This window comes from Humulus lupulus, chromosome 1 (assembly GCF_963169125.1).
Source record: "Humulus lupulus chromosome 1, drHumLupu1.1, whole genome shotgun sequence".
Taxonomy (NCBI): domain Eukaryota; kingdom Viridiplantae; phylum Streptophyta; class Magnoliopsida; order Rosales; family Cannabaceae; genus Humulus; species Humulus lupulus.
In genome coordinates, this window is record NC_084793.1 from 53,660,035 (window position 1) to 53,728,898 (window position 68,864).

Below are 68,864 nucleotides of genomic sequence, written 5' to 3' on the forward strand. Positions count from 1 at the left end.
AACATTATGCTTTTAAAGTAAAAAACTTTATAACTCAAATTGACTTTTGTTATAAGAGAATATGGAATTTAATGTTAGATTTTCCAAGAAAATGTTGGGATGTGGACTATTTACTTGTGTATTTTTGTAAATCAAGTAACCAAGTAACTAAGCAAGCATATGGATGATTCTTGAAACCTTTCCATTTCTCAAACTCTTGATTACATCTTATATTTATTTCACTTATCTCATTTTATCATTTCATCAAAAAGACAACATCAAAATGTCAAATCTCTTTTCATTTTCATCTTTTTATTTATTTCTTGTTACAAATTTTTGTGTTATTTTCTACTAATCTTTTGAGTTTAGGTTACCTCCTTGTGGATCGACTGTCCGATTATACTACAACTACTGCTTAGTGGTTGTCACGATTTGGGCATTAAACAAATTTTGGCGTCGTTGCCGGGGAGGTAGTTTTTAAAGGTTTAGTGAAATTTTTACAAAAATGTTAGTAACTTTATTTGTGTTTTTGTTGGAATAAATATTGTGTTAGTGTATTTTTTTTTTTACTAATTTTTAGTTAATTTGATTATTATTTTTAAAACAAAAAGAAAAAAAAAAGACTGACTAAATGGGACGTTACAAGAAGGGTAAAACGGTAATCCTGGCATACTAATCAAGGCACTAAGCCTTATTAGCAAATGGGACGTTACAAGAAGGGTAAAACGGTAATCCTAACCAACTCTAATTAACGAAACAATAAATGGAGGACATAACAACATTTATTGATTATATCAATGGACTACAAGAGAAAACTCTGTAAATATAATTCTATAAATACCTAGAGTGCAATTTCATATTTATAGTGGAGTAATCATTGAATTAATAAATAATATTACTATATTAAAAAGTTTAATTAATAATCTGGTTTATTGAAGCTTCATATTATAGGTCCATGGTCCCCATATCATCTCTATCCTACATTGTCAAGGGTAAGGATGTCAAAAGAAAGATTTGTAGAGAGAATGACTTAATTGCAAAGGAATTAATTTTTTGATGCAAGGAAATAATTATGTGATAATTATTGGCAATTGATTAATTATGAATTAATTAATTATTTAACTGTATGGTTTTTATTTTGAAAAACTATAGGTTAAAATAAATGTTCATCAAGTTTGGATTAATATGGAGAGAGATTAATAAATATCTTATTTAGAATAAGATATTTATTTATTTATTTAAAACTGATATTTTAAGATAAAGTTAATTTTGAATTAACTAATATTTATATTTTGATAAATATATTGTCTTAAATATTGATTAAACAAACAAATGAGAAAATTAGGGATAACCCTAATGGTGTGGTTGACACACTCACTGTGCAGTGAGCGTGGCACCACACACATGGATTTCATATCCCTGGGATTTGAATTTTGAATTTCAAATTATTTGTTTAATTAGTTATTTAATTATTCTTTTTAAATATGATTTAAATTAAATAATTAAATAGGTTATAACTGATCATAATTATTTTAGTTTGATTTTAATAAAATAAAGATTAATTAATTAAGTTAAGTATCTTTATAAAAATGAAAGAGTGATACTTACAGGGATAGGTTTTTATGCGATTATAAAATTGACTGTCAGACTCTCTCTCTGAAAAGAAAGCGATAGTTTTTCCTAAACCTGAAAAACTATTCAATACATCTTCTCTCAATCAAACATCTCTAGATCTCATGTATTGAATACATTTAAAGAGTCATAAATCAACATTTTGAATCCTACGTGCCCACACACGTCTTTGTGTGTTTGATGATTGGTCTGGAAGATTAAGGTGTGAGCTTTCAGAATCTAAATAGGAAGATCATTGATTTAATACAAAAATAATCTATGACACTTGATAGGCTACAAGAGGTAATCTCTAATCCATCAGTATGTGATTTAATATATCTATATATGTATGATCCTTGCTGGTATTAATATATTTTTTAAAAAGACCCAATCCACTGCATTACTCTGATTTACACTTTTAATACCAACATTTGTATGCCACATTTCACACATAATTCATTAAATTCTTCATATATAAACTCAAGCCCATTATCAGTTCTTAGAGTTCTAATCTTTGCATTTGTTTGAGTTTCAAAAAAAACTTTCCAGTTCTTAAACTTCTCTAAGCATTCATCTTTATGTTTCAGCAAGAAGACCCATACTTTTCTACATATTGATTACCACTTGGTGTTTTGATCCTACTAGCACCCCACAAGTCAGCATGTATGTATTCCAATACATATTTTGCTCTATAATTGTTGTTAGAAAACTTTATTTTGTGTTTTTTTCCCTATACATAAATCTCACAAAAAGGTAAGTTTGCATGATTATAATTTTTAAGTAAAGCTTGTTTAGACAATTCTACTAAACCTTGTTCACTAATGTGACCCATTCTAGCATGCCAAAGCTTTGTTTCAGAGTTACATTTACTATTTACATTTAAGTAGTACAAACCATATTTCTTGGTACCCTTCATCACAAGCAAAGACCCTTTAGAAAATTCTCATGACTCCATTACTGGTTTTATAATTGCAGCCTTCATCATCCAATGTTCCCAAAGAGATTAAGTTCCTTTTTAAATCTGGAATGTGTCTAACCTTGGTTAAAGTTTTGACTATACCATCAAAACTTCTTATGGCAATTGATCCAATGCCAACAACTTGACATTTGTGATCATTTCCTATTACATCACTTCCACCATTTATTTTCGAATAATCTGTAAACCAATCTCTGTTTGGACTCATATGGTAAGTACAACCACTATCAAGAATCAATTCATCTTGATCCTTCGAATATGAGTTGATGCAGACCTCTCCAATGATCTTGCTTGCATCTTTCTCACGGGCTTTGATGACAGTAAAGACATCACCATCTAAGCTATAAGCAACATCAACTAATGCATTTGGGTCATGATTCTTCTCTTCTTCATCTATGTCTTTCTTCTTTTTCCTTTTTAATTCCTGTGGATGCCAAAAATCCACCAAGAAAAAAATCCCTAGTACATGGTGAAAATACAAGGCTAGAGGTCACTTAGTCACATTATCGGGCTCACACCTATAAGTCTTGTGAAACTGAGAGATTGTCCCAAGGGAAGCATCACTTAGTGAGCCATGAAGTGTGGCCTTTGTGAATGCTCAATATTCCATGCCCATAAAAGACTCAAAGTGTATGCTTAGGCCCCTATTGATGCTCATAATCTCATCAAGAGAAAATATAAGGCCGAAGCAGAGCCCCAAGGCCACCCTTCCGCGAGGCCATCAAATGGGCGAGGCCGTCCCTTCTCGCTAGGCCACCCTTCCGCGAGGCCATCAAATGGGCGAGGCCGTCCCTTCTCGCGAGGCCACCATTCCGCGAGGCCATCAAACAGGCGAGGCCATCATATGGGCGAGGGCAGTCCCATTCCGCGAGGCCCTCCCGTCTCGCGAGGCCACCGATCCGCGAGGCCATCCCGTCCCGCGAGGCCAACGATCCGCGAGGCCTTCCCGTCTCGCGAGGCCGCCGATCTGCGAGGCCCTCCCGCCTCGCGAGGCCACCGATCCGCGAGGCCATCCCGTCTCGCGAGGCCACCGTTCCGCGAAGCCTTCCCGTCTCGCGAGGCCACCGATCTGCGAGGCCCTCCCGCCTCGCGAGGCCACTGATCCGCGAGGCCCTTAGGCCACTCCCACCATGCCCATGCGCGGATCCAAGGAAGGCTATGAGGTCGTCTATGGCGCCCCATGCGCGAGGCCATGGGAGGCTGCGAGGCCGTCAATGGCGCCCCATGCGCGAGGCCGCGCGAGGTCCCACGCGCGCACGCCCTGGGAGGTCCATCAGCCCACCATCTTCTCAGGAGGCCGACACCCCGTGACTTGACGCGTATGGGCCCAAAACCCCTACTCAACGCCACGGCCAGTACGGGCACCAAGGATCCCTTTTTTCACACCTCGAAGTCCCTATGCTTAGGAGATTCGGTACGAGTTGAATGAGACATATTTGTACGACCAAGTACTAAGTACGGATACCAGTGCCAGTGAGATTGCTGGGGTAAGGATCATGGTCCGTACGTCTACGGCCATGGGTCAGAACCGACACCACTACCTCCTACGCCAATACACCTGCCACCACGCCTCAGGCAGGGGTACAGACAAGTAGTGGAGACATCCCCCTGACACCTGCTCCTGTACGGGATGTACAACCACTACCTCTGAAACCATTCCTCTAATACAGTACGTATGTACCACTTGGTCCCCTGAATCATCATGTACCTAAGGCCATTAGAGCCTATTATAAAAGGAACTCTAAGACCACCTGAAAGGGGGTTGGAAAATTCATTGTATGCAAAGGCTATTGAGAAATATACAAAAGCTTGCTCTATTTTTGATCTGTGTTTACTTTTCCTTAAAGTTTATTCTAAGTTCTTATATAAATATCATCTAACTTACCTTTGAGTTTTCCGATCTAATTTCGTTGACGAAATTTCACCGTCAACAGTTTGGCGCCGTCTGTGGGAAGAACAAGCATCAAGCCAGCGTTCTTCCATTATTTCCAGCAAAGAAAGATGCTAAGACGTTCAAAACACCTATGGCAACTACAAGATGATGAGGTTCTCCGGGATGAAGTGGGGCGGAGGGCTGCCCAGAAAGACCCCCCTCCGCCCAAACATGGAGGCAGACCGGAGGAGTCTCTTCCCCCAAGGGAGGAGAAGGAAGCATCATCCCCGACCATCCGGACCGACGGAGGTCATTTGGAGCCGCCAGTGCATTCACCTCACCAGCCCCCGGTAGCACCACGCTCAGGCCACCAAGACCCAGGTCCATCAGCGCACGAGCCAAACAAGAGTCCCGGGGTACGCTCGGTAAGTTCAAGCTCAAGGACTCGCCTCTACAGGGATGAGATTCAAGAGTTACATAAAAAGACTCGAAGGCTGGAAACCCAGATAGAGAACATTCAAGAGGTTTTAAACGACCTACTGCGAGGAAAGTCAAGCACACCCCCTCCTGTGCGTAAAGGGAAGGAGCATGAAAAAGGGGAAAGCACTGTCCCCGTAGATGATGGGGGAACCCAACTTTCCGCCGGTAAAACCCCCCAGACAAAGTATCAGGGGGGACCTAGGCCAACAAAAGGTCCCCAGGAGCAAAGGCGGAGGGAAGGGGATGGTCGTAAGAACGAGGTCGAAGTCCCCTCAAAAGAGGCACCCCCTGGCCTAAGAAAAGAGCTCCATGGGGAGAGGTCAGAAGTAAGAGACGTACCCCCCGCGGCTCCACCGAGGGACACAACCAAGGCAAGGGATCAACCCGAGACCCCGCAAGACTCCTTATGCAAAAAGTGGAGGGGGCTAGGCACCAAAATGCGAAGCCCTCGGGGCAAGATCACCACAACACTTGGGGGGCGCATGGATGACGGAGAATTCGACCGTGATTCACCCTTCACAAGGGAGATTCAGGCTGAACAAATGCCCATTGGCTTCAGAGAGCCTCGCATGACTCCGTACGAGGGTACTACAGACCCAAAGTATCACTTAGACTCCTTCAATAACTTGATGAGATTAAGAGGGGTCAACAGCAGAGCAAAGTGTCATTGCTTCGTTGTTACGCTTAAAGGAGTGGCGTACAAGTGGTTCAGGAGGTTAAGACCAGGAACAATCAAGTCATGGCAACAATTCTCTAATGAATTTCTTCAGCAACACCATACAGCATGTGACTACATCATGCCGATTACCAGCCTCGCTAACATCAAACAAGGCGAGAATGAAAGTTTGAAGGACTACATCCATAGGTTCAGTATAGAAGCAACAAAGGTGGGAGATTTAACCAAAGCGGAGCTCAAGATGGCTATTACAGCCGGAGTTCGTCCAGGAAGCAAGTTATGGAGTAACATGCTCAAAAGAGAAGTTTCGAATTTGGACGACTTCTTTGAGAGAGCACAGAAGTACATACGTGTGGAAGAGGGCCATAAGAACTTCCACGTCGAAGAAAGCGAACCTTCCTCCAGTGGCCATACTACCACTATGTCTGAGGATTCCATATAAAAGGGGGGCATCGCGCTAGAGGGGTCGCTAACCATGTTCGAGATCGAACGAAGACCCTCTAGCCATGAAAGTCCCCATCCGAGGGGAAATCACCTCCGAAGTAGACGCCACCAAAAGGGGTCTCCAAAGTAGACGCCTCCAAAAAGGATCTCCAAAGTAGACGCCTCCAAAAAGGGTCTCCAAAGTAGACGCCACCAAAAAGGGTCTCCAAAGTAGACGCTTGCAAAAGGGGTCTCAAAAGTAGACGCTATTCAAAAGGGTCTCAAAGTAGACGCTTCCGAAAAGGGTCTCAAAGAAGACGCTTGCAAAAAGGGTCTCAAGGAAGACGCTTGCAAAAATAGTACTATGCCTAATGACGAGAAGGACGCTTCTCGCAAAATATAATAAGCGCGCGCGAAGATATATAAAGGGATAACTAGAACCCAAGGGGTCAATATATCCTTATAGGTGCAACCAAGGCGCACCATAGAAGGACCTATCGAACCCCCTTTCGCATGGGTTCCAAAGGACCTCGAACATGATAAATATAAAAAAAAAAAAAAGGGAGAAGAAGAATAAGAGAATAATAAAAAGGAACGGAAGAGTCTACAAGAACGCCTAAAGGCCTCCCTCTAGACTGGGGGGCAAGTGTGGATGCCAAAAATCCACCAAGAAAAAAATCCCTAGTACATGGTGAAAATACAAGGCTAGAGGTCACTTAGTCACATTATCGGGCTCACACCTATAAGTCTTGTGAAACTGAGAGATTGTCCCAAGGGAAGCATCACTTAGTGAGCCATGAAGTGTGGCCTTTGTGAATGCTCAATATTCCATGCCCATAAAAGACTCAAAGTGTATGCTTAGGCCCCTATTGATGCTCATAATCTCATCAAGAGAAAATATAAGGCCGAAGCAGAGCCCCAAGGCCACCCTTCCGCGAGGCCATCAAATGGGCGAGGCCGTCCCTTCTCGCGAGGCCACCCTTCCGCGAGGCCATCAAATGGGCGAGGCCGTCCCTTCTCGCAAGGCCACCAAACAGGCGAGGCCATCATATGGGCGAGGGCAGTCCCATTCCGCGAGGCCCTCCCGTCTCGCGAGGCCACCGATCCGCGAGGCCATCCCGTCCCGCGAGGCCACCGATCCACGAGGCCATCCCGTCTCGCGAGGCCACCATTCCGCGAAGCCTTCCCGTCTCGCGAGGCCGCCGATCTGCGAGGCCCTCCCGCCTCGCGAGGCCACCGATCCGCGAGGCCATCCCGTCTCGCGAGGCCACCGTTCCGCGAAGCCTTCCCGTCTCGCGAGGCCACCGATCTGCGAGGCCCTCCCGCCTCGCGAGGCCACTGATCCGCGAGGCCCTTAGGCCACTCCCACCATGCCCATGCGCGGATCCAAGGAAGGCTACGAGGCCGTCTATGGCGCCCCATGCGCGAGGCCATGGGAGGCTGCGAGGCCGTCAATGGCGCCCCATGCGCGAGGCCGCGCGAGGTCCCACGCGCGCACGCCCTGGGAGGTCCATCAGCCCACCATCTTCTCAGGAGGCCGACACCCCGTGACATGACGCGTATGGGCCCAAAACCCCTACTAAACGCCACGGCCAGTACGGGCACCAAGGATCCCTTTTTTCACACCTCGAAGTCCCTATGCTTAGGAGATTCGGTACGAGTCGAATGAGACATATTTGTACGACCAAGTACTAAGTACGGATACCAGTGCCAGTGAGATTGCTGGGGTAAGGATCATGGTCCGTACGTCTACGGCCATGGGTCAGAACCGACACCACTACCTCCTGCGCCAATACACCTGCCACCACGCCTCAGGCAGGGGTACAGACAAGTAGTGGAGACATCCCCCTGACACCTGCTCCTGTACGGGATGTACAACCACTACCTCTGAAACCATTCCTCTAATACAGTACGTATGTACCACTTGGTCCCCTGAATCATCATGTACCTAAGGCCATTAGAGCCTATTATAAAAGGAACTCTAAGACCACCTGAAAGGGGGTTGGAAAATTCATTGTATGCAAAGGCTATTGAGAAATATACAAAAGCTTGCTCTATTTTTGATCTGTGTTTACTTTTCCTTAAAGTTTATTCTAAGTTCTTATATAAATATCATCTAACTTACCTTTGAGTTTTCCGATCTAATTTCGTTGACGAAATTTCACCGTCAACAATTCCCAACAACTTTTTGATCAAATGACCAACTTTGCCACAATGATGGCATTTCCTAGTTTCTTTGGTTCTTGACTTTGATCTTGAATTCTCTCCGTGTCTTGAATTTCCTCTCCTTGGAAATTTTCCTCGAGTCAGCAAACTTTCATTTGGTTTTGACTCTTGTTTCGCTGCCTTTTGCCAATTCAATTCAGCATCTTTTGATCTAAGAGTGCTGATAACATCTTCCAAAGTAAGAGTATCTCTACTATACATTATCACGAACCTCATTTCTTTGAACTGATCTGGTAAGCCATTGAGAAGAATCACATCTTAGTCCTCCTCCTTGATAGTTTCACCCATGTTTGTAAGAGGTAAAACAATTTTATTCAAGTCATCAAGATTTTGTTCTAAAGAAACATTAGCATTCATCTTAAAGCCATAGAACTTCCCTTTTAAGAAGATTTTGATTGCCGTTGATTTAACCATGTAAAGTTGATCAAGCTTGTTCCATATGCCTAAAGCAATTTTCTCTCGTATCACTTATCTCAACTTATTATCAGCCAAATTCATGATGATAGCATATTTGGCTTGCTTCATCATTGTCTCTGCACCTTTCTTCTTTACACCATCTATTTCTTTCTCGGATTTTTCAACAATCTCCTCCAATGCTGAGTCAAGCTTCTGGTAAATCAGTATGGCCATCATTTTCTCCTTCCAAAGACTAAAGTCTCCAGAACCATCAAATCCCTCAAGATCGAATCTTGTTGATGATGAAGCCATTGCAACTGGTTTCTTGATTCTTCAATGTTCTTTAAAGTTAAGTTCTTTCCTTCGCAAATCTGCCTCTGATACCACTGTTGTAAATTTACAACACAAACTTAACTAGAACACTACACAAATTCAATGCCAGATCAAAGCAAATAAAACCAAAGTTATTATTCAAAACTGAAAGTAAACAAAGCAGAAAAATCTATTCTCGTTCGTCCAAAACAAAGGGCCTACATCAAGCTACTCCCCATAGGATTTCTTTTCATTCAATTAGTAGAAATACAAACTCCAATTTAGTCTAGTGCACCAGACAAATTACACCTAGCATTAACTCTCTCTCAAAACTCAGTATGAGTTTTTCCAAAAACAATGATCTTGGTCTTCAATCTCGAGTATCACCTTCACACTTACTCTTTCTCTATTCTGCTTTCTATTACAATTCTAAGGATTTTCATTGACCTTCTCAAGTGTCACATGGTTTTAAATAGCTAACAAACAAACTCGGTGTACTACAACTAACAAAACTAATTTTTAACTAACATAACAACTTTTTGACACATAATGTTGTTTTAATATTTTGTTTTCTATGGATTACTATCCACAATTACTCATATTAAATTTTATTACATTCCATTCCTATTTTCAATTACCATTCTCATTTCATTACTTCCATATTCAACAATAGAATGAAAACAAATATATATATATATATATATAAATATTTATATTTATATACATAAAACACAATGCAAAAGTTATTGGATGTTCTTTAATGTAGCTTGTAAACTCTTTTTTTTTTAAATAAATAAAGTATATATGTACTATTAATAGATGGGTTTCTTCACGAGGCATGATCTCAAAATAACGTGTTGCTTTTGATAATATATACACTATATTTAAATATAAAATAATTATATATACATGTTAGTGTTGATCCTTTGGAAGTGCATTAGAACACACGACACATTTGACCCTAGAACAAACATATATTATGTGGTTGATTAATCAATTTTCACATCTAATAATAAATTAGTGTGCGACGTACTAAAACCTTGTTTTTAATCTGTTTAATTAAGTAGATCAACTTGCTTTAATATATATATATATATATATATATTTGTAACATAAAAGAGAAAGAGAAAACACACACAACTTAAATAGAAGATTCCATTTTAAAAAAATAAAACTTAAATAGATCATTTGTCTATTTCCATATGAAATATGATGTAAACAGGTATATATATATATAATAAATAAATACTCAAGCCACTTAAAAAGAACAAAAAAGCTTGTTTGAACATTATGTAGGTATTATTAATATGGAATATTTGCAATACCTAAATTATTGTGTTTATAAGTTATTATTTGGTGCTTATTATAGTGCATCTGATTATTTCTGTTGTTATGTCTGCTTACATGTCATAAAATTTACTTATAACTTGAGTATTTTGCTGCAAATATTTTTTAAATTGAGTACTTTCATCGTAAATATCTTTTTAATTAAGTACTTTCGCCGCAAATATCTATTTAATTAGGTACTTTCACCAACAAAAAATATAATTTGACACTCCAAACTTAATAACTTAAGTATTTTCAACATAAATATCCTAAAAATAAATAATTGAAATAGCCAAAAACCAGCTTCATCAGTATAGAAAATATAATCATCTTTAATTAAATGTATGATGGAAAAGGAGCTAAGCTACCCACCACCAGCTGATCAGCTTATATCTGAATCAACCCACATATACATATAAATATATATATATATATATTATTCTAAATATAATTATCGATAAGCTTCCTAAACAAGCGATTGTAAATTCTACCAGCAAAGAATGATCCGGATATATATGTACAAATTTTTTTCTTTTTCTTATTTTTTTTAAAATAAGAAAAATGGTATAAAAATGAGAAAAAGTACTTGATTTGTGGAGGAAGAATGTAAACGTAATCATTTCCAATTCCAAAATCCAAAATCCCTTTGCGTGACGGTACATTTTGATATATTTGGGACTACTGTAATTGTTACTTATTATTACTTTGTGATGATTACGAAGCAAAGTATTATACAATATAAATACATACATACATAAATATATATTTGATATGAAAAGGTTGGTATGTATATGCTTAAGGCATCAGCAATTACCTTCCAATACTGTCTCTCTACTTATAACATAAAATAATTGCCAATTACTTCTAATTTGTTATTTATGCCTCTGAAAAGGTGAATAAGCTTATGTGCTTCGTGTCTTAGCTTAGGAGTGCGTTTTTGCTTTTGTTTATAATTATCATTATCATTATATCAACATTAAGTATTTCTAACGGCTGAGGATATTATAAAATAAAAGTATGTTTTTTTATATATTTAGTAGAAAGACTAGTGAAAACTCTTCATCTTTTTCCAATAAAATGGTAATAATAATAGCTGACTCAAACAGTCTTACTTTATTTAGCTTAACAATAATGATATGAAATAAATAAATAAAAAATGCCACTTTCTATCACAAAAGTAATGACCAACACTATCGGATAATTCAGATGAAATTTATATGCCGCCTATACACAAATTTTGACCTATTAATCCATGTGTCGCATTCCATGTACCAGTTAATCCTACGTGGCAAAACCAGTAGCATGAAAAAAAAATCACATAAATAAAAGAAGACCACAAAATGAGCCGTCTCTGACTAGTGGAGTTCCGGTCAAAATAATTACAATTTACAAACAAAAAAAAATAATTAAATCTTTAACGGCTAAAAGCCCGCAAAGTTATGTCTCTTTATATTATTATAATATATAAAAATAAAATAATAATAATAATTTAGAAGACATCAAACAAATGGTGTAACCCGTACGCCGGGAAACATTGAAAAGGGCGTCATTAGCTGAAGCGGTTTAGTGTAGAGTAGCTCTGAGACCACCTCCTAACTCCAACGGATGAGGTAAACTTTCATTCATTACAGCCCAGTTCTCTCTTGTTCACCGTCCTACGCTTTGGCGCCAACCACAGAAGAAGGTTCATTGTTCCTTGGCTACCATCTCTGATCATCAGCTTCAAGCTCTGCTCTCATTGAGGTAAGCATTAGAATCTCTCTCTATGTCTCTCACTCTCCCCAAAATGCACAAAGGTTCCTCTCTTCTCTTTCATATTTTTATTTTCTGCACTCTTCTTTTGGTGTATGGTTCATTTTATCTCTGTTCACGGGGGAGTTATAGAGAGAAAGTGGTATAGAAAGCAGTGAGTGACCATGTCTTTGGGCAATGTAGAGAAGTTTAAGTTTATAGAAGATATGGGTCATGTGGGAATGACCGAACACTGCTACTCATCAAACATTTTGCAAGAAAAAGTGGGTGTCTTATGAATTTTCCTCTAACGGCATTTTCTTAGTTTTGTTGGGTTTTTAGTTTTCTTGTTTTTGTTTATAACTTGATAAGTTATTGATGTTAATGACTTTGATCATCGTTTTTGAACTTTGATTGTACCCATGAATGATGTTGATGTTTTAAAATTTGGTGTGGTATGGGGCTGCGTTTTTTTAGTTTGGCTACACTTCATTAGATGTAACTGTGTTGCTATTGAGATCTGGTATATGGGTTTTGGGGTTAAGCTTTGTGTTAGTGTTATTGAATTTCAGATGTTTAGTCCATTGATGAGATGGACATTGCAAACCCATTACTAGGTTTTGATGTTTTCCATGGCATTGTTTTGTTTAGAGTTCTATGTATTGTTTTGGTAAAAGGTCGTTTTTTGTTGTTGCAAATATTGGGGAAAACGATGGTTTATTATTGGGGAAGTACATGTCTTGATATGGTCACCAATGCATTGCTCTCTGCTTGATAACAATTAATTTATGCAATTGACTCTGTTTTTTGGATAGGTAACTTGCTAAATATGACAGAGAAGGAGGACACTTGCTCTCCCACTGGTGTTTTAGAGGACTATTTCAGAAGCTCAGACTCTGAAACATACTCTTGCAAAGAACCCAATAATGAGTCTGAATCTCACAAAAATTCGAAGCTAAGTTCTCGATGGCATGGTTTGATACAATTAATGAGAACAAGATCCAAGAAGCCTTTAAACACAATGCACCCTCTTAACATTTTGAACCTCTCGAGGAGAATGAGTGGCAGTATGAGGGAAATTATAGCGTCGAAATTTGGGTCAGAATCTGATTACGGTTTGAAGTCTCCATGGAAAAACTTTTCTTTGTATGAGCTTCAGGTTGCAACCAACTACTTCAGACAAGGTTTTTACTTTGTATTGGGACTTTTAGACCTAAATTGCTTATAAGTTGTTTGTAGAAATGTCTAGCTGAATTTTGCTTTTGGGGTCCTGTTCTTTGTTGTTGGTGCAGAAAACTTGATTGGAAAGGGTGGTTATGCTGAAGTGTACAAGGGGTGTTTGAGAAATGGACAATTAGTCGCAATTAAGAAGCTAACAAGGGGGAAACCAGAGGACGCTACTGCAGACTTTTTATCAGAGATAGGGATTATGGCCCATGTAAATCATCCTAATACTGCTAAGCTAATTGGCTATGGAGTTGAAGGGGGCATGCACTTGGTTCTTGAATTGTCGCCACATGGGAGCTTGGCTTCTATGCTTTATGGTTAGCTAAAATACCAATCTCGTAATCTTTATTTGCTTTAATAAATTGTTATATATCCATCGGTGGTCCATTTTGCTCAATATTCAACATCTTTAAAAAAATAGTTTATTTTTGTTCATAGGCTCAAAGGAGAAGCTAAAATGGGGCATTAGGTATAAAATTGCGTTGGGAACGGCTAGGGGTTTGGTATATCTTCACCAGAGCTGTCAAAGGAGAATTATTCACAGGGATATCAAGGCTACAAACATTTTGCTCAGCGAGGACTTTGAGGCTCAGGTACCTAACTTTTTGTTACTATTATGAGTAAAATATTAATAATATCTCTGTTCTTTCCATTGTAGTCATTGATTTCTACTATTTGAACTTAAATATTACCACTCTTCGCACAGATTTGTGATTTTGGTCTTGCAAAGTGGCTGCCTGAGCAATGGACTCATCACACCGTGTCAAAATTTGAAGGCACCTTCGGGTTAGTAAACTTTATATTTGCTTCAATAACTCATTTCACATCTTCCATCAAAGTTTTGTCTAGTCCTAACACTGCATTTTGCAAATGCAGCTATCTTGCTCCGGAGTACTTACTCCATGGCATAGTAGATGAGAAAACCGATGTATTTGCCTATGGGGTGCTACTATTGGAATTAGTCACTGGACGGCGAGCGCTAGATTATTCCAACCAAAGCCTTGTTCTTTGGGTATGTTGTGTTTTCTTCTTTCTTAGATGCCGGTATACTACTGGCTGCATATCTTTACATGCAATGACAAGCTAAAGGGATGCCTTTTTTGACCTTTCCAATTTACCCATGTCAATTCTCTTTTTAGGCAAAACCTTTGCTGAAGAAAAGTGAGTCAAGAGAGCTGATTGATCCTTCTTTGGCTGATGACTACAACTCCAGACAGGTGAATCTCGTGCTCTTGGCTGCTACTTTATGCATACAGCCGTCGTCAATTCGGCGGCCCACTACGAGTGAGGTATAATATTTTCCTACAAAGTCAACCTCAACATATAATATGATACATTTAAATTTAATGAAAAACCAATTTGAGAGGATAGAATACGTGTTTAACTTCTTCATGTTGGTTACCAATTTCTTGTACAAGGTGATAACCTGTGAGTGGTATCATAACCACTTGATTGAATTAATAATTAAAAATCAGAACTGTAAATTTAACCCATGATGCAACCTGTATCTACTTTTAATAAACATCAACTCTCTCTGTATAAGCAGGCTCCACATTTAGGGACTTAACATATTTTTTTTATGAAACTTATTTGCATTGAAACATGGCGTGCAGGTTCTAGAGCTTTTGCACGGTGACTTTAGTTGCTTGACGAACATGAAGAAAACTCGAATTTCATTTTTCCAAAAGGCATCTCGCGAAGAACTCACCAATACAGAAGGCCAAAAAACACAACCAGTAATAGGTTGACCTTTGATTGACCAATTCTTGAGACCAGTATGATCAGTCCTCCCCATAAAATATTTTATATATATATATATTGATGGTGGTGTACATAATGTTAAAAGCAAGAACAAGAGAATGAAAAAGCAACTTCAGTTTGTATACATAGAAAGCTAAAAGAAAGTTATAGAAAGTTTTAGAACCAAGTACAGGGATATAATTACAGTCTCAACCCAGGCTTTAGGCTCCTCTGCCAGAAATTCATGCGGGAACCAAATTTTGTTTGGAAAATTTCATATTTTGAAAATTTTAATATGCTTAGCATTTTTTTGTTATTATAACTTTTATCAAGCATATAAATTGAAATTTCCCTTTTGTTTTAACCAAACTACAGTGGTAATATATCTTGTGTAATTTTGCATTTCTTTCCTTTTTTTTCTTTGTTATGTTGAAAATATAAAATGTTATCAGGCATTCATTTCGAATAATTTAATATAGGATATTTCTGTTTTTTTTTTCTCTACCCATTCTTTTTAAATAAATTCCTCATAAATTTTTAAAAATTTGTTTTACACATATGAAAATAGTTTAGTATAAAATTACCCGAATTAGTAAATTAAAAATAAATTACACTTCTATAAATATTTATTGTTTGAAAAAAAAAAATTTAATTGACACTCAATTAAGAAAAAATAAGAATTAAAAAAACCATTATTAACTTTTAATTTTATCTTTTTATCTCAAAATAAGAAATATAAATAATTTAAAATTAAAATTATTTTCTTAGAATCAAAATCATAAGTAGTGTTTTGTTTCAAGATTTCTATATCTACTATAATTTTACAGGAAATACCAATTTGGCTCGTGTATTTTTCTCGAATGCGCGATCTGTCCCTGTAATTACCCAAATTTCCTAATCAGGCTTAGGACCTTGATTAGGAAGTCGGGAGGGTCATAATTGATTTATTATGCCATTAAATTATTATATGCATGATTATGTGAGTTATATTATTATATGATGATAAATGCATGCATATGGGTCCACCTTTCATTATAAGGGCATTTTGGTAATTTGGCTCGTTGATAGCATATTTGTATATTTTCATGCATGTTGGTAAATTATGAATGAGGCCACATTATAATGTGGATTTGTTCGAGCTATTCGGCATGAGACGATCTTTGAATATAAGTTAGCGGTTTGGTCATAACAGAGTTAATTTTGGGGCTCGGGGTGAGTCTCGGGGTAATTTGATGATTAGTTCATAACTGGGAATTAAAGGGTAATGGGATATGATTTATTAGTATTTGAGAATATTGGGAATAACGGGAATTGGATGACGTTAATTATAATTGTTATCCCCAAAAATTGGAGATCGATGACGTGGCAATAGAGGTGACAAGTGGCAATAGAGGTGACAAGTGGCAGTGCATGGTCCGTAAGTGACACGTTAATAGTCAATAAATATATTGGCTTCTCAGAGTTGTGATAAAATTTTGACTAGCTTGAGAAGTGTCATGACCGACCAGGCATGACCTTGTCCGACCAGTCACGACCTTGTCTGCCCAGGAATGACCTTGTCTGCCCAGGAATGACATTGTCTGCCCAGGAATGACCTTGTCTGCCCAGGCATGACCTTGCCTGCCTAGGCATGACTTTGTCCAACCAGGCATGAACTTGGCCGATCGGTCATGACCATGTCTGCCCAGCTAAGTGCATGTCTGCCCAGCTAAGTGCATGTCTGCCCAGTCAAGTGCATGACTGCCCAGCTAAGTGCATGTCTGCCCAGCTAAGTGCATGTCTGCCCAGTCAAGAGCGTGTCTGCCCAGTGAAGGTGTGGTCGACCAGCTTGGCTGAGATATGAATCGACTAGATAGAGGAGAACTACGTCAAGATTCCCATAAATGGCTTCAACAAGAATCGGTCTTGGCATACGCGGAAATCTCTCAATTTATCCCACAACTTTAGTGTATTGTTATATTTTGAATATTATTGTAATTTAAATATAATGAGAATAATAAAATATCCTGATTATGGGGATATCATCTGTACGATCCTAAGCCTATAAATACAAGGCTTATGGCATCATAAAGGGGACTTTTGGGCTTTTGAACTTCTGATCTAAATTTTCTTGAGAGAGAGAGTACTTGTATTGGAGAGAATTCTTGTATTCTAGTAATCTACACTGAAGAAACTCAGTTGACTCAAGTTCATCTGATCTTGAGTGTAAATATATAATCACAACTCTAAGTGGATTAGGCTATTACCAACACATTGGGGCTGAACCACTATAAAATCGTCTGTGTCGTTTATTTTCTCTTGAAGGTTTATCGTTTTTGACGTTCTCAGGTCGTTGGCCAAAAACGCAGTCAACAATAATTAACGAGGTAGACGAGAAAGGACGATTTTGCCCTTGGGGGCTGTTAAGGAAGTTAGATTAACCTAGGGGCATTTTGGTCATTTGACCAAGGGATATATTCAACTAGATGGTTGTGGATTAAACTTAACAAAAAACAGAGCTCATCTTCCTCTTCCTCCCGGTCATCATTTTCTTCCTTTTTCCTTTGAAATTTTGAAGTTCCTTTTAAGGATTCAAGCTAGGGAAGCAAGCCTTGAGGGTCTACGATTGTGTTCTACCATTGAAGAGGGTTTAATCTTGAGCTTGAGGTAATAATTCAGCCATGGAAACTCTGGTATATACTCTTTTTTTCTATTAGTTTTCAGCTGGAACTTTGGATTAGATAGTTGAGAATTCATGGAAGTTTTTGGCAAAGTTTGGTTGGGTTTTGATGCCTAGGACTTGTAGAATGGGTTTTTGGGTTCATTTGTGAGTTTGGTTGAGGTTTGGAATCAGGTTTTGAAGGTTGGAATTTGGAGAACTCGAAGGGGAAAAACCAGGGCTGAAATACCCTGGTTCTGGCGCTACAGCGCCCAAGGATGGGCGCTACAGCGCTGTCCAGGGCATGGCAGCTCTAGTTGTAGCGCCAGGGGGGCAGCGCTGTAGCGCTCCCTATTTTTCCAGGGTACTCTTTTAGGTACTTTTGAGGACTTTTGGCTCGGGGTTTCAATTCCTAAGGTTCGGGATCGAATCTACTAACCGTTTGAGTACAATTCGAGGTCCCGAGAGTGAGGTTTAGACCATGAACCTTCTATTATTGATTTTATTAATGGAGTTACATATTTGGTTATGACTAGGTGACCGCTAAGGGATCAAATTCAAAGGATTGGTCGTTCTCAATGGTCGTTCTTTTATTGTTCTCGAACCAAAGGTAAGAAAACCGCACCCAGTATGTGACATGCATGGTTATTAATGAGGCATGTTGAGTGCTCTATATATGTGGACATTGATTGCATATTAAATGCTTAGCAATCTTGCTCACTTGTGAATGGTACTGACTTATTAGTCAGAATCGACAATGGTCTCAATATTGACTGTGAAGCTGTGACTCATTAGTCAAGTTAGACAGTAGTACTGAGCATTGGTCGTATGGTATTGGCTTATGAGTCAAGAACGGTATTAGCGTGTTTAACGCATGCCGAAAAGATTAGATCTAATCGACATAAGCATTATCATCATAAGCATGAAATGCTTGACCGACCTTAAGTTCGATGAAAACAAAAGCGCTTGTCTAGTCTAAAGGCTAGTTACTTAGAGTCAGGGCCAAAATGCTCAGGTGACTATAACGTCACATGGCTGTGGGTGCAGAGCCCAAGTTCGTGACCCATTCATTAGTCACTTATCTGATCAGGGTGCATAGCCCAGAGTGTGACTCATTAGTCACATATTTAGAGTGTGACTCATTAGTCACCTATCTAGAGTGTGACTTATTAGTCACCTATTCAGAGTGTGACTCATTAGTCACCTATCTCAGAGAGTGACTTATTAGTCAACTATTTAGAGATAGACTTATCAGTCATCTACATAAGGGTAGACTTATTAGTCATTTATACATAGAGAATTATTAGTCATCTACCTCAGAGATAGACTTATCAGTCATCTAACAGAGATAGACTCATTAGTCATCTATACATAGTGTGACTCATTAGTCACCTATACAAGGTGTGACCCATTAGTCATCCACATAGAGATTGACTCATTAGTCATCTATTCAATAAGCAGGTCCCCAGAGATTGACTCATTAGTGATCTATTCAGACGCAGGACCCCATAATCATTTATTTGGACTTGCTTGCGTGCATGAGTAGGATTATTACTTCTAGGCATGCCTATTATGATTTAGTAACATGTTATTACCTATTCATGAGCATATTAAGTTTTCTTGCTGAGCTTCAGCCACAGGTGTTATGTGGTGCAAGTAAAGGCAAAAGAAAGCTGAACCATCCTTGAGTTGGAGAACTTAGGTGACGATGTGTACATATGCGACTGCTCGACCACCACAGTCGAGGGTTTAAAGAGGAACTAGGGTTAAACCCTATTTTGCCGCTTAGGTCGGCTAGTTGTAAATATTTTATTGTAATTAAAATTTAAATTATATTTTTTGGGATCCCAATGTATATGGTACATGTTTTAGTGAAACGTTGTATCTTAACCAAAAAATTTAACCCTAAACGTTGTATGTTAACCGAGATTTTCGGCAACTCTATTAATGAATAATATTTGCTGGTAATAATAATGAAAGTAGAAGATCGACACGGGGTTTTTACGTGGTTGGGGCATTAACTAGCCTTAGTCCACGAGTTTATATATTAGAGCTAGAAGAAGCTTTTACAATGGAAGTTTCTATCAATATCTGAACAGAGTTTCTGCCTTCTTTTTTTCGCCGAAGACCCCTTTACATTGTTCTACAGCTTATATTTATAAGCTGAGGGGAATACCGGGTCTGGACCGGATCCGATCCAGGCCCATCAAAGAAATGGGTACAAGGGGCTTTTCTAGTGGAGGCCCAATAGGTTGACCTGAGAAACAAGCCTCGCCCGACAAAACGACGCTTTGGCTCTGACCACTTCGAGTCACGAGGCTGATTCAGGAGACAAGACCGGTCAGGGTACTTGGCTGCGCAGTCCTGACACATCAGTGTGCAATCCCGAGGCGACCCTTTTCTGCAGGCGAAAAGTGGGGGACAATGCCCACGCGAAATGAGGCGGCTTCAGGATCCTGGACGCTCGGCCCTTCGACTGGGGAGGAGGTGATCCAGGTCCGTTTACCGTTGGCCCGCTCCATTTAGCATAGGCCCGGACCATACCAGGGTCCGGGACAGAAACGCGTAGGCCGCGACGGTCCGAGCGCTCTGGACATCGCCCAGACCGTTCTTGCTGAGGAAGAACCTGGAGGGACGTCCCGGACCCTTCCAATGGGCCCAGTCTAGAGTCCTTGGTCCGTACCAGTCCCCTTGGGCAATCTTCAAACCAAGGGACCTTGGGCCGGGCCCATGTGCTGAGCTGGCCCTCTGACCGCGGGCCAGGGCGAAGGCCCAAAGCCCCTGCAGGAAATGGGGATAACATTTACCCCCCAAGCCTCCACCCAGGCTTGCCGGGAGAAGGGTTGCACCATCCTCGCGGCGCTCGCCAGGTTGCCTCCCCAGTTCCTGCCCGAGCTAGGAGGCTCAGCCAGAAGGCCGTGGCATTGGCAGGTTGCTTAGCCCGGATCGTTTACCGTGATCCGGGGACGTTTACCTTTGGCCTGCTTTATGAAAATGACACACGTGTCGCCATGTGATTGCTGCAAGGGCCTTGAAGAGTCGCCTAGGCCTCCCAAGGGCCACTAGGCCTAGACTAGGGTGTCGGTGCACGTCACGAGGCGTCACATCCGCACCGGGGGGGTCATCATTAATGTCCCTGGAGCGAGGTGGACCGTAGGATGGGGCATCTTTTGGCATCCGCCACTCCTGGGTCGTCGGATTTGAGATGTCGAGGATCCAGACCAAAAGGACTCATAAATGCCCCCTGCGCGATTCTTGATCGTCAGATGAAAAGGCACCTGACCGTTGGATCGTGGGCCAGAATTTGGGGGCTGGTATAAATACCCCCAGAGAACAACATTCGGCACTTTTCCATCTTCGAACCAGCTTAAGAAAACCCGAACGCTGTTTGAGCTTTGCATGTCCGACCTCGCCGACGAAATACTCCGCCGCCTGCTGGTTCTGCGCCGCCGCCTGTTTCCCAGAGCCCCAATCTTCGCTCTTCAACCTGACGGCGCTTCTCGGGTTTGTCCCGTCGACGAACTACTGCACCGGCTGTGCCACTTCAAGAACGAGGTTCTGCCATCCTTACGGTCGGACAATCACCATCCTCAACGGTCGACACCACACAATAAGTCTTTTTTAACTCTGTTACAAACTTTGTGAACTTATGTTCTCTAGATGCATGCGTCTAGGCTCTATGCTTTAGAATTTGCTAGGAAGGCTGCCTGGTTTGGGTTGCACCGTACTCGGATGCTTCCCGGATAAGGGGTGGACCTTAGTAGCCTTCTCCCCCGATCAGGGTCTCGGGGCTTTTCGGGGTCCCGGGCCTGATCCGACGGGACTCCAAGCAGTCCTTAGGAGACTCCCTGTACCTTGACCGACTTTTTTGGGTTTAGGTACTGACTGCTTGGTCTTTCTTTCTTTGTTCCCAGATCGTCAGTCATGGCCACGGGCGTTACACTCCACCCTGAAGAAAAGGTCAATAGGGCTCCTGTAGTCGTTCCCGGATCCAAGACGCCCACAGGCAACAGGTGGGAAATGGACGTAACGGCCAACTCGTTCCGGAACTACCGGATGATGCTGCTCCTGGAGACGCGACTGGGCATCGAATCAACTCCGGGCCTCTTCCACAATCGCATGGCAAGGCTTGAGGAACGGGCGCATACGTCCGTGGATGGATTCGGGGCCTGGAGCGCCGGTCATATCAGCGCGGGAGCTATGCTCCCGCTTCATGACTATTTCATGCGGTTCCTGACGTATGTCGGGATCGCACCGTTCCAACTGTTGCCGCAAGCGTACCGCCTGCTTGCTGGGTGGAAGGTGTTCTGTGTCGCGAAGGAGATCGCGGAGCCTACCCCTGCGGAAATCTTGTACTTCTACAAGTTGGTGCCGCAGGTCAACGTGAAAAACAAGAGCCTGGACGGCTTTTACAGGCTGCAGCCGCGGAGCGGCTACCCTGCTCCTACCAGCACCTGGAGGCACCTCCCGGATGTCAGGCATTACTGGTTCATGACATCCGGGTTCCTTATTGACAAGAACCCCACATTGCTGCTGGACTTCCAGCGAGTGGGTAAGTATTCCTCCGGACCCCTCTTTTATTCATTTTTTGCTCCCATCTCTTATTGTGTCTTCCGGGTCGCAGGGTCCTTCATTTAAACCCCCCTTACCGAGTTCCTCCTGGAAAGGAGGAGATTTTACGCCAAGCTGACTGCGGAGGAGCTGGACGTTGGGGGCTACGTCAGGGATGACAACCTCCGGCTAGTTGGGTTGCTCGCGGCCACCCAGACCATTGTTATCCCGAGCCTTCGGGGCATCCCCTGCGAGAAGGATGCTGACGTCCGGGAACAGTTGGCCCTCGACCACATCGCCGAGGTGGTGAGAGCGGCGCGGGCCGACGCAACCTAACTTAAGAAGAAACAGCTTCCGGCGGAAGCGGCCACCTCAGAAGAGTTGGAGGTGCTTTTCGAAGACGTCCTACCAAACACCGGGACACCCGGGGCTATTGTATCGGGGCGAGGTAACTCCCCATTAATCTTAACTTATGCTCCCCAGGTCGGGGACTCAGCTAGGGATAGGCTAGAGCCACCGGGCCCTGCGTTTGGGGCTGACGGGGAGATGAGGCACTCATCTCCCGTCCTTGTAGGATCAGAGATCCTAATGTTCCTATCCGGGTTCCTCCAGTACGGGGGGTTTCTGACCCCGGACGACGTAGGAGATCAGATACATTCATTCGCTTTAAGGGAATTGAGTTTCGCCCAGGGCTTAGATGAGGGTTCGTCCTGGGCTGTTTTTTTTTTCTGTTGTGTATTTTCCGCCGTTTGGCTTACCGTCCTCACTCCATTTTCTTGTACTTTTGCAAAGGGTTCCGACATGTCTAACCCGGCCAGCGAGATAAGAAGACTCATCAAGGAACGGGCGGCCAAGAAGGCGGCCAGGAGGGCAAACGATGTGACGGGCACGGAGCCCCTCCCCACCGGTGAAGCACCCAGGGCAGTGCCCTGTCCAGGCGAAGCTCTGGCCATGGTTCCCTTCTAGGCCGTGGAGCCTGCCACAGACGTCTCTTTTGACCAGCCCCCCGTGATTGATTTGGAAGCGGGCGAAGCCGTCAGCCGGAGCTCAGGGAAGAGGGGCCCGGAAGTCGACGTCGGGGAAGGCAACCTCGGGAAGAGGCCCCAGACGACGCGGGCGGAAACAACTGAGGAGTCGCACGGGGAGAGTCGGCTAACCGCGAAGGAAATCCCTGCTCCGCCTGTTCTTCCCCTCCGCCCAACTCTTCTCGAGGAGGGGGAGTCCGCCCTGCGGGACGAGCAGTCCCGGCTGATCAACCGGACCTGGGAAAACGGTCGGTGCTAGAGGGAAGACGCTTATAAGGCCCTGACAATCCGTCGTCAGGTCGAGTTCTCGGACCGTCCTGCCGAGTTCAGCGCTCCCCAGCCGATAGTGGACCAGCTAGCTGCCGAGGCGGGCTTCCGCCCCAAGCTGGGCCAGGACATCGCCCCCATGGCTGCTGATCTGCTGGATCAGGTTGGGAGCACTATGTCCAACCTTCAGCTGAAGAGGTACGCCACGATAGCCAACCCAGACGTGCTGTTCATCTCTCAGGCTCTCCGCCACCAGGCCACTGCGGTAATTTTCACCTCACTCATATTCCTTCCGTCATTTGTTGGTGGTTGTTTTATTTTCTAACTTTTCTTTGCTCCAGGTTGATTTACTGTCCCAGAGGAGTGCCGATCTGGTGACCGAGCTTGCCATAAAGATGGAGACGGCCAAGCTGGAGCTGGAGGCGGCCGTGAACCAGAGGGAGGCAGTCAAGGAGACCCTTAGCCGGGAAACGGCCCACCTCCAGGAAGAAGTGGCCCGTCTGAAGGCGGAGCGTGAGGAGATTGGCCGCGCCAAGGTTGGGTTGGAAGAGGAGTTGTCCCGGAAGACAAAAGTTGCCGACGAAAGGGCGACGCTCTTGGAGACGGCCGCGGCACAGTCCGCCCTGGACAAGGAGGAGATCCTGGCCCTGAAAGCCCGAGTCTGCGAACTGGGCGACTCCCTGCTTCAGGAGAAGGCGGCGCATGAGACGACCCGTCAGGAGAAGGAGGAGGCCGATAACTTACTGGATGTCACCTTTGATGAGGCCATCTATATGGCCTGGTGGAAGGATAAGAACATAAACCTCCTTGTCTTCCCTGATCCTGAGTCAAAGCGTGCCGAGTATGAGGCAAAGGAGAGGGAGGACGCGGACCTCTGGGCGGATGCGTTGTAGGCCCGAGTCCCGGCCTTGTACTTTTGTTAATGTTTTTGGCTTGTAATTAAATTTAAAACCTTGCTACTTTCTTTGGTTTTTAAGAAAGCTTCCTTCCATTGTTCAGTAGGAATTTCGATTTGTTGCCGCGACTAACTGATTGCAGGGGTTTAGTTCTGGTTCCAACGGCCGGGACTAGACCCAACTAAATTTTCCAAGTCTCTAGCCTTGGTGCTCGGTCCAGGGCTCTCGGGGCTTGGCTCAACTGGGCGTTTCGTCCTCCTTTTCAGTTTTAGGCCCCGGCCTTACCCTGGGGCAAACCGGATATCCTTATATCCCCGGGCAACGTCCGGGCGAGACCAAGCTTAGGCCTGGCCCCTTCATTTTGTACCCCCGGACATCGTTCGTCCGGGGGGGACCAGCCTTAGGCGTGGCCCCTTTATAATAACCCCGGACGTCATTTGTCCGGGGCGAGACCGGCCTTGGCCTTGGTCCCTTTTATTATACCCCCGGACACCGTTCGTCCGGGCGGGACCATCCTTGGGCACGGTCCTCTTTATAATATCCCCGGACGTCGTTTCGTCCGAGGCGGGACCGACCTGGGCTTGGTCCCTTTTATTATATACCCCCGGACATCGTTCGTCCGGGCGGGACCAGCCTTGGGCGCGGTCCTCTTTATAATATCCCCGGACGTCGTTTCGTCCGAGGTGGGACCGGCCTTGGGCTTGGTCCCTTTTATTATATACCCCCGGACATCGTTCGTCCGGGCGGGACCGGCCTTGGGCTCGATCCTCTTTTTTAATATCCCCGGACGTCGTTTCGTCCGGGGCGGGACCGGCCTTGGCTTGGTCCCTTTTATTATACCCCCGGACATCGTTCGTCCGGGCAGACCGGCCTTGGGCGCGGTCCTCTTTATAATATCCCCGGACGTCGTTTCGTCCGGGGCAGGACTGGCCTTGGGCTTAGTCCCTTTTATTATATACCCCCGGACATCGTTCGTCCGGGCGGGACCGACCTTGGGCGCGGTCCTCTTTATAATATCCCCGGACGTCGTTTCGTCCAGGGCGGGACCGGCCTTGGGCTTGGTTCCTTTTATTATATACCCCCGGACATCGTTCATCCGGGCGGGACCGGCCTTGGGCTTGGTCCCTTTTATTATATACCCCCGGACATCGTTCGTCCGGGCGAGACCGGCCTTGGGCTCGGTCCTATTGTTTAATATCCCCGGACGTCGTTTCGTCCGGGGCGGGACCGACCTTGGCTTTGGTCCCTTTTATTATACCCCCGGACATCGTTCGTCCGGGCGGGACCGGCCTTGGGCGCGGTCCTCTTTATAATATCCCTGGACGTCGTTTCGTCCAGGGCGGGACTGGCCTTGGGCTTGGTTCCTTTTATTATATACCCCCAGACATCGTTCGTCCGGGCGGGACCGGCCTTGGGCGCAGTCCTCTTTATAATATCCCCGGACGTCGTTTCGTCCGGGGCGGGACCGGCCTTGGGCTTGGTCCCTTTTATTATATACCCCCGGACACCGTTCGTCCGGGCGGGACCGACCTTGGGCTCGGTCCTCTTTTTTAATATCCCCGGACGTCGTTTCGTCCGGGGAGGGACCGACCTTGGCTTGGTCCCTTTTATTATACCCCCGGACATCGTTCGTCCGGGCGGACCGGCCTTGGGCGCGGTCCTCTTTATAATATCCCCGGACGTCGTTTCGTCCGAGGTGGGACCGGCCTTGGGCTTGGTCCCTTTTATTATATACCCCCGGACATCGTTCGTCCGGGCGGGACCGGCCTTGGGCTCGATCCTCTTTTTTAATATCCCCGGACGTCGTTTCGTCAGGGGCGGGACCGGCCTTGGCTTGGTCCCTTTTATTATACCCCCAGACATCGTTCGTTCGGGCGGGACCGGCCTTGGGCGCGGTCCTCTTTATAATATCCCCGGACGTCGTTTCGTCCGGGGCAGGACTGGCCTTGGGCTTAGTCCCTTTTATTATATACCCCCGGACACCGTTCGTCCGGGCGGGACCGGCCTTGGGCGCAGTCCTCTTTATAATATCCCCGGACGTCGTTTCGTCCGGGGCGGGACCGGCCTTGGGCTTGGTCCCTTTTATTATATACCCCCGGACACCGTTCGTCCGGGCGGGACCGGCCTTGGGCTCGGTCCTCTTTTTTAATATCCCCGGACGTCGTTTCGTCCGGGGAGGGACCGACCTTGGCTTGGTCCCTTTTATTATACCCCCGGACATCGTTCGTCCGGGCGGACCGGCCTTGGGCGCGGTCCTCTTTATAATATCCCCGGACGTCGTTTCGTCCGAGGTGGGACCGGCCTTGGGCTTGGTCCCTTTTATTATATACCCCCGGACATCGTTCGTCCGGGCGGGACCGGCCTTGGGCTCGATCCTCTTTTTTAATATCCCCGGACGTCGTTTCGTCCGGGGCGGGACCGGCCTTGGCTTGGTCCCTTTTATTATACCCCCGGACATCGTTCGTCCGGGCAGACCGGCCTTGGGCGCGGTCCTCTTTATAATATCCCCGGACGTCGTTTCGTCCGGGGCAGGACTGGCCTTAGGCTTAGTCCCTTTTATTATATACCCCCGGACATCGTTCGTCCGGGCGGGACCGACCTTGGGCGCGGTCCTCTTTATAATATCCCCGGACGTCGTTTCGTCCAGGGCGGGACCGGCCTTGGGCTTGGTTCCTTTTATTATATACCCCCGGACATCGTTCGTCCGGGCGGGACCGGCCTTGGGCTCGGTCCCTTTTATTATATACCCCCGGACATCGTTCGTCCGGGCGGGACCGGCCTTGGGCTCGGTCCCTTTTATTATATACCCTCGGACATCGTTCGTCCGGGCGAGACCGACCTTGGGCTCGGTCCTATTGTTTAATATCCCCGGACGTCGTTTCGTCCGGGGCGGGACTGACCTAGGACTTCAAATTGACTATTATTTTATTGATTTTTTAATTAAATTAAATGGCTTAATTGAGTATATAAAATGAGTGCTTAGAGAGAAGTCAAAACACAAGTTTGACAAGTCACAAGTTAGATTTTCTGATAGTTTTTAGATTCTCTCTAAACACAAGTCATTTTCTAAGCCTCTTTGTTATTTTCTATTATTCTCTTTGTATCTATCTCATGTGTTAAGAATTGCCCACTCTAGTCTAGGTGATTCTAAGGATACTTTGGAAGACTGTGAAGAAAATTGATTATCGGTTCAGTTTCTTGATAATACTCTGCGACAAAAAAGATACAATGGTTAGAGAAACTGAAGGAATAACTCATTCATTCCGCTGCGTATACTGTAAGTATTCTTATAATTTTTTATCTTTGAATTCAATTTTAGAAACATGTTCCAAGTTATCTCATATTAATTTGTTTAATATTAGACCTACATGAAAATAAATAAAGATCATGTATGAGTTTCCAACACTTTCTCTCTCTCCTCAAAATTTTCTTTTCCTTAATCTCTCATTCTCTTCTTCTTTCTTCCTCTCTCTTTCCTCTCTGGTGCGCTACTATTACCGACAACGAACGACTATTTTTCAGCTACCACATATAGACACACACCTATCTAGAATGTGCATAATCCTCCAAACTATCGACCATGCAAGAATCTATAAATATCTCATAAGGATCTCATATATACATTAACAATTTAACTTTTAAAAAATTAACTTTAAAAATCAATATCTAATATAGTTTTTTCAAAATGCCATTAAAAGTTAATAAAACTTAAATATATATATAAAAAACTATACTTAATTCTAAACTTAACTATTTATATGGAAAAAAAATCATATATTTGAAAATTAAAAAAAAAAAAGCAATAAAAACTTTCACAATTCTCATAGAAATTTTAAAAAAAAAATCCATAATTTCCACTAATATATCATATATCCAATACCTACCAAATATATACTCTACATGTACCAAAACCGTAAAAATGTTTTTTTAAAAAAAACATATGGAATGTAAATTTCCTAATGATTTTTGTGAACTGTTGGATTAAAAGGCACCAGTGTTTATTGACGCCCCATTAACCCCACCACATATCCATAATTCCCCTTTTTTTTTTATTCTTCCGTTGACAAAGCTAATGATGTCAATTTTTTTAGATTAAATATCCATGGATTTAATTAGTTTTTAATATACAAATGTGGAAGAGGAGACAAATCTTAAAAATAGCATCTGACTGACACTGTAACCGTTACTATTGCTTTATACCTAGAATCTAGCTAGTTTTCCTTCCTAGACTATTTTAACAACATAAACATGCAATAAACAAATTAAGAAAATTATTTATTTGAAAGAAAAAAAACAGCTGGTTCATAGTCTCAGTTACTTTTTTTTTTTTGGAAAATAAAATCACCAAATTTCTAATAAAGCAACTTCAAGTCTCTCTCACTAATGAATTAATTTCCGTTATAAAAACTTCTTGGAGGAATACAGTTGGAATATTTCCTTTTTCTTTTTAATTTTGAAATACTACTAAAACTGTTCCATACAACAGACTAATTTTGTGTCTACTTCTCAGAATATAAATAAGTGCGTTTTTATTTATTTAAATTATTTTTTTACTTGGACATAAACAACACAAACTCCTGTAGAGATAGATTGTAATGGTACTCGTTGCGCACACAGATCATAATACACTAAAACTTGTTTATTTGACAATGGCATATAATACCATATATTATTCTGTATTTTTTTTATTCTTAAAAAACGTTTGACCGTTGTATTGTCTCAGTGGATATCAAGAAAGGATAAGTAGTGCTACAATAGAAAAATCGCAAAAGTCTGAGATATATTCTATCAGGAGATCACAAAAACCACTTAAATATTTTTTATAAAAGTAATCATTTATAGTATATATAAAAGAAAAAAGAGAAAAAAGTAGAATTATTGGGTAATTATTAAAATTTGGAACCAAATTGAGTAAAGGCTTGAATTACCAGTCCGGCATACCAACACGTTCTTGGCAACTCACTTACTGAGTTTTCCATCCATACCAAACCATTAAATTTCTTCCTTCAAATAGCCAAAAAACCCTTTTCAGGTTTCTCCGTGTTTCTTCCATTTCCCTCTCTTACCATCGTTTTTAAGATCGGCCCACTTTCACAAATCGTCTCATCTCATCTGGGTTCTTATCATTTTTTTTTTATATAGAGCTTGAAGTAACAGAGGAAGGGGACCATGGATGCTATTTCTCAGTGGCAAAAACAATGGTTCGATTACATCCACTACCTCCGTCAAGAGGTATGTTAAATGTTACATCTTTTCTCTGATTTTACAATAAAGTTGTATTTTGTTTATAAAGATGATTGTTTTAGATAGTCTTTTTTTATATAAATACATGGAGTTTAAATATTATGAAAATATGTCGATTTTTGTACCGAAGATACTGGTAGTATAATTATTGTGAGTATTGTTATAAGGCGCCACAATATTGTTAAATGTTTAAAATGACTTACGAAGTTGTCGGCTGTTTTGAGAAGGGATTCTTGGACGATCAGTTTGTGCAGCTAAAGAAACTGCAGGATGAGAACTCCCCTGATTTTGTTGTTGAGGTTGTTTCTCTCTTCTTTGAGGACTCTCAGAAACTCCTCACCAACATGGCTAAGGCTTTGTGAGTTTCTTCTTTTTCTTTTCTCTCTCTCTCTCTCTCTCTCTCTCTCTTTGTGTTTAGTTATTATTTAATTATGTTCAATGGGCCATTCTCACTTTTGTAGTGAACAAAAAGTGGTGGACTTCAAACAGGTAGATGCCTACGTTCATCAGTTCAAGGGCAGTAGTGCAAGGTATATACACTTTTTTTATATTTGCATTTGATTTTTTTATTTGATTTTGTTTCTTTTCTCTATGATTTGGTTCTAGATAACTTTCAGAAACATTCCTATATGTTATATATTCCTTTGGAAGCTGTAGTACATAATTGACTAAAATTTATGCTGCTAGGAAAATCTGTCTAATGATTGCGTTCCATAGCATTTGGAATGGTAAATTGGTTTTATTATTATTATTATTATTGTTTTTTTAGTGCTTGAAACCTGATTAAATATGTGGTCTTATGATCAACAGTATTGGAGCAATGAGACTAAAGAATGTATGCGTTAACTTCAGAAATTACTGTGAGGCTCAGAACGTAGAAGGGTGAGTTCTGCTTTTAACTTTTCTTGCTGGGTTTTTAGTTTTTCTGTAGACAAATTTATATTTGGCCAATTAAGATTTGAAAACTTATTCATTTTTTTTATTGGACATACTTGTATTGGAAATGATTTTGGTTAGTTATGATGATTCACTTCACTTATCATCGACCAATAAGAAAATCCAAAATCCACTAGGTTGAGTACTTGTGTTATGGCTTTCAAAATGATGCAATGATTTATTCTTTCCCTTGTAATATTTTCTGGAAAAAGTCCTAGCGTTAGTGCCCTCTTTGGTGTTATTGTTGATGAAACCAAAATCTTCAAATGTGAGTGTTAGACTGTGGACTTGTTATAGGGTTACTGAATGTTGTAAAATACCTAGACTGTGAGATGTGTAATGTGCATGCTTCTCTAGTTATTAGTCAATTGTTCGAAAGCTCGTGCTTTTTGACCTGTTTGGACTCAAGTTTGCTCGGACTGTTCTGTTGCGTCTTTTTTTTACTTTTTATCTAAATTTTCGGGGCAACTCTATCTCATTTCAGTCACTTGTTTTGTAGTGACTCGTATATTAACTTTGTTTGCTACTTGGCTAGACAATAAGCTTTTTGGATGGATATAAATTTAATTTATTTTATTCCTAAAGTGATTCAATCACTTTTTCAAATAAAAAAAACCCCTAGATTTCAATATTGAAAGGGAAGTAGCTTAAGGTTTTATTTAACTCCATGTTGATGTCTTTATACATGAAAAATGTTGTATAAATCTGCTTCTTCCTCTATTTAGACATATTAGACTTGAAAATGGAGTTTCATAATTGAGTATTAAACCATTCAATTAAGCTAATAATTTTGGTTTTCTTATATCTCATTATTTTTCACTGACGAATTCTTAACTTTTGTGCAGTTGTTTGAGATGTTTGCAGCATGTACAACAAGAATGCTCTGTGTTGAAGAACAAGCTTGAGAAATTGTTCATGGTAAGTACATGAAAATGATTTGTTGAATCATAACACAGTAACATATTCACATCTTGACTGATCTTTGTACTAGTTTCGAGATTTGCTCTCTTTTTTCATATACATGTGTGTATATTTCTGGTTACTGTAGCTGGAGCAACAGATAGTGGCAGCTGGTGGAACAATTCCTGTTCTAGAATAGATAAACTCTACTGGGTGTGACTTGTCTGCTTGAGAAAACGCCAAGAAACTCTGATTTAAGTGTGTAGTTTTTAAGATGCATCCTTCTTGCTCATACAGAAGCTCCACAGGATTTTGTCCAAGACCTTGTTTGAGAGACCAGCTTTTTTAGCGTAAATTATCAGTTTATACCGTATAGAGTCAGTCTGAGTCAGTCAATAGTAGTTTGGTAGTAGTCTATAATTGTGTGATCATACTATATATTTATATATGTGACCTTGGTATGCAATGGTGTTTGGTATTCCTCTATTTTGTAAGACACATCAAGTTGTGTAACTTCTTTATGAGATGAAATCTTCTTTGGTTAATTACTTTTGAGCACTTACATCTTCTTATGTGCATTCTTCTACAAAGTTTTTGCTCAAATGTTTCCCATTTGCACCCTCCATGTTACACTTACATACACACACAGATACATATACATATACATATACATCTCAATGATAATGGTTGGGGGACCACTTGGAATATAGACCCTGGTATTATTAACTTAAATTCATTGAGTGATCCAAACTTAAACTTTACAAGTTTTCCATGATACCAAGTTGATATTATTCTTAAACTCCCCCATTATTTAGTGTTAGTTAAAATGGTAGCCAAATGGCCCAACCTTTCGCTTAAAGAAAACTTCAGCTTGGGGCAACACTGTATCATCATTAAAACTATACGTAGAATCTTTTCCCATTAAACACAAGATAAATAGCTTATGAGACAATTAATTCCTTTCATTCATGCCCTTGCTCATGATTTGTTGACTGTTGACTGTTGATTTTACCTTGCATAGGACAATGTTTCTTGAGTTGTTTTGCTCTTCCAAATCTATATTATTGAGTGAACAATGATGTGAAACTCAAATAAATATGCACGGTATCATTTTGAGGACATAGATAGAGTAGTGATTAGATACAAAGTTTATAACCCTAGCTAGCATATAACTACAAGAAAGTACTTCACAAAGGTTAGTAAGTTACAAAAGGAGTGTGTAGCTGGATGAAAATGACATCTCGAGTTACATAAATGTATGCATATGCATGCCGCTGGTTATGGAAGGGGAAGATTTGCCGTCCAAAGAATATGTAACTCCATAATAGAAAAAGGTCATTGGTACCACATCTACAACCATGAAGTGGGTATTTTTTTTTGGTAGTTGGAGTTGGTGAATTATGCACCCATCCCAATGGAAATACTATCACTATGCCATGGCCCATTTTTAGCTGAGGTTGCTACGCTATTTCTATACCTCACTTCTATCTATTACCTAAACCATAAATTGGGTGAAGAAAACAAAATCCCAATAATAGTAATGCCACCAAAGTTACCACGAAGATAACAATTATGCAGCCTTATAATTTGAGCATAAAAGATTTCTATATTCATGTATAAAAAAATAAAAAAAATCTTTGTTATGTTCGAACTTAGCTCAATGAGATGGTGAAATTGTTGTCTTCACTTGCGAGGAATAAGTAGGCTGCAAGCCAACCAAATGAAGCTACAATTCACTCTCTCAATGAGCTAGGTTCAATCAAAACATTGATTGTTCTTGGCTTTTACCGAAACTAATCCACAAATTCATGAGGTATGAATCGTTTTGTATCATCCTCTTACCTATGTTTTTTGTCAATACATGTAACAAGCCGAAATTCCAAACCTTCTTTCAACCTTCCTCCTCGGAATAAATAATAATTATTATTCTCTCATTTTGGATCTTTTGTTCATTTATTCGTCATCATGGGTTTCTTATCCTGTTACTCTTTTTTGGTAGCACTGACTTTGTAACTTAATTCAAGCATAAATGACTTTGTAAAACACAGTCAGTCAGCTACTAAACAAAAGTTAGTCTAAAACAGCATCTAATGTGAACTAAAAAGAAGTTTCTTTGACTAAATTAGATGACCAATTTTATAGACAGCTTTATTATTTATTTATCTATCTGGGGTAACTTTTTTTCACTCCAAATTAAAGAGCCTTATAGAAGATAATAGTATAAAATAGTGTAGAGGATCAATAGAAGATTGGGAAACAAGTTAACTTTTTTACCAAGCTCTTTGACTCCATGGCGTGGGTTTGTTATGGAGTAATGTGTACCTTCTTTCTTTGGGTCCAAGGAAAAAGAAGAAACTGGAAAATTTCAAGAAAATATGCCAAAATGACAACAAATATGTGTGTCGTTACCTTTTGTTTCAATCTCAGTAACAAAATGAATAAACAAAAATTCCAAAGTTTTTTTTTTCTTCTTTTCTAGCAACACTTATTTTAATAAGGGCTAGCAAAGCCTTAGAAATATATACTTTATCCTTTGTTTTATAAAGTTTGTGTTACTTGAATAGTTTCAACCACATACAGCAATATTATTTTATTTATTTTTTGAAGAAAAGGGGGCGAGGCCAATTTGTTAAAATCTTTTTATAGCAAAATTCAGTGGAAAAGAAAAACTCATGAGAAAAATAAGAGTACTACGTGAAATTATTATTGTTGTTGTCGTCGTCGTACCCTGATTTTAACATGAGTTCACTCACTAAGCTATGGTACAGCTAGCAGGTAAATACGTAGAAAGATAACCAAGTAGAATATCTGATTATTAACCATATGAGTAGCTCGAGATTCATAATGGCTAGATCTAATATTAGGCGTCCAAAATGCATTACAAGCTAAGAGTGAGATGGCTGTCAAATACGAGCTCGGAGTTAGATAGTTGTCAAGTTTGAGCTTGTATGAGATATTCAGCTCGTGAGGATCTAGATATAACGCATGCTCAAGGATCCCAAGAGACTCGGAAATTCTTTATACGCTCATTAATTATTAGACTGTATCATATTTATGTCATTCATTACTCGAGATAGCAGGAACGTGACTATTATGTTATCAAATCATATCTCAATGTAAATATGAATAATCTGTATTAATTATATATCATATGTATAATTACGCGGTGTGTTGACACAGTTACCCAAACTTGGAATTCCTCTATAAATACTGGAATATTGGATAGGGAAGGAGACCATAATTCTGTATTACCGAAACTCTGCCAAAATAGAGAGAGAAACAGTAATAATATTGACTCGTGGACTAAGTGGATTTTAACTACTAAATCACTTTCTGTATTTTTGAGTGAGTTCTGATTATTTTCTTACGGTTTAATATTAAGCCCTAATCTACCCTTTTTATTTCTTAATATCTCGTTGGCGAAAAACTGCGTCAACAATTTATTATTATTATTATTATAATAGCCTGCCCTTTTTATCTGTGTAAATCTATGAACATGTAATAAAATGACAAAGATGTTATATGGATATTTTATTGGCACCAATTTTTCTTTTTATCCTTACTTTTTTTTTTCATGAACCCCGTCAAAATTTAAATTTTCATTAAATGTAAAATAATCCATTTATAAAAAAAATAAAAAATATTTCTTGGCACTTATATTTTATTATTCAAACATTTTTTGAGGTACATTCAATAAATTTCTTATATATACAAATAAATATATTGCTCAACTAAGTGATGAATCAATTTTTTTATATATATTTTGTATAATTTTAATCTCTTAAAACATAATTTAATTTTATAAATGCTATACTAAATACAATAGGGCATGGTTAGTTAAGAAATATTATTTATTATTTAAAATTATTTAAAGAATATACTATGATTTTATTGTCCGTGTTTTCACCATCAGATACGTGGTAATCAGGAGTAATTGGTGACAAGAGAAGTCATGAGGTTCTCGGAGTGTGAACTCTTCCAAGCAACCCGGTCGGGCCAAGACGTGGGCGTCTCCAAGCGAGGCCAAGCCCAGAGGTCTGTCCTTGAGGCGAGGATGTCTCCGAGTGAGGTCATGTCCCAAGAATGCCCTGAGCCAATCTCCAGGTCATGGATGTCTCCAAACGAGGTCATGTCCCAAGGTCTGTTCTCGAGGCGGGGATGTCTCCGTATGAGATCACATCCCGAGAGGCTCTCCTTACTTGCCCATCCCTCGGTCTAAGATTCTAGTCCTCAGACCAGAAGTGGTTGCCAGGTGTCAATCACTACGGGCATGGGCCACCAGAAGATCATCTGACATCTTTTGGTGAGCCTTGATTAGTGGTGTCGAGTTCGTATACTCGACAATCAACATTTCCCACAATGCCGCCTGATATGGGCAAACGTGCACCGTACCCTGACAGTCATAGATATGTTCACCATAAAGTTGGTGTTTAGTTTTTTACAATGAGCCCCGTGTAATACGTCTGGGTCGTAGTCTTTATTAGTGCACTCCTTTTTCGTAGTGCTCAAGAATAATACCCCAAGATAGGAGAAATTGTATTAATGACAAATGATTAACATTAATGATCTCAGTCTCTATAAATAGAGCTGAGATATTTTTTTGTAAGGAGTTCAGATTTTTAGAGAGAGAAACTCTATAATTCAGTGCAATATATACGCTGCATGAGAATCATCATTAAAACTTGCTAAAATAAGTTTCAAACTCATTAAATACCATAGACTTGTAGACTATGACTCATTTATAGACTGAACCACGTAAAATCCTTGTGTTTTTTCGTATAAATTTTTTTATACTCTCTAATTGAATTGATAGCGAAAAAAGCAGACAACATTAATTTCAAAGAATGAGAAATGGAAGCAGAAAAAGTGTCAATTAAATCGCCTTAAGTATTAATACCGTTTAAGGATTATAAAAGCTTATATAGAATATGACCTTCATCTAAGCTTAAACAGAAGGTTATGATCCAGGGACTGCTTTCACAATTGCAATTATTTACTATTATTATTAGCTGAGTTAGAGAGGACTAAATAGCAAAATAATCGAGGTGGACAAAGGACAAGAGGGACCCGCACCTAGCTGTCACCCACCCGCATATCACAGTACAACTCCGCCTCTTTCCTTCTGATGATTTTTAACACCACTTCACTCCTTACGTGGCAACTCCATTGGTTAAATGACATTTACTACTTCTGTTCTTCTACCACCTGCCTGTCACTCTAAAGTAAACCAACACACCACTTTTGCTTCGTTGGCTTCGCTTATTTTCCTTTACTTTTTTACTCTTCCACGATGGTCACGTGATCCCAACTCCGAACCACCGACCCATACCTGCTGAGCTGTTCTCCGAACCTGACACTCTTTATACCACGTAGGCTCGGACAACCGTTTGCTCCATTTCCCAAACCCCAATAAACAAACATTAAAATACATTAATAAATAAATAAAAATAAGAAAAATATATCAGTGTCTTCTTCCAGACTCTGTAAAAAAACAAGCGCCTTGTTTGAGAAGCCAAAATAATGAAAAAGCAGAGACATTGAGCATCAGAAGTAAGCGAGCAGCAACAAAGATTCAGACGAAGTTTCTTCCTTTCCAAGCCAAAATCCATTACTCTAATACTTTTATAGCTCTTCTCTTTCTCTTTTTCTCTTTTTGTCTATATATGTATGTATGTAAATATATAGTCACTCTCTATAAACTTGTTAGCAGAGATTTTGATACTGTTACCACTTACCAGTCTAGCCATTAAAGCATTCACGTTGTACCCCACGAGAAATCGGGAGGTTTTTCTCACGGGAAAGCATTTTTTTTTCTCCACCTCTCCTTGACCCTTTTCTCCAAAAAGCTCAATCTCTGTCTCCCTCTATATAAAAAACCAGAGATCTCTTCCTTCTTTCAACGAACTTTGAATCTCAAGCTTTTTTTTTCTCTTTTCTTTTGCTTTTCTGTATCTCTCAGTCTCTAATGGCGAAACAGAGGAGTTTGGGAGTTGGGTTTCTTCGAGGATGGTGCTTGGTATTCTCCCTCTGTTTGTTTCAATGTAACATGATCACCTTCGCCATTCTCGACCCACTTGATTTTTTGGCTTTGCAATCGATTCGAAAAGCTCTCCATGACTTGCCTGGCTCGAGTTTCTTCGCTTCCTGGGATTTCACTTCCGACCCATGTAACTTCGCCGGCGTTTACTGTGATGCCGAAAAGGTAATTTCTCTCAATCTCGGCGATCCAAGAGCTGGTTCTCCGGGTCTCACAGGTCGGGTTGACGCGGCAATAGGTAAGCTCTCTGCATTAGCCGAGTTCTCGATCGTTCCGGGTCGAGTCTATGGTCCACTACCGCAGTCAATCTCTCAATTGAAAAATCTAAGGTTCCTCGCCATCAGCCGGAACTTCATCTCCGGCGGGGTACCGGCGACACTGGGTCACCTCCGCAATCTCAGAACTCTTGACCTGAGCTACAACCAGCTCGCCGGAGAAATCCCACGCAGCATAGGAACCTTACCGGAGCTCACAAACCTCATTCTCTGCCACAACCGCATCTCCGGTTCGATTCCTCCATTTCTTTCTCAATCGCTGACCCGACTCGACCTGAAGCACAACAGTCTTACTGGTTCGCTGGCTCCGAGCTCCCTCCCACCTTCCCTACAGTACCTCTCTCTGGCGTGGAACAAGCTCTCCGGTTCAGTGGACCGCGCACTGAGCCGGCTCGACCAGCTGAACTACCTAGACTTGAGCTTGAACCACTTCACGGGTGCAATCCCGGGTCGGATATTCACATTCCCAATCACTAACCTTCAATTGCAAAGGAACCAGTTCACAGGCTCAGTCGAACCGATCGACCAAGTTACGATCCCGACCGTTGATCTGAGCTTCAACAGTTTTTCGGGTCAAATCTCACCGTTGTTCTCGACCGTACAGAATCTCTACCTCAACAATAACCGGTTCACGGGTCAAGTACCGGCTAGTTTCGTTGACCGGTTACTAGCTGCTAGCATACAAATACTGTACTTGCAGCATAATTTTTTAACTGGGATTCAGATTAATCCGACGGCTGATATTCCTTTGAGCAGTTCGTTGTGTCTTCAATATAATTGTATGGTACCGCCCGTACACACACCTTGCCCCTTCAGGTCCGGGAAACAGATTACAAGGCCTACATCTCAGTGCAACGAGTGGAAAGGGTAAATCTGGAAATTCATGTTGATCTCCAGGGGTATAATGGGAATTCAAAGTTAAAACGGTTTTTTTTTTATGGGCATTATTATCATTAAACTAATATGAGTCCTTTTGTTGTGGGATTCTTTTTAGTATTCATTTTATTTATTTATTGAAATTTTTGTCTAAATTTGTGGGTACAAATGTTGATGAAGAATAAAATTTTGTGGATACTTGAGAAAAATAGTTAATTAATAGCTATGAATCCAGGGGGTTATTTTTATATTTTGGGGCAGGAAAGGAAACGATGGTGTATATTAATATATGGTTGGTTTTTAATATATGATAATTAATACATCTATTATATATTGAAGTGTTTACCATTTAGCTTTTGATTCTAGCTCAAAAGTTGTCTCTTCATTTACTTCTTCAGCAGAACTCTAAAAACACTTTTTGTGTTTCTTTAGTGGCTATGTCAGTTTTACAGTGCACGAGAGAGTAATGCTGATAGTATCTCTTGACTTGAGTTGATCATTGAGCTTTTAAATGAGATAGGTCAAATCTTATCAAGCTCTAAAATTTTAATAAGTCATGGCAATTTCTACTCTTTTTTTATCAAGTAAAACCCTAAAATTCCACTCAATAATATTACGGACAAAATTTTGTACAGTGTTCTCTGATAAGCCACAGACAACAAATCACTACCAAAAAAAAATAGAAATAAAAGTCAATGAAATCAGTGACATACAAGTTAACAACTAACACACAAGGGAAATTCCTAAAAAAAAAAATTAAAATCCAAACAAGCAGCAATAAACATAAAACAACATGAACAAAAAAATAACACTATAAATAATATTAAACATCCAAAAAAGACCACCATAGATATACCACCAAACAAACAAAATGAACCTCAACTATACTCGATGAGGAGAGTAGCCCAATCCCATCAGCCACCACCAATCTATAAACCCATCCAAATGTGGAGCCCCACTAGAGTCACAAACCTAAAGATCCGCAACCTGCCAAAATCCCGACCAGCCTGCAATCCTTTGGAAAAAATGACACTAGATTTTGCACTGCTATGGCTAAGATACATATCTAGCTGGTGGGAAGGGGAAGCCCACTCACCGCCAAAGTTGCGGTGAGATCCACGCCCATAGAAATGCAACCCCAAAATGCCACCGTGAGAAAACCTACCTAAAAGAGTAGCAAATGCACCGCCTCCTCTTATGCCCGTTGCTAGAGATGTCAATTGGGTGAGGTCGGGGGTGGCTCCCCCACTCTCACTCCATGTCGGGGTTGGGAGCTCCAATAGCCCCAACGAGTACCCATTTAATTAAAAAAAATTGATAAAATAAATTAAATTAAATTATTAAGAAATATAAACGGGGCGGGTACCCACATATTTGAGGGCGAGGCGAGTTAAATTGACATCCCTACTCATTGCACCTACACACAAAGAGGTCCCCATAGGCCAAAGCACTACCAACATGCACACTAATACAAGCAGTGCTTTCGGGAAGAAGAAGAAAATATAGAGTTATTTTAAGGAAAAGTGGAAGAGTCTTGAGATTTATTAGAGAATAATGTTATCAAGCTTCTTAAGGATACAAAGCTTGATGGCAATTCCTACTTTAAATTTGGGAATGATTGAGGAATAAAATATATTTGTTCATTCTCAAACCAATATGATATAATCAAATGACTTTCTAAGTAGGACTTAAATTCGTCAAATTAGTTTTAAAATTTTAATTTAATAAACAACTCTTATTATTTCATTAAATGTGTATATCAAATAAATTGAAAAACCATATTATCACTATTGGAACATAATTTATCAACTGTAGGTTATTTACTATATTAAACCCAAAAGTTGTTCACAGATAAATATTCCTTCAAATTCATATTATTGTTCATAGTGAATGTTGAAATGCGTACCGATATTGACTGTTTTTTTAAGGTTAAAGGGGAAAGAAAAGAGTACTAAAATAAAATGAATCATGGCAAGTAAAAATGAAGTTAGGCAAAACAATTGTATTGGCTGCCGAGACTTATCTCTCCGTCTCCCAAATGCAACTAATGTTCATCAAAATCTTGAGTGTTCCAACCATAAAAAGGCTGAAATGCTTATTTTCCATGGTGGAGTTCTTTTCATTTTTTCCATTTTGGGGACTCCAATGATGGTCCTATGTGCTTTTCAGCTTTTTTATTTTATTTTTTATGCACGAGTATTTTGATTTTTGTGGATGTAAATAATCATCTTTGGAGCCAGCTACTTCATCTATCATGAACTTGTTTGTAGGTTTCACCCACCTCAAAAGGTAGGCCAAAATAATATCTGCATCTTGTTATTGTACAATAAAAATAATTGCATTTTCAAATAATATAGTTTGATTTTGGTTTGAATGGTAAATTTGGATGAACACTAAACTCTCTAGTCATCTTTGCCTTTCTTTATGTGCCTTCTAATCCAAGACATGCATGCACATGACAACGAGGGTGAGATTAGGTGGGGGTTGGATATTATATAGCTATTTGTGGCATTGGCACATGGATGAGACCGAAGGCAGCTAGCGAATGGGTCAATCCAAATATATATATATATATATTTATATAAAATATATACATCTATATAGTACACTCTGGATTGTTTCGTGTGGCTCTTGTGTATATATAAATAAATATAAATATTTTCCTCTATTCTATTCAGTACAAATGAATGAATTCATGGCGAGAACATTTGGCTATCCAAAGTCAAACTCATATTTTTAGTCTACACTACAGTGTAACCATTTCTAGTGGGCAACCTGTGTAGTCACCACAATTATATGCAATCTCTTACACTATATTTAAGATAATGGAATGTTAATTGGATGAGGACAAATAGAAAAGAATGAAATGGTTGGTAGATTATTTGGCTTGGTGGAGAAATAAGAGGTCCTTAACAAATATTTATATTTATATACATATATTTTTAAATTAGATTTTATTATAATTAAATTTGGTTCCAATATACTTACTCTCCTTCCTAAAAACTCAATCCTCCATGTTTTTCTTCTTCCTACCAAACATAAGCAACATAATTTGTTACTTGTAATGAAAATTATATTTGGTCACCGAATATGTTAATTTACTAATGATTATCTAGAAAATTATTAAAAGAGAGGTGGGTAAGTATAGAAACATATTAATTGGGAAAGTAAGATATTTAGGAGCAAATAAAAGTCAATAATAGTGTTTTATAGTACACGAGGGGGCCGACAGTGACTGCTAATTATTTAATAATTAAGTTACTAAAAAGAGAGCCTGCTAATGATGATATGTTTAAGCTTCATATCCTCACGTCTCTTCGGCCTTTTTTGCGAAACCTAGTTCCCCAAGAAGTTTGTCCCGCTACTTTCTAATCTTAATTTAATAATCATTCATTCTTACTCTTAGTCTTAGGGCCCCCTCACATTTCTATCTTCTCAAGGTTCACCTCTCATTATATGTCAATGTTTTTATTCAATATATCTTCTAAGAATGGCCACTTGTTTCTAAATGGTCCCACTAAACTGGAACTTCTGAACAGACACCCTTTTCTCTCTTTTTCCTTTTTACTTTTTCTTTTCTTGGCTAGAACGGCTCCTTTGGCCGCATCATGAAAGACGACACTTATTTTACATTATCTCTTTCCTATTTATAAGTATATGTATGTATGCATACAGTTGTGAACGTATATATACGAATATTAAGTATTGACTGATTACCCTTGGCTTTAGATTGTAAAGAAATATTTAAGTTTCCTCACTCCAATTAAAATGTCGTACTTATGTGAACCAACATAGCAGAAATCTTCTTTTATCTGATGCATTTATTTATGAATTTACTACAACGTGAAGCACGATACCGATTGTTGCATTAAGTGATTATTTATGTACAAGGCATAAACATTTAATAAACTGTTCTTAAATTCCAGCAACCAAGCCTTACTGATCATTTAAACAACTTGAACTACTACAACTAATAATCTCCCGTTCTTATATTATCCTGAAGAAAGATTCAAGATTCGCACCTTTAACACCATACCCTGCCTGTCTTCTTAAAGGAAATATCTCCTCCGAACTCTTTTCTTGCTCAACGGCGAAGGAGTTTCTCCGTTACCAGGGAATTCCCATTTGACGACATCTCCATCCCAAGAAGAGCTTACCAGCATAGGGTAATAAGGGTGCCAACTACAATCTCGTACGGGTGACTTGTGATGCTTGAGCGTCGCAACTTGTGCTCCAGTTACCTGTAAGAAAATAAGAAGTAACCCGTGAGGAGAGAACACTATGGATGTAGAGGCAAGGCATCATCATTCATCACACAATAAAGTTTTAGGTTGGCAGCACAAGCTATACTTGGCCATTATTGTGCATTGAGATCAGGTTACCTGGTTTGTTGGGAACATTTACTAAAACTGACACATGTGAATTTAAATTTTCTTCCAATAAAAGATTGGTTACTCGCTTGATATATTTTAGGTAAAAGTATTATTGTAGCAAATATTTAAAGAAGCAACAAGCAAGTGACCAATTTCTATGAAAAGTACATGAATAATAAAGAAAAAATATGGCATCCCCAGATTTTTCCCACTTTTTCTCACCATAATGTTTTTGGCAATAAAACAAGAAAAATACTTCAGAATAACAAAAAAACAGTGTAAACTGTTACTACGTACCAAATCATATATAAAAACGCAGGAATTGTGAGATCCTGTGTAGATGTACTTCTGACCAGTGCTGCAATTATTAAGGACCAGAAATATGTCAATCAAATTAATAAATATTCTCACCAGTCCTGCCAAAAGAAGAGCAAATTGTGGCAGCCACTGACAATATAATTTGGCCGAAATTAGTTTAAATGTTTGAACCTATTGAGTATTCAGCATCAGAAAATAGCCTGTAGACTTCAAATAATAATAATAACAACAATATTAATGATTATGATTATTGCTTACCTATATGCTGGTGAGAAGTAGCAGCGGATAAGTGTACGCAGGACTGAATGACCTCTATACGTAAAGATTGATTGATCACACGGGTGTTTTACATCCTTTGCTTGGGGTGGATAGTCCATCCATCTGTAGTCCCATTCATAATTCCTATACGCTGGATTGCTGAAAATACAAAACGGGAAGGGAAAATAGGTTGGACTACGAGTTCTCATTAAATGGAAAGAAAATTGTAAATTACATATTTTTTTCGAGAATATATACATAAATATGTACATAACCCTTTTTCTAAGAGGGCAGAGCTGAGTTCAGTGAAACAGATTAACACGCTCAAATTATATATCATTGCATGGCAATATCTTCTCAATATTCCCTGTTCGTATATCCCCTGATAGTTTGACTTATAACTCCCATTGTAGATGGTAACATATGAGATTTGCATCCAAATAGCAAGAAACCTAATCCTATAATTTCCTTGAAGAAGTTACCAATAATACAATCAAGATCAAAGATAGTATCAGAAGCTTCTTAGACAGAATAAAGATTTCAGGATGTAAGCATACCTAATAGTAGAATTAGAGGACATTCCCCTGATATCCCAAAGTTTAATGGCCTGATCTTTACCATTTGAAATGAGATAACGACCATCTCCCCTACTGTCGATGAAGGTAATACCTTCCAGGTGTCCTGTCAAGACCCCTGCTGGTTTCCCGTTAGCATTAAAGCAACGCCTGTCCCAGACCTACACAAAGCTAAACATTATCCTCAATTTTACACCACCTTCTACTCATGATGGAGCTGACATGTACCCAGCATGCTAACTAAAACACATTTGAAATTATAGCAAACCCAGCACAAGACTTGGGTATAGGATCATAGTGTAGAAATAGACAGATTGCTACAAGTGAATGTGATTCTCATATCACAACAATATCCATTCAATACAAGTAAAATGTACAACAATATAGTTCCTTCAAAAATATAACTACAGTTTACAAGACCATAAGGCTTGAGCAAGGACCATGATCACCCACCAAAACCTTGAAGATCATTACAATATTCATCTTTGGAGAGGCAAACCGATCCTAAACAAGCATCATAATTATCATGATTGGTGAAACAATCCAATGCTAAACCTTTTCCCAAACTCTTCAAGTCAATTTATGCAGGTCATCAAATATTTTACCTAAGTTGAAACTTGAATGCCACAAAGTATTTTAGACTGGTATCCCCTATAAGATTAATAGTCTTTATCAAATACTAGAAATTTTTGGTAGAATTGGTAACGGCCTTCTCTACCAAAACTTTAGTTAAACCCATGACCCACAAAATTCAGCCAAACCCTAAACTTACATGGGACGCTGCGAATCTTGGTGCAACATGCGTTTTCTTTTTTCAAGGGAAAACTCATAAATATGCATATGAAAAGAAAAAGAAAAAAGGAAATATTTTTGCTATATTCACCTTACAGAGAGCATCGTCACTCCCTGAATATATAAGATGACCACTTTCATCAGCAAAACATACAGTGTTCACGTCTGACTGCAAAATGAAAGACATACAAAAGGGTAATCAGCCATTATTTAGGACCCTACAATGAAATAAAATACACAAACATTAACTTGGAAAAACAATGCCCAACATAAATGATTAGATGCAACACAAATGAAGAAAAAACACATAAACTGAGTCGAAGATTCTACACTAAGTTTGTGATGACAAACTATGCCAACAAAAAACAATAAAAAGAAAAATATACTAAAGACTTCTACGATTTGGCTATATACCGAGTGTGCCCGAATCCGAAGGGATTGCTTATTTGCATTAAGATCGTAAACGTAAATGGAATCATCACTACTTCCAGCAACAAGTTCTCTTCCATCAGTCGAAAATTTCACAGAAAAAATACCAAATGAATAACCTCCGTCATCATCAGCGGAAAAATCCAAACCTTCATGTATTTCCTGCATAACAAATAAGCATTTTAAATTTAAAAAAAGGTAAGAGAAATCCAGTGTTTAAATGAAATTTAATAAAAGCCAAAGCAATCATTTGCAATTGCATTCTTGCAACAGTAACTAGTTAAAACGCCAATGACAGCAAAATTCATTTTTCTTTTAATGACAAATTAGGATATTATTGTCCAAATAAATTATAATCCATACAGTAACGTTTGCTAGTGACTCTGTTTCAGCAGACCCCACGTTAACAATATGGACAATAGGTGACATGCTGGCATAAACCTGCAATACCAGAACACAAGTCCGTTAAATTCAAGATAAGATCATAGATAGATATCAACATAAAAACATGTATACTCAATAACACCTTGAGAATTATCCTCAAATCACTTAAAGATATGTGAACAAAATGAGATTACCAACACGTAGCAAAAAGCATACAAAAGTAGAGCCATGTAGATGGAAATCAAGATTTTGTTACCAATAATTTTGTCCTAGTTCCCAGCAACCATAAATCTCATGTATAAAACAAAACGCATTTCAAAATTACGAAGAGCAAAAACACCAATTATACATGAAATACAAATGAAATTATACAACTTACCAGATGACGTTGATCTGAGGAAAGAGATGTATCAGTAATAGTCCATCGCAAACTTTTGGCAACAATGTTTTTCTGCACTTTCCAGCCTTTGTCCACGTTGTATACTCTAATATTACTTCCCTGCAATTTGCAAATGTATATTCTTTCAGAATGCTAGGTAGGACTTGAAAATTCCCTAGAAGAATGAATGGATAAAAAATTTAAAATTCCAACATCAAATTTTCAGTAATGGAATCTACAACAAATCTCAAATGTTACTTGTTTCTGTCATTTTGTCTCAGCTAGCTTGCCAGAGATACAAGCATCTATAGGATACAAGTCTTTAATTCCACATTTGGCAGATTTAAAACTTTCTTTTCTGGCATTAGATAAAATACCTGGAATCCAGCTACAAAAAGAGAACCATCTGCAGAAAACTGAGAGACATATGCCCGGGAATTCATTTGGTCAACAAGCCATGGACCATTAACTGGCAAATATCTGCTTAAAACATGACAACAATCTGCAGATGAGAACCTTCCTCTTCCGGAATAATTACCTTCTCGACGTGCCAGCATCTTTACTGTGGACACTTGCTGCTCCCTCCTCCCAGGTTCAACATGGCTTAGCAACTCATGAGGTCCTGATCTTAACTTTGTAATCTGGGCTATCTCATGGTCTAGAACATTTAATGGTCTGGTGGATCTTTGACTGCTACTGACTTCTGGGATGATTTTCTCACCATCACAGACATCAGGCTCTAACTCCAATCTACTCATTGAATAACCCATGTCATCAACGTCTGCAACTTCAGCTGTAACATACATCTCAATAAGACCAAAGAGAATATTTGCTAGAACAAAATTACGCAAAATGAAGTTGAACCTTCATATCACTCCCACGTGTGTTCCAGCCATTTGAATTCTACAAAGCCAAGTCATAGAACACCCATAAGAAAAACAATGAGAACCCAATACAAATACTACGAATATTTATAATAGCCATTCATCCAATTCGCATTTAGGTTAATGAAAATCAAATCAAACAAACAAATAAATAAATCTCATTACACTCGTCACTGACTAAAAGCTTTTATTTTCATTTTTTTCCCTTTAAACTCTATAAAATTGTTGCAGTGACAGTGAGTTAATTGAAGAAAATTGTTTGGACTTCCTGCTACATGACTTGAAACTGAAAATACTGCATTTTCCCAGGAAAATTCTGATTTTTTTATTTTATTTTCATCCGAAACAAACAGAAGATAACAAAAAGCAACTTCCCAATACCCTCAACAGTATCAGAACATCAGACATATACCTCACCAACGCCCCAAAAAAATCATAAAAAAAATCTGTATCACATAACCTAACCATTTCAAAATCAAATCAATAAAACCTATAAACAAATGAGTTTCGTGACTATATAATTAAATAACTATATATCACAAAATTAAACAACTCACCAATTAGATAGCTGAGAAATGAAAATTAGAAAGAAAAGAAAATACAAAAAAAAAAAAAAAACAACAAATTCAAGCTAGTCAGCCACTCAAACAAACCACAAAAATTAAAATAGTAGAACGTTCGAGCACAAGGAAAATAAATTTTAGGAAAACTTACCTGTTAAAATTATGAAACTAAATTTGCTGTCGGTCTCAAAATTTCTTCGGTTTACATAGGACGAGACGAGTAGATAATATAATCTAGATATATAGTAGCGGGTAAAGAGTATAATTTATTTGTTTGTTTATTAAAAATTAAATAATAATAATATAATAATAATAGGGGGAGGGACTATTGTGAAAATTTATTATGGGGATTGGAATGGGGTACCAGGGAGCGGAGAGTTGAGGATTGGGCTCCACTTCTTTGTTTCAATTACTACTCTCATCTCTGTACTCGCCTCAATAAATCACCACGTACACATTCACCAACTATATTTATTAAATATAAGTTTTTATTTTATTTTAAGTTTGTACTATTTTTGGGTAGTGCCTTCAAGTTTAATTTCACTATAGACCAGTTTTAAAAATAATTTTTTAAAATTTTGTGTTTGTCAAATGATTTTAAATGGTTTTCAATTATAATCCTATAATAATTGATCTGTCAAAAAAATTCACATGTTTCTCAAGTCAATGATATTGTAAATAAAATTAAAGATAGAAATATTTTTGTTAAATTTAGATTTGGAATTATTTTTAACCATGTAGAATCTAAAAATATATTGAAAATGGTCTTATAAATTCTAATTTTATCAAAAAAAACATTCAATATAATCTCATAAAAATAAATATTCGTTGGAGATCCAAGCATTCTCATTGACCCTCTAAATAAAATTAAAGACAAAAATACTTTGGCCAAATTCAAATTAAGGGACCATTTTAACCTTTTGATAAAATATAAAATTTAAAAAAGTATTTTGCAACAACAGTCTATTATAGGATTAAACTAACATATAGAGATATATTATAAATTTTTTTCTTCAATTATTTTAGGCTAAGAAAGTCCTAACAAAATTAAAATATTCAATTTCGTTGTTTTTATTCAATCAATTAAAATTGTTTGTTCTATTGGAAAAAATATATTTCTTTTATATCGTATGGCATGTCCTTGTATTGCTATCCAACGTCAATGCAATAAGATCAACTACTTTATTTTATTAAAATAATAATAATAATAATAATTAATTGAAAGAGAACCCAATTAAATTATGTGGTCCAATCTGTTGTGTACAAGTGGCTTGGCTCACTTGAATTGAATTTTATTTATTGGATAGTATGTTTAGTCAATTATAAACAAAGCTTAATCTTATTTGTTTATATGGAATGATAATGACAAAAATCTATACTCTCAAATTTAAAAAATAATTGATTTAATTTCAGTTATATTTTGGAATAAATGCAATTTTCGTACAAAGTAAATACTTACAATTAGTAGAGGATTCAAAATTTTATTCTTAAAAAATACAATTTTAGTTTTATGTGTTTTAGTTAAATATGATCCTCTATTTTTTTAAATTGTTATAATAACTCTCTTGAGAAATTTCAGTATGCAAGTAAATTTATGCAATCATTACGTAATAATAATGAAATTAAAGTTCGTTTCTATGAAAATTGATTATTAATTATCAATTATTACAATTTTAATTTTATTTGGTAGTGGAATATTAAGATTGAGAAATTTAAATAATCAAATAAATAATAATTACAAGAAAATAAATAATAATAAAGAGATTCATATTCAATGTATGGAAACTAGAGAAATTAATTTTATCAACTATCTACTATATTATTTCACTAATTAGATTTTAAAATTCTTTTTCCTATAATAATAGCAAGTTTACTAAAATGAAACTTATTCTTTCTTAATATATAAGATCTCAATTAATATGTGAATTTTTCTACTTCTATGTGATTATTCTAACATACAAAAGACACTAAGATTAAAAACACAAAACTACACAAATCATATAAGTCTTCTCATCCAATATGTATGTATGACTTTTATTTGTTTGTTTTTGAAATGGATATTTATGACTATTTAACAATAACATATTCAATTTTCACTTCTCACTTCTCACTTCTCACTTCTCAAATCTTGAATCAAAATCATAAATCATGCAAAATGTGGGCAATCAATCACAAGCATTAAGCATAAACTAAATAATTTAATATAGATATGAAGAAAAAATCATAAAACCATCATAACTATGATCGCTAAAATACGAAACACAACGCAATCAATTCAAGTAATATAGATAGTAAATAGAGTATCGTTCCCATAAAGACTATTAACCAATTACCAATAATTGTTCTTTAATTTCTATCTGGCAAACAAAATTTAGATGAATAAATCAAATTATAAAATTTTAAATAATTGTGAACAAAATAACTAATCAAAAGATGAAAATCAATAATAAAAAGACCTAGGGTATTAACTTCATCAACTTTTCATTATACACATTTTATTAATCAATTATAAATTTCTTTCTTCCTATTCTAATAGCAAGTTAACATAAATCGATTCATATTCTTTTTCAAGATATAAGATCTCATCCTATATGCAGATTTTCTACATCTCTGTGATAAACTTAAATATATAGCAGACATTAAGCATAGAACCCCAATTACTACACAAGCCATACAGGTACTTTCGTCCAATATGTAACCTATGTCTATATAACGATAGCATATTCAATTCTCATCTTTCGAATTTTGAATCAAAATCATAAATCAAGCAAACATTGATCAAGTATTTACTAGCATTAAGAAAAAAAATATATATATTAGAATCAAGAAGAAGAATCAATAGAACATCATAATAAAATTAAATAGAAATCCAAGTGACTACATTAAACCTTAGATAAAAGTGTTTAGTTCATATCAGACATAATAACAGTAACATTCAGATAATTGTTCATAGAAAATAACCTAAAGAATTAAGATGAAGAAGAAATCTAGAAAATAAACAAGAAAAAGAAATCTAGAAATAATAAAAATAGCAGTCTTTTATAAATCTAGGGTTTATATAACTAATCCGGCTGCCAAAATTCGTAGAATAATGTCACTTAAATAGTTTCCCAATGCCCACAAGTGAAAAGACCACTTTGCCCTTGTAAAAGTGGCTTAGAATTCAAAAATTGCATCGACAACGCTGTAGCACTAGGGTTCGGGCGCTACGACGCTTCAAACAAAGCCAAATCCTCATAAAAACTATCCAACCAGTGTTGTAGCCCTAGGTCAATAGCACTATAGCACTAGTTACAGAGACAAATGCCTTGAAAGTCTTCTTTCTAGTGTTGTAGTGCCATTGTGCTAGAGCTGTAGCGCTATTCACAGAAACATTACTTGGACTTCTTGCTCCCGAATGACTCGATTTTCTCCAAAATAACTCAATTTTCTTCCACTTTCACTTCATTCCACTCTTTTCACCATCTTAGCATTAAAAAATTGAATAGTGAACAAACAAACATAATTCTGCAATAAAATAACCCTAAACTAGTGAAAACCCTCCAAAAAACTAGACTATAAACGAGCCTAAAACTCGTTTATCAAATTAATAATAGAGATTCAAATTACTACATTAAAAACTCTAGATGTTTAGTTCATAATCATAGTAGCAACATCCATAAAATTAACAAAAAGTGCATAAAGAAAGAGAAGAAGAAGAAATCCAATGTAGCTCTCCACAATGCCTTTAGATGTTTCTCTGAGGTTAAGACTTTGAAAACTTGACCTAAAACACATTTAATTAGATTTAAATAGTGATGTTTGCGTTTAAATCATGAAATTCTAAAATTGCCCTTCAAAAACCAACTTAAAATCGCATTTATGGGTTTCCAATGCAGTCACACTACTCTTCTCGAATGGTTGATCTGACGGTGAGCGTCGTCACACCCAAGCATGCACCACGGTCGCGCCATGTCTATAAAAACACTAGTTTTCACCTTTTTTCATCCATTTCTTGATTTTAACATTGTTTTTCGTTCCAAATTCTACCAAGGTCTTCCATACATGGAACAATACCAACAAAAGTGTAAAATCTGCACGAAATGACACTAAACTAATAAAACTCAACCTAAAATGACACATTAAAACTAGCCTAAAACTCACCAATAATCTCTCTATTTAAATATATATATATATATATATATAGCAAAATTAAATCTCTATTTGAGTTTGGTCAAACTTTTTTCAACAAGATATTTTTAAACTTATTTTATAATTAATAACATTTTAGTTATTTATAAAATAATATTAATACCTTTTAAAAAAAACTAATGTTAGTTTTTTTTTTTCAAATTTCATTGGACACATTTTATAAATTTTATTTTTTATTTTTTTAATAAGACATTTTTACTCTTATCTTATTATAATTATATTAAAAAATTATTATTTTAAACTAACATTAATTTTTCTTAAATCTTTTATGATACTTCTTATAAAATTTGCTTTATTATTATTATTATTATTATTTCATTTTTATTTTTTAAAATTAATAATAATAAATTAATTATAGTAAAAATATAGTAAATCTTATTTTTGAAAAACTTACTAAAATGAAGTAGAGATTTAACTATAGGATTTTTTTAAAATAAAATATCAAATCCAATATTTAGCTAAAGTATATGGACTAAAATGGTATATTCTATTTTGTTCTACCATAGGTGTAAATTAAATAATTATATAAAATATTAAGTAAAAGCATCGTACAATGCACATTTACTTAGTTTTTATTTAAAAAATGTATTAATTTTATTTTTTTAATTATCATATAAATTTTAAATAAATAAACAATGTCATATATTATAAAATAATGACATAAACGTATTAACAAAATAAATCAAAACATTGCCTATAGTTTTAATCATTTTTATTTTAAAAAGGTAAAAATAAAAAAAATGTTAAACTAAGAAATGTTACATACACACTTTTATATTAATATATATATATATATATAAAGATATGATGTATGGTAGTTTTAAAATTAAATATTTTTTTTCTAATTTTTTTAGAAAAAATACCTATGAGCTTCAATATAATAAAGTAATTAAAAAAACTTCTAAAGTAAAACTATGAATTCAAAAAAGTTTATCTGATCAAATTTTAATTATTTAACCAAACAAACTTAACCAATTTTTTTTTTTTATTTCAATACACACCTTTGACCGCCAGCGAGCTATACTCACAAACCGCCCAAGCCAGCGACAATGTTGAAGACCAGCAACGGTTACCGCTTGCTAAATTTTCTCTTAGCCATGGTTTTGGATATTTTGTCGTCGAAAGAAAAGAATTTATATATATGTATATATATACACACCATCTTCTTCGAGTCTCTGATACGAGTCATCTCCTTCTTCTCCTTTAAGCTTCTAGGTTGTCTTTGGATATGTGTGTGTGTGTTTTTTTTGGGATTTCTTCCAAACTTTTTGGGTCGTCAATGCTAAACCGATTTCACACACATCAACCATGATCTCTACCATTAGGTAAATCATCTTAATTTATAACTAAAGTTTGTTTCAAAATCATTTCTTTATGATTTGTGTGGAGAGCGACCAATTTCTAGTGAATTGCTTAGATTTGAAAGCTGGATGTGTTGTTGATTTCAGTTAGCTTTAACTTGAATCTCAGAGTTCTCTATTAAGTGGGTTTTTTGTTTATTGAGAAAGCATGGGAAAATAATTTCCTGAATTATTGTGTAGTCATTAAGCTTAATACAACTTTACTTGGTGGAGTTTATGAATGGAAATGGACTGGTGGAGGTAGAGGTGGAGGTGAAGGCTGAGCCAAAGAGGTATTAGATGAGTCAATGGATGGGTTTGTTGAGGAAATTGAGAGTGAGAAATTTGGATCTAATGAAGGTTGAAATGAGTGGGTGTATACCAAATTTTCATGTTATAAGCTTGAATGGATGATTTACATATTATGAATTAATTGTTATTGTTATTGTGTAATTGTAGCTTTCTGTGGATGTGTTGTTATGCATTTTTGGCTTGGCATGGGAGTTTGTTTTATATAGTTTATTATGGCGCAATAGAGATTTACAGAAGATATATTGAAGCTCATATGGTACGGTTTGAGGTACATGTCTATGTAAGAAAAATCTGAATGAAAATGTGAATAGTAACAAAATTTTGATCCCACATCGTTTGTTTACAGGCTTATACATTTTGAAAATTCTAAATAAGACTTAAGAGTCTTATAGTTTATTACACCAAAATTTTCTTAGAATAATGTATCTTCCATTGAAGACTATTATTATTCTTAGTATAATTTTCCTAAATTACTCTTTAGAGTTCTTAGGTTTTTCTAGTGTGATAGAGTCCGGGCATACTTAGTTCGCCAGAAGTAATTCGGTGATGCACCTAGTTACTTGTTCTTTGTTGTTTTCTGGGAGATAGACGTTGTCGAAATCTTTCAGCACCAACAAGAGGCGGTGAATCTGTTTTAAGAAAATTGTGCGCTACACAGGCCTCGGGTATCCTTCTATTGAGAATATACCAATGGTTAATTTTCTCAACTCTATATATCTGTTGTAATAATTGTTGATTATATTTTTTAGCTAGATTAATTTTAATTATTAGATAGATTATAATCACAAATTATTAGCTAAGTTGATTATAATTGTTATAATTATAAAAATATTGTGTATCTTTAGTTTTATAGATAGTTAGTTTATCACCATGCTTTATTTTTCAATGTTATGTTAAACGTATATTTTTTTACTACAATCTTGAAATAGATTCTTTTTAATATAATATTTGAATGTTAGATATATTTTATATTTTTATAATGTTTAATATATCTATTGTTTGGTGATATATCTATAATTTATGAGATAATGTTGTTATTTATATCTTAAATTGTTATGTGTGATTTGGATATATTTTGTTCATATACTGTGATTGCGAAAAGTTCGTTTGATCTTAAACAAAATCTCACTAGAGAAGTTGTGTTGAGGAAGATGTGTTTTAAGTCGGACCATTTGTGACCCCTCCACACTATCCTAGGAACTGAATATTTTCAAAGAAACTAGACTGATGCGACAAGGGCAGGACCCTCCTAGTCTTCTTTGAAAATTATCTAGTAAAGATATTTGTAACATGGGTTTGAGCAAATACTCAAAAGAAATATTCAAATGAGATGTTAGACCACAAAATGGTTGTGTTTCTTACCCTTCCTAGTTTTCTTGAGAATGATCTTACAAGTACAATTCAAAATTCCACGTGAAATTTCTAAGAGAAAATTAACACTGTTGGTTGTGTGATTTCAGGCAATATGACAACTGAAACAAACTAAAGTGGTGGGAACGATGATATGATAGCTGAGAACCCAGTTCTGACATTTCAAGCTCATACCCAAATGGTTCCGGCTTTGGTTCCTACAAGCCATCCTTTGAGCTATGGGGAAAGACCTGATGTTGACAGCAAGAACTCGCCAACGATATATGGATGGAAAAACTCAAAACTTGTTACGAAAACTACGTAGGTAGGACTAAGGAAAATCTTAAGAAAGAGATATGCAGAACAACAATGGAGGAAAAAAATCGTATATTACTTTACTATCTACGTTTACAATGAGTTTTTTTAACGCCTTAGTTTGTGGGGTCGAAGCCTATTTATAGATGGGCTCTAATGGCCTCTGATACAGGGTGGTCCCAAGGGACAAGATCGTACATAGGTACATTGTCAGGGTAGTGGTGCAGGACGTAGTGATGCAAAGGGTCATGGTGTTGGCTCTGGTACATGGTCAGGGGTATATAGATCAAACATACATCTTTTCTCCAAGCTTCCTTACATTTTGTTAAGTATTGGAGAATTTATGGGTTCTTTAGTAGGGTAGAAGGGATTTCCTTAATGTATCCCCCACGTTGAGGTGTTTATGTGAAATAGGCCCCGCTGGGCCAACGCGCTATCCTTGCACCATGGTGTCTAAGTGTGCTCGACGGTGCTTCTACCCCGTACTAGCCTTTCAAAGAAACTTGATGCCTAATCTTGGAGAGGCCTCGCATAGCGAAACTCACCTCGCATAGCAAGGCTCTTCTAGGTGCACTTCATGCGTATCGTGAGGCTATGTATCGCGGGCTAGCCTAGTGCATCAAGTTAGCATCTATCCTTGGAGAGGCCTCACATAGCGAGACCCCCCTCACATAGATAGGCTCTCCTAGGCGCACTTCCTTATCTTGAGGTTTGGGAAGTTTCATGCCTAGCGAATTGATGCGCGACGCCCAAGCAAGTTAGGCCTTGTGCAAGGATCACCTCGAGGCCCTCCCTATACCATGCGCATGTCTTGGTCTTGAGGAGTGAGTCATGCCTCGTTATGCGAGGCCCTTGCCTATAAAGGGGCATGTAAAGTGGTCGCGAGGGAGTATGTGTGCACACCTAAGGCGAGTTGCCTCGCATAGCGAGGCCCTCACCCCTTCGAGTCTCACTCCCATATGCGCCTTGCGCACTTGGTTATTTTTGGGGTTTGGACATGCGGGCATTGCTATTTGAGATCCCTTTCTTCCATGGCCCTACGCCTTCATCGATGGATGCTTCAAGGGAAATTATCCTATATTCACACTTGCCCCTGAGTCTATGAGCACATTTTTAAGTGTGTTTATAGACTCTTTCATATGCTCTTCGTGTGATATGTATCGCGCTCAGAGCTTTGATTTACTTTAGGAAACTTGGGAGGCTCAATATTGGTGTTGGTGTGTAACGACCCAAAATTACTAATAAGGCTTAAGGGCCTTGATTAGTGTTCGGGAGGGCATAATTGGAAGATATGTGAATTAATGGTGAAAATACATGATTATGTGATATGCATGATCCTATGATTATATGGATATGTGAAATGCAAGTTTATGAGTATTAGATAAGCATGCGGGCCCTGTTTAGCTTGTAAGGGCATAATTGTAATTTTGGCCCGTTAGGGCATAAATGTGATAAACTGTTGAGACCACATTATTATGTGGATATAGTTATATTTGCAGCACTCGGCACGAGGCGATCCTAGGGAGCAAGTAGCGGGAAAGTCACAACGAGACCCGATACTTGACTCAGGGCGAGTCAAGGGGTATTTTGGGTATTAGACAGTTATTTGGGTTATGTAAGTAAATAATTTGAGATATATTTGAGGTTAGGAAGCCTAGGTGGGAATACTGGGGAAATTTACCATCTTGCCATCGGGGACGTTTTTGGTACCTCGAGCCTTGGGATTAACTTAAGAGGCTTAAGTTAGATAAGACAAAGATAAGAAACATTTAGAAGCCTGCCTGAAACTAACTTTATTTCTCTCTCTCTCCTCTCTCTCAAGGAGTCTCTCAAGCTAGCCATTGGAACCAAAGGATTTTTGGGCTGGAAATTCAAGAATTTAAGCTGGAGTTGTGGGGAGAATTTTTGTAGCAATTTGAAGGTTCAGACCAGGAGTTTAGGTGAGTATTGAATTGTGGTTTAGCTGACTTAATTTTGTAGATTTGGGCTGAGTTCTAAGTGTTTTGGGTTCTTGATTTTGAAGATTAAATTGGGGCTAAGGCTTGGGAATTAACTCAGCAACTAGTTAGTGGACTTGCTCTTCAGTAAAGGTAAGCCTTTAGTAATGGTTTAGCATCTGAATTTTTGGGAATTACTGTCTGTTCTAAGGAGTTTTTGAGCTTATGGGTCTCAAGATTAAAATGTTATATTAATGAGTTTCTAAGTTAGGTTTTTGCTGGGTTATGTTGCTAAAAACATGTTAGAATGTTTGTGGTAATTGAATTGTATCATTAGGATGATTTTGGATGGATTTGAGTGAGGTTTGAGTGTTAAAAATGGTGGATTTTCTGGGCTCGAAGGGGTCGAGCCGCGACTCAGTTCTTGGTGTGCCGCGGCCCTTCGAAGCAGATAGGGGCTGAGGAAGAAGGGCGGGCCGCGGCATGGGGAATGTTGGGCCGCAGCCCGTGTCTGGTTTCTAGTGAGGTTGGGCCTCTGATTGGGGGCGGGCCGCAACATAGGAAGCTTGGGCCACGGCTCTTAAGGGTATTTTTGGTCTTTTGGAGGTTTAAGGTGTAGGGACTTGACCTAGGGTGCTCGGGATCGATTCCACTACCATGCTTGGTGGAATTGGATGTCCCGAAGGCTAGAAATTGACCCGGAAACCCTTATTCATTTATTATTGATGGAATCCTTTATCATGGTTGTGACTAGGTGTACGCTTGGGCTCGGGGAAGGATCGTGCTCGGGGGTCATCTTTCTTAATCAAAGCACTTGGAATTAAAGGTAAGAAAACTGCACTCGTTTATGTGGATAGGTTGGGACTAAGTGTTCCCTATATTCGTATGCACTGTTATATGATTGTGATAAACCATGTGAATATATTGGGACTAAGAGCTCCCTATAATTGTATAAATGTCATGAGGTGGTATTAGGCCACGGAGGACATGTGATAAACGGCGTAAGAGTGCCGGAATCAACACTTGCGCACAGGGCGCGGCTCAGCCACTGGTAGCTGAGGACAGCTTATTAATCACTGAGCTCGGTTGAGCTGGCCAGAGTCAGTGGATATAACACTGGGGGCGGCCTAAGTACGCCGAAGACAGTGGGTTAAATAGAGGGTACAGCCTAAGGGTTCCGACCCTGAATATTGTTTAATGGTTACGATAAACTGTTGATTATGAACGTGATTATTGTTGTTTATCTGATGAATATGATATGCTGATTATCTGGATGACAAGTTGTTATTGGTCGATTGTTATCACTGAACAGGTGAATGTTATGAATTGCTGAATGCTTGGTTATGCTTCGTAGAATAATTGGTTATTGATATTGTTCATGCTATGATATTATGTTTTCTTGCTGGGCCTCGGCTCACGGGTGCTACGTGGTGCAGGTAAAGGCAAGGGTAAGATGAATTGACCATGGGTTGGAGAGCTCTGGGGCGAGGTGTACATTGTCAGTTGCTCGGCTGCCACGGTCGAGGGTTTGTACAAGGGCGGAAACCTAAAATGTGCATTTTTCTATTAGAGTGGCTTTGATTATTTATAACATTCAGAAATTCTATAATTATGTCATTTAAACCCTGATTTGGGATCCCATGTATCAAACATTTATTTTAATGAAATTATTCGTTATAACCAAAATCTTTTAAACCTAACCTGTTTATGTCTTTAGATTCACATTTTTATTTAAATGACTTGATTAGCAAGTCTCGCATTATTTCAAACACACAGTGTAACGGTCTTGGTTATCCAGGACGTTACATGGTGTATGAAGAAACATAAAGCGTATTTGGGTGGTGTGTTTCTTTGTAGTGTATAAAGAAACACAAAAACCAAGTAGCTTTGGTGGTGCTCCAAGTGTGTCCCTAAGATTGAATAAGGGCCAACCATTTCCAAGTGCGGATCCCAAGGTTGCCAAGGCTCTTGATCTCCACCATTCATCTAGATTTGATCTAATGGCTAGGAAGCCTTGACTTTCCTTACAAATACCCCAAGACTTGAACTCACCTCTTCACACCAAAACTTGTTTAGCCTAGTGACATCTCCTTCAAGCTATATCTAGGAGCTCCAAGGTTCTATCCCCCAAAGAGGCGTTTTTGAGGTGATTTTCGCCCCTTTTCATTTATTCATTCATTTTTTTTTACTTATTCTCTCTCATACCAGGTTTGCATTATAGTGGTGAAAGACGTTCTCTCGCTGCTAAAGGTCCGCTCTTGCTTGTTGCTCGACCCTTCTTTACACGCCTAAAAGCATGTCCTCGCCCATTTGTAGATCCATATATACGCACCCAGGTATACCTTCTTAATGATATGCATGTCTCCTTTATCTTTTATATGAGGGTAGGGTTACAGGTTGGTATGTATCCGTCCCTTAGAGGGTTTCTCTCTTTTTTTTTTTTTCACTAGGCACATATGCACAAGTCCTTTTCTTACACCCCTTATACTTATGTTGTAGATATAGGGTTGTCTTCATGCACAATCATTAAGTCTTAGCTAGCCTGTGGAATCTAAGCAGTGTTCTAAAAGTCCACCTAGTGTTGAATTTATCGAGTTGTCATCCTCCGACTCTAAGGCCGACGTTTGCAAACCCCCTAACAATGAGGGTGTGTGAATGCTCTACCTACAGAGGTTGTCCTACCTTAGGAAAAAGGCGTGGGGCCTTGAGAATGAACTCAAATTTGTTACTAGTGGCGAGGGTTTAGGTTTCTATCCATGGCATGAAATGTATGTCTCCCAAATAAAATCAACCCTTCAGGATTGTATAGCCAAAATCGCTTGCCTAGAGGAAAACCTGCCATCTGAACCTTCTTTCTTTCTATGGTAACAAATCCTCAGGCTATGGGGGTCCTGCCCATGGGGGTGCTGATTGTGATCCACTTGAACTTGAGTTTCTTTCTATGGTTCTCCCCACGCTTCCTCACCTACCCCCGGTCGTATGTCATAGGGTCAAGCAGTGTCCGGGTAGACGTAAGACATGTAGAAGGCCTTCTGGGGGGTTGATGAAGTCAGTCGCTCACAAATTGCCCGTTGTCTCGTCCATGTACCAAACATGCCCAGGGGGATTTCTGACAATTCTGAGGGCGCGGGCATCATGTCCACTCTTACCCGTGTTAAGCTTGCCAACATGTTGAAGGCCCACCAATTATACCAGGACATCAACTTCATCATTCCATCTCGCGAGGACCGTGCATCTGAGCCACTCGAGGGACTCATTGCTTTCAGCGACTCAATAATAAAATCTGGTGGAGTCTTGCCATTTCACCCCTTTTTTGTCAAGGCACTCAACTATTTTGAGCTGGCACCCCTTCAACTGTCTCCCAACTCTTGGGTTGTGCTTAGTTGTTTATACGTATTATACAAGCAAGTGCACTCTAGAAGGCCTTCCATGAGTGAGGTCCACCACCTTTATACCCTTAGGGCGAACCCAACAGCCCCCGAATTCTATCAATTCCAAAAAGTCATGGCTCTTATAGGGTATCCCCTTGTGGTGGGTTCCATTTCCAAAAGGGGCTTGTGGAAGAGCGACTTTTTCTTCACCAACAGCGTGTCCACTGAACATACGCGTTTCAACACTTCAAGTAAGCTTATTCCCACCTTGGGTGCATATATAAGAAAGTTTTCTTTTACCCCCCCCCCCCCCCCCTTTCTGGTTTATCTAACTATGGTTATTTCTTTTTTCTTGACCACAAGCCTCGAAGGGGTTGTCGTACCTTGAGTTCGTTGGCCTGCGATCGAGTGGTGAAGATCCTGGTTGTGTCGGCCTTGCGCAAACGGGCCCGTGGCCTTTTTATGGAGGGCAATCTTTATTCGTACAAGCTGCTGTCTCCAGATCAAATTGTTTCCTTATGCTCCGTCTTGTCCAAATCTACTGTCTCGTGGGTATATGGTGGTGATGATGACAATTATGATGAGGAAGCTGATAAAGATTACGACAACTCATCAGGTGACCATATGGAAACAGAAGATGAGGTCGAGGTGGAGTCCGAGAATTATTCATGTTTACGGCCCGTGGTCGGTGGGGCTAGGGATGTTGCTGACGACGGACACACTAACGGTGTTACTTCTTGGGTTCCACCGTCAGTGCTTGGTGGCGAGTTTGCTTTCAACACCCATGCTCCCCCCTTTTATCCCGAAGAGGCTTCGTCCTACCTTCTTTTGGTGATGCCTTTCCACCCTCGGGGGGGGGGGGGGGGGGCATTTGGAGCAGGTGTCTTCGGGTGCCTCTCTGCCTAAAGAGGTGACTCCACACCCTTCTACCCCTCGTGCCTCTGCAGATGGATCAGGACCCTCTCGGTCACCTTCCTTGTCTAAGCATGCCCCGATGGGTATACATGCTTCCCCCCATCGAGCTTATACTTCTGCTTCTAGAGGCCATCCTCTAGCGAGCCAGTACGGAGAGGCCATGAACCGTTACATGGGCAACATTCCTGAAGGTGAGTGGGGGTCTATATATGACATTCTAGATGCCGAGTTGGGTAAGGCTTATATGCGAGCTTCTATGCAGGTATTTGTCAAAACACTCAATGTATGCTTTTTGGTTTTGATATCGCCTAACCATTGATGTTTTATTTTGTTTCTTTGTCCTTACTTAGGCTTCCATCTTGGCTCACCAGCTTGTCACCTCAAGCTCCTCATCCAAACAACGACTACAGCTCGAGCTTGAGGGGGCAATGAAGAATCTCTCAATGGCCGAGGCAGAAAAGGATAGTTTGTCCACATAGGTCCATGATTTGGAGGGTCAGCTTGCTGTAGCAGTTTGCCAGAAGGATGCTGCACTGGCCAAGGCTGCTTCGACTTCTCACTCCAATACTAGACTTGAAGCTACTATCCACACTCTAAATGAGAAGATTAACGCGCTTGAGGCTGAACTTGTAAATACCGAGAATGACATAGTTGAGCGCACGTTGCACGCCGTATGGAGGACCAATCCTGACGTCGACTTGTCTCCCTTTGGAGAGTATGCGACTGGGAAAATTGCTGAGTGGAAAGGTCGAGGTGGAAACCCATAGATCCCTCTTCAAGGCTTATTTGTATACATATATGTTGCTGTCATGTAACCTTCCATATTGTTTTCTCTCTTTTGTTTTGTTTTATGGAACTCCTCATAAGTCTTTAATGGTATGTGGGACTCTTGATTTCAAAGTTGTAACGCCCTGGTTACTCCAAGACCGTTACTGTGAACTTTAAATAGTGCTTAACTCGCTAAATGAGTTATTTGGTTATAAACGTGCATCTAGGTGTTATTAATAGGCTAAGGTGAAAAATCTTGATCAAAAGGAAATGATAAATTTTATTTAAAACATAAAATTGTACATGGGCCCATAAAAGCGTTTACAAGTTATTTACAATCCAAAATGGTCATTATAGTGTAAAAATTACAACCCGCCGACCTAAGCGGCAAAATGTAGGGTTAACCCCTAGTTCCTCTGAGAAACACCTTGGCTGTGGTGGTCAAGCGGCCGCATATGCACACATCACCACCTAAGCTCTCCACTCAAGGTTGGGTGAGCTTTTCTTTCCCTTTACCTACACCACATAGCACCTGTGAGCCAAGGCTCAGCAAGAAAACTTATTACTGCATGTATACAATACCAAGAAATGATTATAGTAATCATTCTGGGGCTTCCAGCCCAATCAGATAAGTGAATATCACTAATGATTCTGGTAATCATACTGGGGCTTGCTGCCCAATCAGATAAGTGACTATGGAGTCACACACTGTGCAGGTGACTAATAAGTCAACCTCTAAGGATCTGTTCCCTATATAAATGACTAATAAGTCCATCTCTAGGGTTTTGCTCCTTAAATAGATGGCTAATAAGTCCATTTCTGGGGATTCGCTCCCAAGCCATGTGATGTGTCGGTCACCTTAGCCTTTTGGCTTTGGCTCTAAGTAACTAGCCTTTAGACTAGACAATCGATTTTGTTTTCATCAAACTTAAGGTTGGTCAAGCATTTCATGCTTATGTCGATTAGATCTAATCTTTTCGGCTTGCGTTAAACACGCTAATACCATTCTTGACTCATAAGTCAATTCCATACGACCAGTGCTCAGTACCACTGCCGAACTTGACTAATAAGTCACAGCTTCAAAGTCAATACTGACACCATTGTCGTTTCTGACTAATAAGTTAATACCATTCACAGATAAGCAAGATTGCTAAGCATTTACAATGCAATCAATGTCCACATATAGAGCACTCAACATGCCTCATCAATAACCATGCATGCCACATACTGGGTGTAGTTTTCTTACCTCTGGTTCGAGCGTGAAATAATAAAAGAATGATCAATCCTTTGGTCCCTTAGCGGTCACCTAGTCATAATCAAATATGGAATTCCATTAATAAAATAACTCAATAAAAGGTTCATGATCTAAAACCTCGCTCCCAAGACCTTGAATCATACTAAAACGATTAGTAGATTCGATCTCGAGCCTTAGGAATTGAACCCCCAAGCCAAAGCCCTTGAAAACTCCTCCCTGGCACAAAAGGAAGGGGCGGGCAGCGACTTGCCTGGCCAAGTTGCGATTTGACCCCACGAACAGAGCTCCCTTGCCATTTTCTCCATTAAAACCAGCCAAGAACCTCAATTAAACCTCCATTAAACCAACCCAAAATCAAAACCAAACATCAACACATCATATCCACTAGTTTAACCACAAAACCCCAAGCTTTAAACCAATTAAAATCACCTCAAATAACCACTTCTATAATCAAAACTTTAAGCTCAAAAACTAACTCAAAATAGAGTAAAAACCAGAAAATTCATGGCTGAATTCTTACCTAGAACTCAGGTTTGCATCCCGTTCAATGGCTGAACAAAAGCCTAGAACCTCCAGCCTAAATTCCCAAGCTTGAACCTTCAATCTTAGCTTAAAAAATTCAAAGGAAAAGAGGGAAAAAGATGATCGGGGAAGAGGAAGAAGAACCACTTTGTTTTTGCTGCCTTATTCTTCCATTCCACAACCTTATAACTTAACATATATCCTAAGGTCAAATGACCAAAATGCCCCAAGCTTAATTTATTTCCTTAATAGCCCCCAAGGGCAAAATCGTCCTTTCCTGTCTATCCCCTTAATTATAATTAACGTCCTCCGATTCCCGTTATTCCCAATATTCTCCAATAATTCATAAATCATATCCCATTACCCTTTAATTCCCAGTTATGTACTAATCATCAAATTACCCCGAGACTCACCCCAAGCCCGGTAAATAGCCCCGTTATGACTAAACTGCTAACTTACATTCTAAGATCGTCTCATGCCGAAAAGCTCGAACATATCCACATAATAATGTGGCCTCATTCATAATTCACCAACATGCATGAAAATATACAAATATGCCCTCAACAGGCCAAATTACCAAAATACCCTTATAATGAAAAGTGGACCCACATGCATGCATTTATCATCATATAATAATATAATTCACATAAACATGCATATAATCATTTAATTGCATAATAAATCAATTATGGCCCTCCTGACCTCCTAATCCAACCATTAAACTTCATTAGGAATTTTAGGGCATTACAAAAGTCCTTGTTTATTTTTTATATCGACTATGAGGATGCATTGGCCTTTCTAGCCTCTGTAATTCTCTTTTGATTATCAAGCTTAAGGGACTTTGATAAGTCCCTTTTATTATTATTTTTTTGGATGAATTCCTTATGTCTTCTTTGGGCTGATGACAATAGTCTTTTTTGTGCACCCTGACTACACTTGTAAGGAAATATTAACCCTTTAGGTTCTTGGTATCCTTTTTATATTCTTTGTGCGCGCTTGTAATTTTGTGCGAGAAGCGTCCTTCTCGTCATTATCTATAGTACTATTTTTACAAGGGTCTCTTTTAGGGCCCTTTTTTTGGCTAGCCGGCTTAGTGGCCATTCTAGACTTATTGTGAGTGCCTTCCTTAGAGCCTCACCCCCTGTGGGGGTGTCAACCTTTGGTTGGAGGTTATCTTTGTAATTTTTTATATTTTTTATTCCCTTGACATTCATAAGAGTAGCTAATCCTTTTGAATATAAGAGATAACTTGTCAAGTTTATTCTTTTTTTGTATAAATGCATGTCTCCTATCCTGCCCCCTAAGTGCTTGGTGAAATTTATTCTAGCAAACACCTTGGTGAATGTTTTCATAGAGAAGAAATGTAGCATGCGAAGTATGGAATACTTTCATTCATAGTAGGCAGATTACAAAGACATATATGAAATGATTACATATACTTGTGAGGTTATCTGGGTAACCTCTTTGATTCCCATCTGCTAAAGTTAGCATAACATACAATAAACTAAATACGAATATTCTTTGCATTGGATATGAAAATCTTACTGGTAGTATTTCTTGAGGTGTTTCGCATTCCATGCTCGGGGTATTACGGTGTCATCCATGCGTTCGAGTTTATAAGTGTTCGGTGGTATGCACTGGGCGACTTGGTAGGGTCCTTCCCAGTTCGCCCTTAGCACCCTCGCCCCTGGGTCTCGCGTGTTGGGGAGTACTTTTCTCAGCATCAAGTCTCTTACCCTGAAAAATCTTTCTCGTACCTTGGAGTTGTAGTACCTCACTGTCCATTGCTGGTATACCGCCACTTTCTAAGTTGTGCCCTTTCCCTTTTTTCTTCTAACATATCTAAGTTTTCAGCCATTGCCGCATGGTTGACTTGGTCCTCGTATGCCTGTATTCTAAAGGAGTTAACCTTTATCTCAACCTAGAGGACAGCCTCGCATCCATATGCTAAGACAAAAAGGTTGAGTGTGGCGTGGTCCTATAGGCCCAAAGCACATTGGGTAGCTCCTTGACCCAGGCTCCCTTCTGTTTTTCTAGCTTCATTTTTAGTTTCTTCTTGAGAACTTTGTTAATGGCCTCCACTTTCCCATTGGCCTGTGGATGCACAATAGTTGAGAAACTTCTCCTTATTCCTTTCTCCTTACAGTACTCCTCGAACGTTGTCCCCTCAAACTGGGTGCCATTGTCAAAAATAATTTTGTAGGGAAATCCATACCGCTACGACTGCGTACTTGGCTCCTCCTCTGCCTACGGGAAGGGCGCCGATCAGGTCTATTCCCCAAATAGCAAAAGGTCAAGGACTGGTCAGGCTGGTTAGCTCATTTTGGGGCTTCCGAGAGTAGTTTGCGTGTCTCTGACATTTATCACACTTTCTTGCGAAGTCACTTGCATCCTTCTCCATAGAGGGCCAGTAGTATCCTTGTCTCATGGCTTTTTTTTACGTAGATGGCCCACTCGCATGGTTGCTGCATTCGCCCTCGTGTATTTCATACAGAACTTTCATTGCTTCCTCTTCATCAACACACCGCAAGAGCAGCACATAAAATCCTCTCTTGTACAAGACTCTGTCCACTAAGGTGTACCAGGCGGCTTTATATACCAGCCTCCGAGCCTCTCTCTTGTATGTCGGTAGAGCTCCATCCCTTAGGTATTTCATAATTGGGTCGACCCATGATTTTTTTGGGGTGCTGATCATGTGAACCTCTGCTTCAGTGATGCTTGGCCTGGATAAGTACTCCACAGGTACAGACTCGAGTATATCTCCATCCTTCGTGGATGCTAGCTTTGCGAGGGCATCGACGTGGGTATTCCTCTCTCTTGGGATTTTCTCTATGCTATACCCTCCAATTGCTCTAGATAGCCTTTTACCCTTGTTAGGTATGCGACCATCTTAGGACCCCTTGCTTGATACCCACCCTTCACCTGGAATACCACCAACTGTGAGTTGCTAAAAATGTGTAAATGTGTTACCTTTAGCCCCTGGGCCAACCACAATCTGGCTAGAAGTGCTTCATACTTTGCCTTGTTGCTCGAGGCTTCAAATCCAAACCTTATCACACAATACATCTTGTGTCCTCCTGGGCCAGTCATCACGATACCCGCTCCAGCTCCACCTTCATTGGATGCCCCATCCATGTGGAGACTCCATTCCTCAAACTTTCTTTCCTCTTCCTTACCAACCGATTCTCTCCCCCTTATATCTCCTTCATTATTGGGCCGATAGGTGAACTCGACTATGAAGTCCGCGGGCACTTTCCCATTGATGGAGGTCCTTGGGGTATATGTGATGTCGAATTGACTTAACTCAATTGACCATTTCATCAGTCTTCTCGAGGTTTCAGGTTTGTGCAAGACCTGTCTCAAGGGGTTATCAGTGAGTACCTCAACACATGGGCGTGGAGGTAGGGCCTTAACTTTCTTGAGGCCACAACTAAGGCATATGCTAACTTCTCTATCTCTGGGTATCGGGTCTCCGCGTCTACCAAAATTTTACTGACGTAGTACACGGGTTATTGGTGCTTCTTTTCTCCTTTAACCAGGGCAGCGCTTATGGAATGCTCGGATACTGCAAAGTATAAGTATAACCTTTCACCCTTCTTGGGTTTAACTAACAAGGGTGGCTTCCCTAGGTGATCCTTCAACTTGGCAAAGGCTTCCACGCAATCTCCATCCCAAGCAAACTTTTTGCTCCCTTTTAGGATGTTGAAGAATGGGAGGCACTTGTTCGTGGACCTCGAAATGAATCTGTTAAGTGCTGCCACTCTTCCTGTTAGACATTGCACCTCTTTCTTGCTCTTGGGTGGATTCATTTCTACTAGTGCCTTTATTTTGTCAGGGTTAGCTTCAATGCCTCTGGAGTTGACCATGAAACCCAAGAGCTTTCCCGAAGAGACTCCGAAAGTGTACTTGAGTGGATTCAGCTTCATCCGGTATCTTCGGAGTGTGTCGAACATCTCACTCAGGTCCTCGTTGAGTTCTTCGGCATTTTTGGTCTTCACCAACATATCGTCAACGTATACCTCCATGTTCCTTCCTATCTGGTTAGCAAACATCTTGTTCACCAATCTTTGGTAGGTGGCACCTGCGTTCTTCAATCCAAAAGGCATCACTTTGTAGCAGTAGAGTCCTTTATCCAATATGAATGAAGTATGCTCTTCATCGGCGGGGTTCATGGGTATCTGGTTGTACCCAGAGTAAGCATCCATAAAGCTTAGTAACTCATGTCCGGCTGTCGCATCCACCAATTGATCTATTCTTGGAAGTGGGAAGCTATCCTTAGGACAAGCCCTATTGAGGTTAGAGAAGTCCACATAGGTCCTCCATTTTCCATTCGGTTTTGGGACTAGTACGGGGTTCGATACCTACACAGGGTAGAACGCTTCACGGATGAACCCATTTGCCTTCAATTTGTCGACCTCCTCCTTCAAGGCAGCATGCCTTTCCGGGTCTAGCGCTCGTCTCTTTTGCCTAACTGGCCTTGCCTTGGGGTTGATATTTAAATGGTGGCATATAATGGAAGGATCCATCCCCACCATGTCTTTATGACTCCAAGCGAATACATCGAGATTATTCTTCACGAACCTCACCAATTTCTCCTTTGTGCCATCTTGAAGGTTTTTTCCCATCTTCAACTTTCGTAATGGTTCTTCCATTACAACGATTTCTTCCAACTCCTCCATAGGTTCGGATCCTAGCTCCTCCGTGACTTGGGGGTCTAGTTCCTGTGGGTTTGTGCCTCCATTCATTACCATTGCCATCAATTCCTTGGGCTTTAGAGACTTGCAGAGGGAGGTGTTATAACACTCCCTCGCTTCTTTTTGTTCCCCTTTCATACTCGTAATTCCCCCAGGAGTTGGAAATTTGATAGCTAGGTGATATATTGAAGTTATTGCTTTCAATTCTCTCAGGGCTCCCCAATATCGCGTTGAAAGCTAAAGCACAATTTTCCACGACAAAGTTTGCCATGATAGTGGTTGTCCGGGCTGTTCTCCCATGGTGAGGGCCAATTCGAT

The 68,864-nt window shown here is 39.3% G+C and overlaps 4 protein-coding genes across 7 annotated transcripts; 3 read left to right on the forward strand and 1 right to left on the reverse strand.

The window, feature by feature from the left end:
- The first annotated feature begins 11,752 nt into the window (after positions 1-11,752).
- LOC133792522 (receptor-like cytosolic serine/threonine-protein kinase RBK2) lies at positions 11,753-15,429 on the forward strand. 2 transcript variants are annotated; one of them, XM_062230437.1, is made up of 8 exons: positions 11,753-12,021; positions 12,825-13,193; positions 13,302-13,553; positions 13,675-13,829; positions 13,943-14,022; positions 14,113-14,248; positions 14,376-14,453; positions 14,850-15,429. In XM_062230437.1, exons 2-8 carry the CDS (start codon positions 12,839-12,841, stop codon positions 14,982-14,984), a joined length of 1,191 nt encoding a protein of 396 aa, XP_062086421.1. In that variant the 5' UTR covers positions 11,753-12,021; positions 12,825-12,838; the 3' UTR covers positions 14,985-15,429. The 2 variants fall into 2 exon arrangements, with proteins under 2 accessions (XP_062086421.1, XP_062086417.1); XM_062230433.1 differs by having other exon boundaries at positions 11,755-12,021; positions 14,376-14,525.
- A 13,706-nt stretch (positions 15,430-29,135) lies between these two features.
- On the forward strand, positions 29,136-31,978 carry LOC133792531 (histidine-containing phosphotransfer protein 1-like). Of its 2 annotated transcripts, XM_062230447.1 has the most exons (7): positions 29,136-29,385; positions 29,496-29,585; positions 29,825-29,955; positions 30,059-30,127; positions 30,408-30,479; positions 31,379-31,451; positions 31,582-31,978. In XM_062230447.1, the coding sequence occupies exons 2-7, from the start codon at positions 29,523-29,525 to the stop codon at positions 31,630-31,632; spliced, it is 459 nt and encodes a 152-aa protein (XP_062086431.1). In that variant the 5' UTR covers positions 29,136-29,385; positions 29,496-29,522; the 3' UTR covers positions 31,633-31,978. The 2 variants fall into 2 exon arrangements, with proteins under 2 accessions (XP_062086431.1, XP_062086426.1); XM_062230442.1 differs by having other exon boundaries at positions 29,138-29,585.
- A 4,897-nt stretch (positions 31,979-36,875) lies between these two features.
- Positions 36,876-38,952, forward strand: LOC133792543 (probably inactive leucine-rich repeat receptor-like protein kinase IMK2). The gene has a single exon (XM_062230453.1). It carries the CDS (start codon positions 37,399-37,401, stop codon positions 38,614-38,616), a length of 1,218 nt encoding a protein of 405 aa, XP_062086437.1. The 5' UTR covers positions 36,876-37,398; the 3' UTR covers positions 38,617-38,952.
- Positions 38,953-42,413: 3,461 nt separating this feature from the next.
- Positions 42,414-47,858, reverse strand: LOC133792551 (LEC14B protein). Of its 2 annotated transcripts, XM_062230464.1 has the most exons (11): positions 47,728-47,856; positions 46,994-47,032; positions 46,507-46,922; positions 46,130-46,249; positions 45,730-45,807; positions 45,352-45,528; positions 45,029-45,106; positions 44,128-44,306; positions 43,571-43,729; positions 43,292-43,352; positions 42,414-42,862 (listed from the first exon to the last, which is right to left on the reverse strand). In XM_062230464.1, the coding sequence occupies exons 3-11, from the start codon at positions 46,897-46,899 to the stop codon at positions 42,671-42,673; spliced, it is 1,437 nt and encodes a 478-aa protein (XP_062086448.1). In that variant the 5' UTR covers positions 46,900-46,922; positions 46,994-47,032; positions 47,728-47,856; the 3' UTR covers positions 42,414-42,670. The 2 variants fall into 2 exon arrangements, with proteins under 2 accessions (XP_062086448.1, XP_062086444.1); XM_062230460.1 differs by having other exon boundaries at positions 46,507-47,032; positions 47,728-47,858.
- Positions 47,859-68,864: the final 21,006 nt, after the last annotated feature.

Coding starts and splice junctions, on each gene's coding strand:
- LOC133792522 (XM_062230433.1), top strand. CDS start 12,839: ATGACAGAGAAGGAGGACACTTGCTCTCCCACTGGTGTTTTAGAGGAC. Junction 13,554..13,674: donor CTTGGCTTCTATGCTTTATG/GTTAGCTAAAAT, acceptor TTTTGTTCATAG/GCTCAAAGGAGAAGCTAAAA. Junction 14,526..14,849: donor GGCGGCCCACTACGAGTGAG/GTATAATATTTT, acceptor CATGGCGTGCAG/GTTCTAGAGCTTTTGCACGG.
- LOC133792531 (XM_062230447.1), top strand. CDS start 29,523: ATGGATGCTATTTCTCAGTGGCAAAAACAATGGTTCGATTACATCCAC. Junction 30,128..30,407: donor TTCAAGGGCAGTAGTGCAAG/GTATATACACTT, acceptor TATGATCAACAG/TATTGGAGCAATGAGACTAA. Junction 31,452..31,581: donor AGCTTGAGAAATTGTTCATG/GTAAGTACATGA, acceptor TGGTTACTGTAG/CTGGAGCAACAGATAGTGGC.
- LOC133792543 (XM_062230453.1), top strand. CDS start 37,399: ATGGCGAAACAGAGGAGTTTGGGAGTTGGGTTTCTTCGAGGATGGTGC.
- LOC133792551 (XM_062230460.1), bottom strand. CDS start 46,935: ATGTATGTTACAGCTGAAGTTGCAGACGTTGATGACATGGGTTATTCA. Junction 44,307..45,028: donor GTGACGATGCTCTCTGTAAG/GTGAATATAGCA, acceptor AGCTTTGTGTAG/GTCTGGGACAGGCGTTGCTT. Junction 43,730..44,127: donor TCCTCTAATTCTACTATTAG/GTATGCTTACAT, acceptor TTGTATTTTCAG/CAATCCAGCGTATAGGAATT.